This window comes from Hyalella azteca, unplaced genomic scaffold (assembly GCF_000764305.2).
Source record: "Hyalella azteca isolate HAZT.00-mixed unplaced genomic scaffold, Hazt_2.0.2 contig102, whole genome shotgun sequence".
Taxonomy (NCBI): Eukaryota; Metazoa; Arthropoda; class Malacostraca; order Amphipoda; family Hyalellidae; genus Hyalella; species Hyalella azteca.
The window spans coordinates 12,030-84,118 of NW_025930463.1; the positions used below are offsets into that span (position 1 = coordinate 12,030).

General features: G+C 40.8%; 4 protein-coding genes across 5 annotated transcripts in view; 2 read left to right on the forward strand and 2 right to left on the reverse strand.

Moving 5' to 3' along the window:
* Nucleotides 1-12,862: 12,862 nt before the first annotated feature.
* Nucleotides 12,863-15,153, forward strand: LOC125178207. Its single transcript, XM_047881422.1, has 2 exons — nucleotides 12,863-13,025; nucleotides 13,936-15,153. Exons 1-2 carry the CDS (start codon nucleotides 12,959-12,961, stop codon nucleotides 14,529-14,531), a joined length of 663 nt encoding a protein of 220 aa, XP_047737378.1. The 5' UTR covers nucleotides 12,863-12,958; the 3' UTR covers nucleotides 14,532-15,153.
* A 4,929-nt stretch (nucleotides 15,154-20,082) lies between these two features.
* On the forward strand, nucleotides 20,083-21,753 carry LOC108666771. The gene is made up of 2 exons (XM_018153694.2): nucleotides 20,083-20,724; nucleotides 21,358-21,753. The coding sequence occupies exons 1-2, from the start codon at nucleotides 20,083-20,085 to the stop codon at nucleotides 21,622-21,624; spliced, it is 909 nt and encodes a 302-aa protein (XP_018009183.1). The 3' UTR covers nucleotides 21,625-21,753.
* Nucleotides 21,754-25,572: 3,819 nt separating this feature from the next.
* Nucleotides 25,573-56,842, reverse strand: LOC108666772 (serine-rich adhesin for platelets). The gene is made up of 12 exons (XM_018153695.2): nucleotides 56,607-56,842; nucleotides 49,879-50,094; nucleotides 48,472-49,326; nucleotides 47,899-48,123; nucleotides 46,265-47,352; nucleotides 43,303-45,158; nucleotides 39,182-40,100; nucleotides 38,711-38,867; nucleotides 38,015-38,413; nucleotides 37,042-37,786; nucleotides 34,180-35,980; nucleotides 25,573-33,928 (listed from the first exon to the last, which is right to left on the reverse strand). Exons 2-12 carry the CDS (start codon nucleotides 50,035-50,037, stop codon nucleotides 27,136-27,138), a joined length of 14,997 nt encoding a protein of 4,998 aa, XP_018009184.1. The 5' UTR covers nucleotides 50,038-50,094; nucleotides 56,607-56,842; the 3' UTR covers nucleotides 25,573-27,135.
* Nucleotides 56,843-59,449: 2,607 nt separating this feature from the next.
* LOC108666773 overlaps nucleotides 59,450-72,089 on the reverse strand; it is a 12,690-nt gene continuing 50 nt past the window's right edge. Inside the window, exons 1-13 of one of the 2 annotated variants that reach the window (XM_018153696.2) lie at nucleotides 71,928-72,089; nucleotides 71,598-71,655; nucleotides 70,349-70,363; nucleotides 69,123-69,233; nucleotides 68,236-68,388; nucleotides 67,650-67,719; nucleotides 67,216-67,253; nucleotides 66,775-66,914; nucleotides 63,977-64,176; nucleotides 62,349-62,450; nucleotides 61,666-61,711; nucleotides 61,226-61,286; nucleotides 59,450-60,292 (exon numbers count right to left, since the gene is read on the reverse strand). The exon at nucleotides 71,928-72,089 is cut by the window's right edge and continues 50 nt beyond it. In XM_018153696.2, the coding sequence (XP_018009185.1) occupies nucleotides 59,966-60,292; nucleotides 61,226-61,286; nucleotides 61,666-61,711; nucleotides 62,349-62,450; nucleotides 63,977-64,176; nucleotides 66,775-66,914; nucleotides 67,216-67,253; nucleotides 67,650-67,719; nucleotides 68,236-68,388; nucleotides 69,123-69,233; nucleotides 70,349-70,363; nucleotides 71,598-71,655; nucleotides 71,928-71,947 (1,341 nt within the window). In that variant the 5' untranslated portion in view covers nucleotides 71,948-72,089 and the 3' untranslated portion in view covers nucleotides 59,450-59,965. Of the gene's footprint in view, nucleotides 60,293-61,225; nucleotides 61,287-61,665; nucleotides 61,712-62,348; nucleotides 62,451-63,976; nucleotides 64,177-66,774; nucleotides 66,915-67,215; nucleotides 67,254-67,649; nucleotides 67,720-68,235; nucleotides 68,389-69,122; nucleotides 69,249-70,348; nucleotides 70,364-71,597; nucleotides 71,656-71,927 lie in introns of both variants that reach the window. The other variant, XM_018153697.2, reaches the window with a different exon arrangement.

Below are 72,089 nucleotides of genomic sequence, written 5' to 3' on the forward strand. Positions count from 1 at the left end.
TTGGGTGAGCGTCATGAGGCTCAACTTGAGCTTCCATCTTGCACGGCACACAAGAGGAGAGTGCAGGTGCAGGGCTGAGATGTGCAGTTGAACAAGCCTGGGAGGATGTGGAGGGCAATGTTCATGTGGCTGCAGTAATGTTTGCATTTTATTGGAAAGGATATAATATAGGACTCCTAATATAAATCTCTGCAAGTTCCTAATTTCTCAGCAGCACATGAATGTGGTAGCATCACAAATTACTGGCTATAAAATGCCTCTTCATATCAATGCCTCACAATGCAAATATTCCCCATGCCAGCCTTCATATTAAAATGAACATACAAACACAAGTGGAAATTTAGGACGAAAGTGCACTCTTCTAATAAGGTTATGTTGGATCAAATTGCATTCATAAATGGGTTAAGAACTTTTTCATTTTCATTGAGATTGCATGGCTTGAGTTTAGAACTTATATTGATTGACATAAATGTTCCCCAGTATTATTCTTCATAATTGTCTGCTCTATTCATATTATTCTACATATTAATACTATGAGAAAAAATGGAATAACATTCAGAAAAGCAAGTCTAATATGAGTAAATCAAGAATCAAAATTTCCATAACTGCTAACCAATTATTGAATCAGGATGAAGGTGATTCATACCAAGTTATACATGCATAATATTTCAGAATCAACACTAGGTTAGGATTTGTCTCCTGACAACAAACTTGAAGATTTTATTATGGAAATTGCATCCACCCACAGCTTGTTGCGATCTGGAACTCACAACTCACTGATTAAAATTCTGCTGTGCTTAAGCACCCGGCCTCCTCGGCGATTCTGATCAGAAACTGGCGCACAGAGCTGGGAATGTGACGGTAAGCCAAGCTCTGCAAATTGCCAAGAAATTCGGGACGGTTGGTAATAGAAACATTTTTTATGCTAAGAACAAGCCTTTCAAAAGCTAAAAAAAATTTATAGAAGTCCAATTTAAAAACAGGAAGACAAAAATCTAGGCCGAAAGCGAGCAAAAATTTTGTCCGAGGTTCCAAGTTGTATGAACTGAAGTTGAAAACTACTTTATCGGTACCTTCTATGGTAAAACTATGTACCTTCTCTACATGTTACCTCATTTTTATTTTTGTTATCTTTGATTTTAGTTCTAATGTCCTCAAGTTTAGGTGAATTGTTTGAATGTGAATTGTGAATTTTAGGCTACTAATTGTAATTGTACCTGTGTTCAAGGTTTTGAACTGACGATGGAGCTGGACTCTAAAACGTTTTCTCTTATAAGAAATGGTGAACTTTTTGGCTATTTTCTTTACTTTTAAATTCCCGATGAATTAATCAGTTTGATTTAATCAATGCCAACCCTGGCCTACGTATAGATTGCAGAAAAAGCAGCGCCACAGCCGGTGCAGTGCATAGCCGCGAGCAAATGAACTATTTTTTTAGTGTGTTTACTAATAAGATAAAAATATCAAATTCTGTTTAGGCACAGTCTGTTAAAGTGTTCGAGCAACATATTTTACTGTACTAATTATTAATTCATTCATTAAAATTATATGTAGCCCACAAAATTTCTTCGTCACGTCTCGACCCGTCGACCGCACTTTGAACCAGAATCCCAACAGCCACACTCACTTCTTCTTCTTGTTTGATGATTACTGGAGCTTTGGAGACCCGTCCATGTAGCTCCACGTCTGCAGGGGGATTCAGTTGTTACAGCAGTCCCACCAGTCTCACGACTGCTCCACGATTCAGAGACTGCATTAGTCCCAGCAACTGTGTGCACATGAAGAATGTCATTAGCTCAAAGCATTATAAACATTGTGTCAATTGATCAGCTACAGCTCATAAAATTGGGGAGTTATATGTCAATATCATGTTCAGGGAAATATTTTGCAGAGGGTAGATCAAGGGACAACATGTTTCAAAATAAAACATCATTCAATATTATCCGGAGATGCTAGTGACTAGTTCATACTAAACAGAAGATGCCATTTATATACCGTAGCTAGGCCAAATTACCCAAGTTAGTAACTAGAGGATGCCCTACCTTGTGCCACATACGAGAAACCAGACTCTATGTGAGGGTCAATCCTGGGTGGCGAAACCTGGAGCCTCTCTCAGCCAAATGTGGCTAGTGCCAACAGTATTTGATGCAAATAAGCTAACAAGATGTCTCTCTTATGGGCAGGGCTCAGAAGGAGGCAAGGGAGAAACTGCTTATCTGGTGAAGGCAAATAGAGGCACCCTTCACATAGGCAGTCATTACAGCATTCAATAGATCTGCGCAGAGCACCTCTACTTGAACTCATGGATGCACCTAGTGGTGCGTTTGTTGAAGATTGAAGATGAAGTTAGTTCCACAGAGTGTTATTTGCAATCAGTATACTTGTAATTGTTAGATGTGACAGGCGAAAGTTGAATAAAACAAATGAGCAACATTAAGATAGGTTGGACATACTAAATTCTATTCCTTAAAACTACATTTGCTTCAGGGCATTAATTTCCTTCAGTTATTCAATGGTAGCTTTAATTATTTTCACCTGTATCTCAGGTGGGAAAGGGCCTCCCCAAGCAAATTTTTTACAGATTGATCTATGTTGAGCAAGGTTAGTGTGTTAGAAAGGTTAGTTCGGGCCTGAGCATGCAGATGGCAGTGAAGTAGCAAGTGATCTATTGTTTCTTCATGCTGGGCACAGTTACACATGGGGTTATCAATCATTCTAAACCTAGCTAAGTATGCTTTCACTCCAGCATGACCCGTCCTAAGCCTAGCCAGTGCTGTCTCTGCCAGCCTGTTTTGGTTCAGTGCCCAAGGCCAATTGCCTATTCTATCTTTGATTTGATGAAGGAAAAGGCCCTTTCCTGAAACTTCAGTACCATTTACCCACTCTCTTTGCCAGTACTCTAGCAGAGCAAAATGGATATCTCTCACCGTTTCTTCCTTTGACCTGGGAGTAATTATACGATACCGAAGGGTGTGAGCCTGCGATGCTGCGTGGTCAGCTGCTTCATTCCCAGCAATGCCCCAGTGACCGGGAACAAACTGGAGCTTGACATCGTGTGAAGTTACCAGCGCCATCAGCCCGCTCTGGATCTGGAAAACAAGGCGAGTGTAAGTTTGGGGATTCCTGTCTTTAATTAGAAACAGCGAATTGAGGGAGTCTGTACAAATGACAATTTTTTCTTGATGTCTGAGGTTGTGTTGTGCCCACACCAATGCCTCATGGATGGCAAAGAGCTCTGCCTCAAGAACTGAGACTTCAGGACGGAGTTTCCAATTGAGGAGTACACCTCTAGAGGGCACAACCATGGCTGCTGATGAGGAGGGCATGGGTTCGGTGACTCGAGATCCATCAGTGAAGGCCGCAGTGAAGTTATGAAAACGTGTCTGTAGAAGATCTTTGAAGATTTGTGAAGCAGAGTTAGATGAGAGGTCTGACACAGGAGTTGATGCAAAGGCTTTTAGGATGTTGTGTTGGATGTTGTACCAGGGAGGGAGGGGAGAAAGGAAAGGATATCTCATTGGTGTGGGGAGGGCCAAATTATGTTCTGAAAAAGTGGCTCGTGCAAGAGTGGTGAACGATGGTAATAGGGAAGGAGATGTTGGAGGGTATGGGTCATTTCTTTCCGCACAGAAAAGATCATTGGGTATGGAGCACATTGGAAGTGTGGTGAGTCTGTGGTAGTATCGACACAGGAGCTGTTTACGGTGGATTGATAATGGAGGGATGTTGGCTTCAACTTCAATTGAGCAAATTGGAGTGATTTTCCTACACCCCAGCGCAGTTCTAAGGCAATGGTTCTGTATTGTGTCAAGTTTTGAGAGCAGTGTTTTCGTCGCACAAGCATAGAAAGGGGCCGCATAGTCTAGTCGACTGAGGACTATAGTTTTATATAGTTTTAGCAGAAGCTTGCGATCTGCGCCCCATTCTTTGTGTGCAATACATTTTAGCATGTTAATAATAGGGAGACATGATGTTTTGAGAGCTTCTACTTGATCCTTCCAACGTAATCTGGGGGCGTCCAAGGTGACACCAAGATATTTAAAGTGTGAAACAACTTCTATTGGGTGACCGCTACATACAAGAGAGGGCAGTTCTACCTTCTTCTTCGTGAAATACATACATTTAGTTTTGTCAATGTTGAGTTTAAGTCCCCACTGACGAGTCCAGTTGCTGAAAGCATCCAGTTGAGTTTGAAGCCTGGCCGATGCCTCTCTAATGTCAGAGCCACGGGCAAAGAAGGTGACATCATCAGTGTATTCTGCGCATTTCACTCCCGGGACAGATGGCATGTCATGCATCAGAACATTGATGCATGACATGCCATCATTGTTGAGAACTCGCCCTCAAAGAAGACTTGGAAGCGTCTATCAGAGAGGTACATTCTCAGCCCTCTCAACATAACTCCCCCAACACCACATCTGCTCAGCTTGTACAAGATACCGTTATGCCAGGCTGTGTCAAAGGCACTGGTGAGGTCGCAGAAGACGGTCACCAAAACTTGTTTGTTGTTCAGAGCATCTCGAATCGCAGAGGTTAGTCTAGCCACCTGATCAACAGCTGACACGCGAGCACGGAATCCCCCCTGACTTGGTCGAAATATCTTGTTATGTTCCAGAAAGAAGACTAGTCGTTTATTCATCATCATTTCCAACAGTTTACCTGTACATGAGAGCAGAGAGATGGGGCGATATGAGGATACATGTGTTAGGGGTTTGTGGGGCTTTGGGATTGGGATTATGAGGGCAGTTTTCCACTCAGGTGGGATTGTGCTAGAGGAGAGGCTTTCATTAAAAATATTAAGGAGCCACAATTTGTACTCCAGAGTAAGATTTGATAGGTGTTTATTGTGAATGTGAACTAGTCCAGGAGATGAGTTTTTAGATTAATTAGACAGTTTTCCAGTTCATGTAGTGTAAAAGGCTGATTTAAGGAGTCATCATTGTCAGAGCTCAGGGAGATTGCTAGAGGGAGCAGTACTGCTTCTGGATAAGTAGTTGGTGGGGGCGAGTTAAGAACTGTTTGGTAGTGTGAGGCCAGTGCATCTACCTTCATAACTGGGTCAGCAATCATGGTATCATGGGTTAGGAATGGCTGGGATCTCTGATGAAATGGAGTGTGCAGGCGTCTGATGCGTTTCCAAAGGAGACTAACTGGGGTGTCTGATGTCAGGGTGTTACAATAATTTTCCCAAGATGTTCTCTTGGCCATCCTTACCTCCAATTTTACTTTTGCTTCGCATCTCCTGAACTGTATTAGGTGTTCCCTGGAAGGTTGTGAGAGTAGAAGCTGTTTGGCAATTTTCTTATCTTGAACTGCTGCTGAGCATGCTGGGGTCCACCAAGTTTTGTTGTATTTAGGGGTGATTACTGATCTGGTTTGCGAGAAGACAGTAGAGCTGGTTGATATAATGTTATGGTTGAAATTATTGACACTTACTTCAAGGTCTGGTGATGGTTGGTACCAACTTGGTTGATAGCTGCTTGCCACTGCGGCCAGGAGCCCTCTACAAACTTCCAGGTAGATCGTCTCCTGTATTGGACATGTGTTGGCTCCACTCCTATTGTAGTTAGAATAGGGTAGCGATCGCTCCCGAGATCTGCTAAGGTTGAGACTGAGGAGATGGGCTGCAGGTCGGTAGTAATAATGGTGAGGTCCAGTGTAGAGAATGAATTTTGGTAGACATTATAATATGTAGGTAGTGCAGGTGGGGTTATCAAGGCAAAATCAGGGTATTGTACTAAAAAGTCGTGTAAGTTTTTGCCTGAAACATTGTAGGCGTGTCCTGGTTCCCACTGAGGGCTATGAGCATTAAAATCTCTCCTAGGGAGGATGGTTCTACTTGATTTAGATAATGTTCATATTCAGGAAGTGTTATTGCTTTGTTTGGGTTGTACAGTATAAGTTAATGATTGTGATAGGATGATTATTCTGCAGGATTATTTTTACTCTCTGTATCTCTAAAGAAGATGGTATGAAAGGCTGCAGAGTAAGGTCTAAATATGATATATCGCTTCTTATAAGAATTGCCAAGCCACCACCCACTGTATCACCTTCCCTATACTTGTAGATTGGTGTATAGTTCATGAAATTAGGTTCATATTCTGCTGATAACCATGTTTCACATAAGCAGATGAGGTGAGGTTTTGTGCTGTATATGTGGAGTTTCAGGTTACTAAGTTTATTTCTTAAGATTCTACAGTTCCATTGCATTATTCTTATTTCTTTATTGGAAGGCATTTTGTTAAGGTTTCCTGTGGCTGCAGTTTCTTGTTGGGGGTGCTTGCTTCTTGGTTACTATATTTTTCATTTAGGTTTGGGGTTGCTCCTCTTCCTTTTGGGGTGTTGATGGAATGTTTTTCATTTTTTCTTCCTCGGCCAATGATTGGGGAGGGTTCAATGGGTACCTCAATAACTGTAGGCGTTAGTGGGACTGGATTCTTCTGTGGAAGCATTGTGCCCAAAATTTTGGCATTTGAAACATTGCCATGGCTTACTAACATATGTTTCCACTTTGAAACGCTGGTAGCCCAAGTATACAAAGGGAGGGAGAGATTTAGTTGCAAAGATCACTTTGAACATTGATGTTGGGACCCTGTCCCTACCTTTGTGTATTCTTTCTGCTGAGGCATCACAGTATCCCGCCAGTTGCAACTCATGAGTTAGATCCTCATCTGAGGTCTCACTACCAAAAGGACCTATCACCCCTGTTGACATTACTTGATTGAGTGGGAGACGGCATTTAACCTTCCAAGTCCCAATTTCTGTTGTGGAAAGGAGCTGAGGTATGCATGGTGCAGATGGGTTATGTTTTCCCATGTTAATAATCACAAGTCCTCTACTAATATTCTTTTGCATTCCCTTGATACCAATTTTACCAAAGTATGAGTTAGCTAAAGCTTTACTGAGAGATATGTCATTGGCAAAGAATTTTGATACTGGCCGTTCATCTGGAAGGGGCTCCACAACAATGACCAGATCATGGTTACCATTACCATCTGTAGGGTCTTCAGATAGATCTGGTTCTGGAGAGCATGACGAGGAGAGGACCCTCTGAGCAGCTGTAAGGACAGACTCTGCATCACTTGCATCATTCAGACCTGATGAAGGCATAAATGATGGATCTGATGGCAATGGGCATGAGGGAGGGTCACGAGAGTGGAACCTCTGAGGCTCTGACCAGCTGTAATGACAGATTCCGCATCACTCATATTGTTTAGATCTGATGGCTCCAATGAAGGATTGAAGCCCTCAAAATTTGCATCAGCACCTTCATCATGCATATTCAAATTCATTTTTTCCACCGTTTTCACCATCTCCAAGCCCACCCCCAAGCTAGGGCCTTCAAATTCTACTGAACTGAGGGCATTGTTTGTCCTATTTGAGTACTGGGTCTGTGAGTCTGAGCAAACATTGATCATCTGACCCCCTGGCAACACCGACATTGGTATTGGCTGGGACATATCCGACTCAGCCTCGTCATCAGTTGATCCAGATAACGAATTACTATTTGCTTTTTTCCTACGTTTTCCCATTTTCCCAGTCTAAGTTAATTGGACCTACAAAACAAACTAAGAGATATTATATCAAAATTTCTATTTCAAGAGAGCCTTCAGATAGGTTACTCACCGATTTTCAAAGTGTCACAGCTCTTACCAACGTCCGTCGTCGACCGCAGCTCGATCCGGAATCCCCTTACTGAATGTCGAACTTGGGCAGCACCCGCACTCGCAGCACAAATTTCCAGGATAGTCATTTTGAGTTCCGGAATCGTGATTTCGCCCTCCCACTAAAATGAGGAAGTAATTCAAATCCAAAGATATTGGTAGATAGAATCATGGTTGAATGTATTAATTCAACCATGGATAGAATTATCAATTTACCAATAAATTGAAAGAAGAAGTCTATATCTTTGAATAAATCATATTTCGAACCAAAACATTGCCGAACTACGGTACTTGTACTCATGGTTGAATTAATTCAACCATGCTTGTACTATTCAATAACATCACAATTTTTTCATGCGGCCTGATCATTGGTGGGGATTCGAATTCCCGAGCAAAAGAACTATTTCGGAAAATTCTTCAATTACATGCGACTATAAATTCGTATAACGCGACGATACTCAACTTTTTGCTCCTAATTTGAGGCAACATACAACAAAATACTGCTGATCAAATAATAACAATCATGTGAACACTGAACACAGCTGAACCCTATACTTACCAACTCCAATCCGTACCCTTTCATGAGCGCACCTACCCATATGTATTGCCTTAAATATTTTCTATGAAATTAGTTACTGGAAGAAAGGGCACCGTGAGTCTACAACCACTAATTAAGCCAGTCCCAATAATTTCGTGCGAAGAAAATTATTTAATACGGCAGGAGCTGTGGAAACTTCGGGATTAAATGAAAATATGATTTTTGATTTGATTTATTTGCTCAATTGATCACATTGCTTCTTCAGCGTAAATTTATCATTAGATAAAAGATACATCAAACAATTTTCAAGTTTTTATTCAAATACTCATATTTCATATTCCTGAACAAAGAGGATACGTTTCCGGAAAATAATTTTCGACATTGGTCATCGATGTTGGATTGATGGTGCAGACACTCCAGGGGTTAATGGGTCATCTTTTTTAAATAGTGACACACTTTCTCACCTACAGCACGATCAACGAGCGGGCTTAGCACTGATTCGCCATTTTTCGGGGCCAAATTGCCTCATTATGATATGCACAAAGACAGAAAGTGCACCATTATTTAGAAAAATATCTCTCATTTCTTAGGGCCGTCATTAAGGATTGACGAGACCTTTCGGAGAGCAGCAGACGCAGCCACTGGAGCAGCCGTTGGTCCCGGTCAATAATACTTCGAAATTTCCATCGCACTTCTCGCGACAAATGCCGCCAGGTTCCTGATAATAAAAGTATCAGTGTTATTGCTAAGCATTGTTAGTGCTAATAAACGTAGGTGTTGATTAGCGTTAGTGATGATTATTATCCGAGTCAGGTCTAATCAGAGTTATTGCTAATTATTGTTGGTGGTAATTAACGATACTGCTAATTATAATCAGAGTTAGGCCTAATCAGTATTTGGGCTAATCAGTTTTGTGCAGAGCAGTATTTGGGCTAATCGGTATTTGTGCTAATCAGTGTTGGTGCTACAGTTTAATGATGGTATAATAAACCCAATTTAATTGAGAGAAAATAGGACACAATTTTGAAGCACGTATCATTTTGGTAACTTTCTCATATCAATACTCGAAGGCAGATAGATTTATCGATATTTTGCTACGTTAGTGGAAAGCTTTACTGGGGCAGATTTTGTTACTTACGTTAGTGGATTTGAAGCAAGGCCGGAAGCATTCCGTTTGACGGAACTCTGCAACGTAAATAAGTTGATTGCATTATTAGAATTGTCCTGTAAACAACCTATGAACTAGAAAAAATACAAAATATGTCTTCCTCAATTGCGGCGAAACATTCAGCAGTGGCTATAATAGCGGTTTCAGCGTTAAGTAGGCCGTAGGCATGTTGCCGATTCTTAACCTCACAGAACATTCACAGCATGTTGCGGTCTCAAACTCGCAACTCACTGCTCCAATTCTGCTGTGCTTAACCGCCCGGCCTCCTTGCCGATTCTGACCAGAAACTGGCGCACAGAGCTGGGATCGATCCCGCACCTCTTTGCGCCAATCTTGGTACTCTGAACTTTAACCACTGGGCCACCCAATCCTGGGCCACAAGCCTCGCGTCTTCCAAAAAATTTGTCTGTCTATCCGTGACTAACAATCAAAGACTAAAGCAGCTGCCGATTCGAAAAATTAGAATAAAAAATGACTTTGGCATTGGCACTTACTTCACCCTCAATTGGATTGACCTGAAAATCTTTTACTATTTTGAATAGAATAGATATATCTGCTGAGGAAATTGATCGATATTCGATTTATTGATTAAATAAGAACAAAATCATAATTGACAGATATTATTCAATATTTCAATGTCTTAAATCATTGTCATATTAAAAAAATCAATGAAATTTCTCTTGACTCACGAGCACGGAAGTTGTCCATGATGTTGCTCTTCTCTGGCTCCTGTGACATATGCAAATGAAATAAGTTATTTTCATACGAGACATTTAGCCTGTATTATTATTTGTATTATTACATTAGTTTTCTAAATAGGAGCAGATAATTGCGTTTCTATAGTTTCCGCATTATCTAAGTGTGCCTATATATAAACTTGGATTTATATACAGAATAAAGTAATGAAACTGACCGCAATTTATACTGAGATTTAAAGATATTACAGAACTGATTATCAATTTAAAATCTTTCAGCACCAATCATCACAAACATTTTTGTGAAAATATATACCGGTCATGAGAACAAACATATGTTTTTTCACCAGAATTAATATTTTTAAGGGGTATTTCAAAGCTTGAAATTCTCCGGCTATTTTAGTCATTCCTGAAATAGACTCGTAATTGTGACATGAAGAAGCTTGTACTGTAGTAAGTCATCGATCGTGACGTCAGTTCCAAAACCATAAAATGTTATGCACATGCGAATTTACCGTATACGTTAAGCACGGCCTCGAACGGAAAATTTGTCGGCCATCCTGCACAATTATTCCACAATACTCAAAGAAGATGAAAAAATCATTAAATGCATTTGAAATTATATAATTTTACCTGCAGAGCCGCAGCTCTCACTGCGGCAACCAGCGTAGCCAGAAGCAGTAACGCTGTGCAGAGCTTCATGCTGTGAACAAATGACAATATTTTCACTTTAAACAAATTGGTTGAGCGTTTTCACTTTTAACAAATTAGTTGAGCGAACAGTGAAACTTTTGAAATCAACAAATGGTTTACCTAAACTGCCGAGTGCCAGGGATAGACTGGAATACCAAATCCTTACATAAAAATGGTATACCAATAAAACTGAATGAACTATACTAATGTTATTGAATGTTATAAAAATTTCCAGGAATCATTTATAGCTTAGGCATCTGTTACAAAACCTGTAAAAACCTTTTTGTTTTACAAACTACGTAAATCATAATTTTTTTCAGCAAGCTTGATAGAGTCGATGAATATACATAATGAAGACATGCTATTTTTTTAATCCACATTAAATCACCGGCACAAATCACTTCAATAGCATCTCCCTGAACACTTAATACAGAATACTGCATAACGGGATATTTAAAAATTAAACGATGATTTTAAGAATTACATGTTCACTTATGAGTACAAATTGCGTCGGTGTTGATCAAGTAAAATTGCAAGTACTGAGCTAGAAAAAGTTTACGATAAATTCAAAAGCGAAATACTCACTTTTAAGTAAAGATTTCGTCGGCTGACCACAAAGTTGCTCTTTAACCGAAGTTCGGAGGTGGAGTGAGTGTGTGAGTTGGGAGTTTTTGAGTGTTTTTAAGCACAAGAATTCGCAAGTGTGCAGAACCATAAAATAAATGTGAGTCAGGATTCCCATGCAGCGTGAGTAATGATCCTCGGTGTTATTAATTGTTGCCAGCCTGAGTAATTGTTGTCAGACTGAGTAATTGTTGCCAGGGTGAGTAATTGTTGCCAGGGTGAGTAATTGTTGCCAGGGTGAGTAATAGGTTCAGCCATGAAACAGAGGCACCTGCCGCGACTGCATCACTCATAGGTATAGACCACGCTATCATAGGCATAAAAAACTATTCAATGCGATTGATATACGTAGATTACATTGAATATATCAATGTGCTACAAATCACAGTATCTCTCAAATCTTTTACAATAAAGGCCGTAGCAATAGCCAACCTCTGACAACATTTGACGTGAAGGTTTGAATGATGAAGCGATCTCAGTTGAACTGTTCAATGTTCAACAAAAGGTTGGGGATATTCCACGTGGACTTAAAACTGCCACGTGGCCTTAAAACTGCCACGCGGAAAAGTGTGAACGGATTTTAAAAAAGTATATCCGATGGCTAATTTCATTGATGGTCTCCTATTCTTATGCGAGAATAATTTTATCATTGGTATAAAACTAGGGCAAAGGTTAGAAAAAAATTTCTCTAAATCTAGACACAGTAATATAATTAATATAATTTTCTCGTTCACTGTGGTGGTTTAAAATTGTTTTATAATTGGATTAGGATAAAAGGATTCATGATGACGGGCTTCTGAAATTGAAGGGATTATCGAACCCAGGCAACTCCGGGCTATCCAGCTCTTATTTAGCATGAGAAATGGTGCCCTCATCATTATATATTGCAATCTATACCACGTAAAAATAAATGAGAACGCCAATATTGATAAGAACCATATCATAATAAGAATATCATAAGAATCATAACCATATCTGAAGCAATCAAATTATGTAATGCATTTAAATTGGCATAATTCTGAGGAATTCATATCCTGAACATAAACGGTTGCTGAATTTGTGCGGAGTTAGAATAATATCAATTATTATTGAATTATATATTTGAATTCGTAATATATATTGTTGCCGCAATGGATGTCAATCTTTATATTTGTAGGTACTCGTACAGCTTTCTTCAGCAATGTGTAACTAAGTTAATTTAATATAATTAAAATTATTCATCAGTGCTTTTAAATGTACAAGATGGCCTGTCACAGAAGAAGTCGAGATATGCCGTTACCTAACTCTAACATATAATGCGTTATTTGCTGCACGAACAAAAAACGAACCATAGTGAGCATAAAATTTTACTTTACATTGTCGCGTTTCCGTATTAATATTTTTCAACAACTGATATCCGCAGGGTGTCTCGTAGCTTGTATGGCAACATTTATCGTAGTCGGGATTGTGCCGTTGTGCGTTGTGGCGCTAGTCACTACTCACTAGTGGTCGATGAGCTGTGGCCGTAAAATATTACTAAAGTACAGTGTTGTATTTGTAATCGATCTAACTTTAATATCAGTGCATTGAATATATAATGAGCAATTACATGTCATCAGTATTGCTTTACGTTGGATGTATATTATCTACACACATCCAATGCTGTGAGTTTTATATCTTGTAGAGTCACATCGTGATCGTTTATATTATGATCGAAATATTTGGCTAAATATTTCGATCATATAACTTCTGTAGTAGGTTACCAGTACCGTATTACCAGAGTTAGGTCTTAATTAAGATGTCTGAAAATATTACCACACCTGAAATAAAGAGAACACGTTTCATTTTTCTTCTTCAACAAACTTGTGAATCGAAATTTTTTCTCCTGTTTCTGCTATGTGATAGGCTCAACGAAAGAAATCTAACCTTGTTCATTTTGTAATTCGCCTTGGCTGCTGGCATCATTTATTCGTGAAGCGTCTTGGTCTTGGGGGTTAGTTAGGCGCATAGCAAAAATTTTTAGAAGCACCCAAAAATTAAATCATTGTTTGGTATTCGATAGTGAAAAAGAAGACTTCCCATCTCTGAGAACATAGTGCTGATCGATTACAGTTAGCACTTAGCACCCCTGAGCCCTGAATGTCTGCAAAAAATGTCTATACTAGGTGGCATTAATCTTAGTTCGTAATCTTCATTAAAGTTTCTCAGTCCCAACAAAATGTCACAGGTGCACAGACGTGCACTCGCTTCCTGTAGTCTGAAAACCTACGCTACGTTTAAAGACTCGCAATTCTGAACTGTGAACAAGAACCATCTATGGCAGTCTGAACTAGTAGGTAGGTACTCAACAACAACCTCTACTTGAAAAAGAAGTGAATTTAACTCAACTTTTTTGCCAGAATTATACTGGTCGCTAGATGACTGGATGATGTTAGGTTCAAGTTCAACATTGCCACATTTATCATTAACGCAAGAGGCGAGAGTAATGTTTTGATGCTAGATTTAAAAGATGACTGACACGATCTGTAAAATTTAATTGAATCGCCTCAATAGATATATTTTCATGTCGTGCAGTTGGAGTTAGCAGCATCGCATGGCTCGGTATACGGCTGAACGTCACGCCTGAACGCCTGGATGAAGGCGTCACGCCTGAACGCCTGGATGAAGGCGTCACGCCTGAACGCCTGGATGAAGGCGTCACGCCTGAACGCCTGGTTGAAGGCGTCACGCCTGAACGCCTTGATGAAGGCGTCACACCTGAACGCCTGGATGAAGGGGTCACGCCTGAACGCCTGGATGAAGGCGTCATACCTGAACGCCTTGAAGAAGGCGTCACACCTGAACGCCTTGATGAAGGCGTCACACCTGAACGCCTGGAAGAAGGCGTCACGCCTGAACGCCTGGATGAAGGCGTCACACCTGAACGCCTGGATGAAGGCGTCATACCTGAACGCCTTGATGAAGGCGTCACACCTGAACGCCTGGATGAAGGCGTCACACCTGAACGCCTAGATAAAGGCGTCACACCTGAACGCCTAGATAAAGGCGTCACACCTGAACGTCTGGATGAAGGCGTCAAGCCTGAACGTCTGGATGAAGGCGTCACACCTGAACGCCTGGATGAAGGCGTCACGCCTGAACGCCGCGTGAATTCTCTACACAGAAAATAATGAGTATTGTACAGGATTGTGTATGCGGGGATGGCACATAGATTTACTTCACTGTGTACTATTACGGTAAGAAAATGCTAGAATAGAGAAATCTCTAGGACAATAGTACAAAAGTTTCGAAGAAGAGTTCATTTTCACGCTAGCAATAAATTCATTACAAATATTACGCAACATGGTTACTTTTCATCTCGGGATGAAGTTCATCGTAGTTTGCTTGCAATACAATTTATTTTTAATCAGGTCGCAATTCTGCCGGCATCTCGCGGTCGTGAAACTAATACATATAAGAATTTGCGCTTCTCAATTTGATGTCATACATTCTACGAGTTGGTTTCGGTCGTCTCGAACTAATTAAGGTCCACATTTCTCGTGGTCTCTGAGCGTATTGGTGGGCGATGTGCTGTCGCTGTTGCTCCTTCCTCACGCGGTAGCGCACTTGCGCTGGCTTACCAACCCTTTTGCGTCCAGCTGTACCTATTAACCGCCTTTCAAACTGGCGTTTTTTGTTTATGTATGAAGCTCATTCGCCCAATTGAACAAATGTGTAGACTTTAATTAAAGACTGCACTATGACCGGGTGGAGCTTTTTATATGTCGCCTGTCAAATTTGTCTATTAATAAATTTCGGCAATGTGGTATGAATGCAGCGTGATGTTTCTTGTTCGTGCGCCCTGCGCTCTTCGGCTGCAGACTTTTTTTTGGCGCGGCTACCCCGATTCCGAATTTTAGGGTAGCCGAAGGACTCCATTTTAAACCTAAAAGCTATTTTAAAATGATAACCATTAGGCGTAACAGTTGAAAAAATTCCTAATTTTGTAAATATGAAGCCATTTCGGCATAAAGTTCCTCACTTTCCCGGAAAACAAAGTGTTATTGGTGTGCGTTAGATGGACTGGAGGTTGGGGGAAGCCGATTCATTGGGAAAGTTTCTTCCGATTCAATGAAAGTCACTCAATGAATCTGAGTCAGATATGGATGAAGGTACTATGCGAATATTATAGCTCTTTTCATTGAAAGAATTCACCGAGTTATAAAAAATGATAAAGATTTTGCTGCACCACGTCTTCCGATGTCTGTACGGTACGAAAGAGTAGAGGGAGATTCCATCTCGATAACTGTCGCCGTATGTATCTGGGAACGGGTTTATTTTTCAGATATTAAGTTCCGAGTTATATAATTTGAACCATTTGTATACATAAGAAATTTTCTCGACGGTTCGTCACAGTTAGCAAATAATATTTCATAATGGCAGATTAGAAAATCGTTGCCCGAAAAAATCACCAATCGTTTTTAACTGCAAGGCTTTACAAGCGAATGTGAAGCTTCTGCATCTCGAAGTATATCAATAGACTTGCCACATTCACTGAACTCGGCACCTTGTATGCATGCCGTAGAGAACGTTTCTACAAAGTACGAGTAAAGAACGTGGTCGCCGCATGTAGAGCACACCAGTAAACGAGAAGATGTCGTGTGAGATGCGACAAACCACCATATGACAAAAAAAAAAACGTTTTCGATGCGTAACTATCGAAGATATCTTCACAATTTGTTTCGTTGTCATCAAATCGATTGTTCCCTAGTAACAATTTTGGAAGGGGCCCATGTTGGCCCAAGTTGGCGTAACAATATTGGCCACATGTGGAAGTGACATATAGCAGCCTCATGGTTTTTGTGAAAATTCTGCCCAGCTAGGCCATGTAGAAATCACACGATTTCTACATAGAGCCAACATACCATATAGCCCAACACCACTGATTTCTTTACTGGTTTTGTCTTATTTGTACAATGTTGTAGCCACATAGCAATGTCATGCACACTCAGAGTAAGATAGCATCAATGTTGGCCCAATATGTTGAAACCGTAATGCCACCTCATTTCCACATTGTCGCATGGGCCCCTCATGGGCCCATTGTAGAATTGTTGCTAGGGTTGTTGCCAACCTTCGCAATTAATTGCAGAAGCTATTAGAAAAGTTCCATAAGCTATACGAACAAAAGATATATCTACATCTGTTTGGAATGTAGTTGAAGTTGATGGGCAGCAACGTTGTTCAACTCTTTTTCGACTGTAGGCGCATATTGTCCGTTCCTTCGTGCTGTAGCTAGTATCTTTAGAATTTGGGAACTGCTTATCTGGGTTACAATTTTAGAGAGAATTGTGGCGCGAGCATTCCAGAAATTAAATACATCGTAGGATTAAAATGAATAAAAAAATAAGCACAACTTTGGAATGAAACTCGTGCGTGCAGATAGATTTCTTGCATACTCACAGAATTGAATGTGTTGCAGTGTAAAAAAAGTATACGCTCCGAAAGTAAAGTTCTACTTTTATTAAAACGCCGACCCATTTTGTCTATTTTTAATTGCGTAACCGTTTATTGTAACGACAAGAAGAAAATATCGTCGCTATGAAGTAGGAAAACGGGTCCTCTAGTATTATTGAGCTGAGAATTCCATTAGAAATATTCGTGGCGTACAACTCAACATCCTCCGACATTTGCTGTGGGGTAAAAGACAACTCCGTGGTCAATGAAAACTACATGTCCGCCCAATTACATTTGGTTGACATGTAATTTGGTAATGTTAGTAATTATTGTTGTTTGTTGATGAACTAAATCAAATTTGACTCTGAATGCATTCAATTGGCCGACTCACAATAGTAGCTCGTAGTGCCCACGTAAATTTTTGCTAGATGCGACGCTTGCTTACACTTCGTAAATCTTCAGTTATGGGGCGTAATAACAATAGAAGAAAACAAAATCTAAGAATTTCACAGGGCCTTGTTGAGTTTATTGACTAAACTTAAATCTTTACAATTATTTTAAATCTCCTCGTTCGCTGCACGTGTTGAAACAGCTGTGAATTACAACAGAATTATTACTTGAATTATAGTTCAATGTAGCGAAAACCTATAATTTTTTTTACTGAAAAATTGTATTTTGAGCTTCAACGACCCGTCTAAATGTTTTCCTTTCATCTCTAGTAATTATATTCACCTTCATCCTGCAAGCATTTAATTCATACATACAGATGAGTACCAAAGATATTTCGTAGTTTTAAACTAATAACTTACTGCTCCAATTTACCTTTCACATGCAAGAAAATGAAAACATCAGCTCGGCTGTTGAAATTCGTCACGCTAATGTTCGTTTATTAAACGAAACAAGTTCTGCTCGCGTTGCATGTTGTTCAAGATCAACGTGGCGTAATATTGGAGACCCGAGTACATTACACGGAGCCGGAAGTCGCTGAGATGGTTATTTTTCAACAGCCTGGTGCGGACAACGATTACAGACAACTCAAGTACGGTTCCTTAACAGCGACGCTACACGAAATTTGGTCGACTTGCGACGATAAGCTTGTATCTTTGTTACGTATCTATCATTTAGACTGATAGCAAATTACGTCATGAAGGGGACGCTGTTAGAATATCTATATCACCGGCGCAAACGTTTGAGGATTCGTGTTGCTCGCAGGCTTCGCTTTAAACGTTGAAATGCATCAAATTAAATCGTGCAATTCTAATGGTAAAGAATTTGCATACATTCAAAACCTGAACAAAATTACATGGAGGCTTATTTTATTCCTGCTGCAAGGAAGCTGGAAGATTAAATTATAGAATTTTGTGTTCTCGTTTTTTTTTTACTCTTAAGTTTTCCCCTTCACCATCTTTACAAGCGTATCATGTAAATAAATGTAAAATGCGGTGACATGCTGCACCGCACTTACAATTACATCTTCAGTAATTAGCATCCGACCTCAACTGTGGCAGCCATCGCCCATTGCCGGGAAATTCTTTCAATGATTTAATCTTTTCGCTAATTTTTTCCGCTTCAACTGCAGGTTTGCAGCATAGGTGCCCAAATTTGCTTTGTGTTGTAGATTTGTTATTGAATCTTGTTGAATCGTTCATAATTAGTTATTATTTTATTTTGTAATAACTTTTTATTTATTAATGTTGAATTTTCTAACAGACTTGGCTCTGTTGTAATCTCATACGTTCGATTTATTTTGCCGTCAACACTTTGAAGATATCTCAAATATCTCTGATAGGTACTTGACAAATAAAGAATACATTATAGGAAATTGAAGAATATGTTCTAGACATTGGAATACGTTATGGAAATTAGGAATACATTATGGGAAATCGAAGAATACGTTATGGTCAGAGGTTTCATGAAACAGCGGCTTTCTCATGACTTCAGCCTTTACGTATTTACTTTTGAGTGATTGTGAATTCCTGTAAAATTTACGCCATACACTAATTTTGGTTTAATATTTTTTAGAATTCCGTCTACTGCAAAGGATTTGATGTGTTCACTGTTGATGACTCCAGATATTTTACTAAAACTTACTCTAGTATCCGACGAAACCATTAAATTTACTCATATTTCACTAGTCTTACAACTTTATTTACCCAATCCCATGAAAAGAAATAATTTGTAATCACAGTTCTTCCATTGAAATGATACACATTCGAACTTAGGTCGAATGATAGCCTCATTTAACATCATATAATTAATTTAATGTTACTTCTCCAAGCAAATGACGTTAAAACAAAGTCGATTGAGTATATGTTATTGGAATGTAATTAATTCAACGTTATTTCAACATCAGATACCAAGAGGGGTCAAGCCTTATTGGCAAAGTCGTGTAGATAGCAGCACGTCTTGTGTCTTGTCATGCGGTGGCGGTAAGGAAATATATATACCTCCTCCCCACGGCTACGCTGCACGAGGCAACGTTTGCCAGCCAAAGCACTTCCTAAATAAGTTATATCGATATATAAAATTATAAATGTTATTAACTATTCGTGATATAACAAAAAATTTACATTTATCGAATTTATAGATTATCTGGCGACAAATACAGGGTGTTATTCTTGATCAAGATTTTTCTCAGCGCGTTTATCAATTGTATGAATATGGTATTGGGTATTTCTTATTATATCGTTTGCGTCCGGCAAGTAAATAGTGTCCAACAATTGCAAAAATAACTATTCCATGCGTTTTGATTCACTGAAGAGAGTTGCAAGTCCTTGCAGTTGTAAATTTCTCTAAAAAATTCCCATAACACAGTTTATATTCACCTCCACAAAAATAAGTATGGCCACGAGCATAAATGGATCAATCGTGATGGTCATTTATGGCGTTGTGAGGAATCCCCCTCCATGATAATTTTTTTGTACCGATCGAATTAAGTCAGACCCGCGTCGAGTTCAAAATTCGAGATCTTGAAAACGCTGATTTGGATATTGTAATTAGGATAAACTACGTATATCATTTGTCCGAGATGGCACTTCTGAACGAGTCAAATGGAAGTGTTATAATTCTCTTCGAAACTGTAGCTTGGTGTCCAACTAACGTTCCGACGACGTTTGGCAACTAGAGCATTGTTCCGTTGTCGATAAGAAACAAGTTCGAATCTTGTCCTTACCACACAATGGGAATTACTATGGGATAACTTTGATATAAACTCGGAGAGGAATCGATTGGAACTCAGTCACTTCAGTCACCTTGAGCTAAACTGATTTCGGAAGTCCCTCTTCAACAATGGAGCACTGTAATCTTTTTCAGTCGTGGAACGGCGAAACTCCGCAGGTTAATAACTCCGGCTTTGCCAATCACCCATCGCATCAGTCCCTTCCTGAGGACCTTCTCGGTGTTGAGCTTCAGCCGCTGGACACAACTTTTCCTTACGTTCCTCCGACAACTACTAGCTTCCCTTACGTTCCTCCGACTAATTCATCCCTTATTAACTGGGATCAGTCGAGCGGCAGTCAGAGATCTTCCAGCACTTGGCGCCAGCCTCGTCCGACCTACGAAAATCGTGAAGAAGACTTGGATGTAGACGAGTACGCCTGCTTTCGCGGCAACGGTGATTCTTTTATTTCACCTTACGACCAAGTTTCTTCAAGCCTCTACGGAGATTTCAATGGCCACACAAATCCTCAACTTACGAGCCTTCCTCCTGGGAATTGTCCTCAATATTTGATAAACAATGAAGACGTTGCAGTAAGAAGCAGAGAACGATTTAGCCATCCAAGAGAGATCGTGGAACCGCATTACGGTTTTTCTGATTTGTCACTAGGAAATTACTCCGACAATTCAGTCCAATTGCTTCCCGAGTCCACTTACTCCAGAGGAGCTTCAAGCTCACCGCAATATGCCATGCAGAGTCACTCATCGGCTGAGGTGGGTAGATCGCCAGTGAGAAATATTCGTGTTGTGTCCCGAACAACTTGATAATACTAAGAATAAAGTTGAAGGAGTCTGCATCATGAGACTTCTTCATATTTAATATTTCAATGATTCTACCGTAAGTTCTCGACCATCCTCAATTAATCAAAAAAAATGAAACTGTCGTACGTCATTCATATAGAACTTCCAAAATCTTTTTAAAAAAGTTGAGTCGGAAATGGGCTTTACAATCAAACGTGACATTAGATCCTTGCTCAGTTCTCATTAGGAGCGATGGGCTAGGACTGCACCCAATTGCACGTATTAAAATTATTATCACATGAAAGAGAAGATGCTGTATTTGATGGGAAATTATGCTAAAATCGAATTTTGTCTGCGTGGCTAAGTTATTCAACTACGTATGTATTTTTGGTGAAAATATAGGGTATAAAGATTATCACCCATGGAGGAAGAGAGCCAAAGGAGTGAAACTTTATTTGCATTGAAACGCGATATTTTAGAAGTCGGTCACATTTGAATCTTATCACATTATCTACACGGGCTGTTAGAATTCAGATTATTGTCGTACTTCAGAGTAATCCTCCTTCAATGTTACATCGGAAATAATTTTGTCGCACTTCTATTTAGAATATTGAGCTGACGGCATCTGGTAAGCCACGCAAGCGTCGCCCCAAGAAAAGCCTGCAGAACTTGACAGCCGAGGAGCGCAGGGCGCACGAAAGAGAAATTAATCGTCCCGCGCAGGCGCGTTACCGCGTCAAGAAGGAGCAGCAGCAGCAGCACCTCGAACAGCAGCTCGCTCACGAGACCGCGAGACATTCGGACCTTAATGCCAGATATCAGGAACTTACTGATAGAATTAATGACATAAGATTGAGAAGTGCAAACTACTGATATGTATATGTATTATATGTACGGCCGCTAGACAATATGATTTGCTTGCCCAGTTTCACCACGTTACTTAAAAATTGAAGCGTAGTAAACTGTGTCGTTAGTTCTATTTGTTGCTGTCGCTGCTCGATCTGTCTGGGGCCGGATTATCAAAACATGCTAAGTATACGTAGCCGCTAACGTTTAGCGTAAGTACAGCTAAGTGGACGTGACTCTACTGAGTGGCATTATCGAAACATTTGCGCGGGAAGCTACGTACAAAAATTTGTGCATAACTGTACGCCTGCTCGGAGGTGTCGTAAGCGGAGTTACGTACAAATTTTGAGTGTTGAAGCAATATGAGACTATTAATTTACTAGCAGCAAGTTGAATTGTAATAGAATTTTGTCAATAATGAGACTTAGGTATAATATGGGATCGTGCTAATGCTTTTAGGAAAAAATATTCGATTGAGTTTATACCAGAAGCTAATTTGTTTTCCTCTTGTGTTTCAATTTACAAGCAAATGTTGATATTCATGTTCAAGAGTTTTATGCCTTTTGATTCAAAATATCTTCATGCCTATTTGATTCAAAATTATGTGGAGGTTGACAAGCCAACCATTTTTTTAGCTCCGTACACATATTTCTTTTTTTCTCTGACAGTCACAACTCCAACTCATAAAATTTTCTAAATTCTAGGTCTCTCTAAAAAGTCTTCTAGTTTTGAATGGGAATAGAGCAATTTTTTTGCCCTGATTGCAAGAAATTTTGATGAATGATCACAACAACAAGTGCATTGCTATTTGGATAACGTCACACTTATTTCTCCATTTGCACCCTAGTCAGTCTACGCTGATGCCGCTGACACGACACAACCTCCTTCCATCCACGCGCTCTGCGCACTGAGTCGACAGGAGGAGCTAGGAACAGCAAATCGAAAGCCTCTGATTGGTCAGTTAGTTGTATGGTTTTGATAATACCTTTTCAGATGAGTCATGCGTAAGACAGTTTTGTTAATGCCAAATTTTGACTGACTTACGCCATACGTAACTTTTTGAACGTAAGTACGAAAAGTTACGTGAACTTAGCGAAGCTTCGTTAATCTCTGCCCTGGAACATAACTATCAACTTAAATTATACGTAAACTATTGAGTGTAGCAACCTGAGGACGTTTGTACACAATAGAGAACATTTTAAAGCTGTAATGGCTGGCAAATCAGCTTGCGTTGAAACTATTCACTTGCCAGCCAATAGGTCACTTTACTTTTTGATTCACAGCAGGGACTGTTCTCTTAGCTGATTCGTCAATATAAATATAAGGTTTCGTTCATATTTATAATAAATTTGAACAAATGAACTCTGAATATTAATAACCTGCTAGAGCAATCGAGTATAGATGGTCATGTGAATGTAATAAGCACACGCCATTTACTTTCAGGGAACATGCGTGAAGGCATGATAAATATTAAAATAGGATTTATTTCCTGAATCCATTATCGAATTTCGTAGCAGAACAAATTTATAAAACTCCATGCACAATCTCGCTGTGTTCAATGACAGCGGAGGTTAATGGCGCCACAAATTGTTCAATGTATGTGCTGTTATCCACCTAACTGCGGTTTATTTACGTTACGAGGTAGTCGAGGAAAAGAAATAGCTCTTCATCATCTATTTATTGTGTTTACACAGTGATCAGATGCAACATATTCAATAGTTTTCAACATCTTCAGCTAAACAACAACAAATATATACAAATATGATAAGGTATTCAGACCGCTATAATGGTTAAGAATAATTAATATATTTACAGTAAAGAGTATAATGCCTGAGAGCCTCAGTCGCTGGCAACTTCATCTGGTTAGCGACGCCGTTGAACTGTCAACAGCAAATACAAGAAAAAGCATACGGCGGTAAACAATATAGTACCAGGGCAAGCGCTTCAAGGCTAATAATCAATAGGATCTAGAAGCGAGTTTTTGGTTTCAACATCAAATATTTACAAAAAACTTAGAAAAAAAAATTATTTACCTTGGACTTGCATCCTCTTTTAAGCTACATTACTAACGAATATTTACAGACATCGAACTCGATGCAAGAAGCGACAGTCGATCCTACCATTTATGCTTCTTCTCTAAACTCGTCGTGTCGCTCTGTTTCATCTCTTTCGATCACTCGTGTGCAAGAACCCTGACCACTCCTTACCATCACTCGTTCGCAACAGCCCTGATCACTCCTTACCATCACTCGTTCGCAACAGCCCTGATCACTCCTTACCATCACTCGTTCGCAACAGCCCTGATCACTCCTTAACATCACTCGTTCGCAACAGCCCTACGCAACAGCCCTGATCACTCCTTACCATCACTCGTTCGCAACAGCCCTGACCACTCCTTAACATCACTCGTTCGCAACAGCCCTGATCACTCCTTTAGACCACTCGTGTACAATGTCCGATATTTTTACAGTTCACAACTCCCCCACGAGCAACCACTAAAACCTTCGCCAAGAAACGTTATTCGGCAAAGTCCAACAGCGCAAACGCCGACAGGAGATTTGTATGACAAATTACAAGGAATCATTAGTAACCGAACAGATTGGGTCCACGTACAGGAACGTATCAGCGAATTGGGAATGTCAGTAGAAAACTGCTACGGCGGCACAACTGCATGACATGGACAGATGAAGGGAGATAATCTCGACACGATTTAATAATACCGGCAGGGTTTATTCCCTAACACTCGACTTTTGTACTTTTGGAAAACAAATTCATGAACAAATAAGCTGCAGCAAGCATATGAACGACTGCGAATCTTAGTCATTAGCCAGGCTGGGAGTTCAGACGAGATGCAACCGAATGCGTACCAGCGGAGTTAGCAAGATTATTTACAACATGGCATGCTATTTTAATACAAATAATTCAATGCGCACAGATAATCTTACAGTGCGAATTAGCCAATAAAAAACATAATAAGTACTTACTCAAAAAACTGGTCAATTTGTACAAAAATCCTACACAAGGAAATAATTTTTTAAACTTTCATACAGATATAAAAAAAAAAAAGAGATGTACACCAGAAATTGCATGTTAAGCATTCAGGCGAAATTTATACATATCTAAATAATATAATGAAGCTAGCTTCCTAGTACACGAAAATAGATTTTTTGCAAGCAGATAAGTAGGAGTCACGTTCATTAGCTGCAACCGACAATCTTTGGCTTTCAAACGACCCCATTTCTTCGTAAGAGCTATCACAATGTTTAGAAAAGACGACTGAGTAAGGGGAGTTACTCGAGTTTGTCCATATTACCGGTCACGAACTATGTGTGCGAACTGCGAATGAACTACTAGCAAGTAGATCTCTTCGATAACTTGACGCAAAAAACACTGTACAGTTAGCAACCTGACCGTTGATGAATTTGCAGTTATTCATCATCATCATCGACTTTTTTCCCTCAAATTTTGCTATATACCATGCAACGCTGCCATGAAGCGAGGATTGAAATATTTCAACCAAGCACACAGCTAATTTCAATTCGTGTTCGCAACTCATGCAACCATCAAGATGCGGTATCAGCGTTAGAAAAACTAAGGAGTTGCATTAAAATTGACATCAAATGCTCAATAGACAAATTGATTGTTGTCCTGCATTTTCCAAAAAGCGGTTTTCTGATTAGAGCCGCCAAGAATAGCAGAAAAGATATCAGCACAAGAAGAGACGAGAACGCGAATTTCATTCTAGGTTTACAAGCAAGACAAATCATAAGCGCTAAATTAACACAAAACGAACACACAGTGTTCATCAAGGTACTCGGCGATACAAAGTCCGGGTCGGCGATACAAAGTCGGGCATGGAGGTAATGAACAATAACAATTAGTGTTGGTTAGGTGCCGTACCACGAAAAAAATGTCAAGAGTTTATAACTACGTCCACAAATCGCTGAGAGCTTTTCAAGATGAACCCGCCAATCACATACAAGAAATAAGCGAGTTTACCAAAGTACATTCTCAGGACCATAGCGGCGAGCCAGCCATCCGACTAAGCACGATTCCGACTCAGGTGCCATCCGACTAAGAGCGCCTCGATTATATGGCGCATTGTTGTGAATGTTACTTGATAAAATTTCACATCCATTGCTAATATAATCACATCAATATAATGATAAAGCCTATGTCGGTTACAGTGAAAACGCAACAGAAAATCAAAGGAAAAGTTATATACGTATACGATAAATTATTCTGACAACGCGAGATGGGTGGAAAGTTCAAACAAAAAAAAGGTCATTAATATAATTGTGAGACCTTTCAAAGTTTTTTTTCGACACATAACTGCTCTAAGAGTATATTTGTATATTGGAAGCAAGGGAAAAGTAGTGCCAGCAACGAGAAACATTAGAAAAAAAATACATTACTTTACTCGGGTTTATGGCACTGGGGCGAGATTTTTCTGAATTGTACGTTTCTGATTGGCCGAGCTAATGAACTAATGACGTTAGAGACTAGATCAAATATGAGTCGACTACAGGACGAATAATTTTATTTCTAAAAAATAACGGCAAGGACGGCGGCAACTTCATACGGTCAAAATTTTCAACATCAGATGCTTGGGTGACAAAGGCTTAACAAATGCTAAATAAATGAAGTGGTTGAGAAATGCACTTACAAATTAAGAAAACAATCGCACAAAATTAATCTAAATCGTAACTCCTACACGTACAACTCACCGAGATTACGGAAGTATTTCATTCCTCCAACCCGCTTCTACTCAAACTAGATTATATGCCAAGTTGAATTTGGTATGTAGGTAACGCAAGCAAAGTACTAAGCGTGAAATTGGGCGAAAATAGCGAGGGCAAAGATGAAAAGAAGTCAGTGATAAGTTCAGGCTCAAGCAACAAATTTTCGTCAGTAAAAAATAATTGTATCATAAATACCACAATTAAAATGAACCGGGGTGAGCAAGCCAGGCGACATCAACGCTAACGGAATTAAAGGCAAGGAATAAAAGCTACCAAAATGATAAGACATACATCGAAATAGAAAATGAAGCCAACTCATTCTTGTAAAAATATGAAGACAAATGAGAAACAAAATAATTATGTATAATTTCTTTTAGGCATAGCACGAATAACTTGGAAAACTAGATTTAGAGACGTGTCAGACGGAACGTCGTACTTCATGAATGATAATATTTACAACGTTCTCTGTGGCCACATTTCGAATAGCTACTGGCCCCAGCGTTCATCGCTGGAAGGTGTTCATTGCGCTCACACTCGTTTCTATACGTACTCGAACAGCTTTTATACTCAAATGACGTACAGAAGCAACACAACATTAAGACAGCCAACTTTAATAGATCCAATATTATCATCATTTGTTCGGCGGAATTTCAGCAAGCAACTTTTCGCACGGAGCACTTATGCATAGCAGATTACCAGTTCAGGACGTCGTCATTTTGCTACCTTTCTTGAACGAGGACAGAGAGCTTGCTTCACGGTGCTTGAGAACATGAAAGTTAGATGTGAAAGAGGCGGCTTAACGTCGCATTGAGGAGTTGAGCTGATGCATGAGGTTTGACGCACCCATGGGATACGAGGAATGGTACGACTGTCGAGCTGCCTCCTGGTACTGCCCGGCTACGTGATGATGGTGCATCATTTGCATGGGCAGCTGTGGTCCGTTGATAAAAGCGGGACTGCTCAGGTACGGGTTGTTCAGGGCGCTCATGTGGCCTTGTGTTGGCATGCGGTAACCGTTCATTTGGTAGCCGAGAACAGCAGACGTCATCATGTTGGACGGCATTTGGTGATGGGGATGAGGTGGAAGTGTGGCATGAGGAGAGTGTGACGAAACGCCAACCTGTTGTTGTTGTTGCTGCTGCTGCTGTTGTTGTTGCTGCTGCAACTGCTGTTGCTTGTACGGCTTGTAGGGCACGGTGGGGGAGAGTGATGCGGCGCTGTTGTGAGATGGGAAGTTTAGAGGAGGGGTTATGGTTGCGTGAGGCGAGGGAAGGGAGGCAGAGACACTCACTGGAGTGGCGGAGTGAGCCGAGTGCTGAGCAGCAAGAACTGAAGCGTTGTGCTGCTGAGGGGGCGGAGTGACTGTGCTGTGGGAGGCAGGGGGCGTCGCTTCCCCACACTGCTGAGGCATCATGTGTTGTCCAGGAACTCCAGGTTGCGGCGCTGGCAGAATCATCTCTGGAATTCCGTTTGTCAGCTGCTGCAGGTGAGCCAAGCTCGTTGATGAAGCTCCAGGTTGCTGCTGCTGTTGTTGATGATGGGGAGGGTGGGGAGTATTGGACGGATGCGGATGTGGAGTGCCACTAGAGGGTAACGGGTGGGCAGCGTTAGGGAGGTGAGGTGTGACACTCGAGGGATGAGAGGTCATGTGGCTGACACTCGACGGCGACGAAACCGGCGGATTTGAGTTTAAGAAGTGGTAGTTGGCAGCAGAGTGACGATGGTGTGAGGGTGAGGGTGAAGGAGCCACAGGGTAGCCAGAATGATGCGTTTGATAGGCGTGACCAGGGTACCCCATCGAAGGATACCCCATCATGTAGTTAGGGTAATGGCTGAAGTTCTGCATGTGAGCCGCGGCTGCTGCCGACTGATGTGACGGGTGAGGAGTATGAGACGAGCGAGGGTGCGCAGCAGCAGCAGCGGCAGCTGCAGCATGGGCTGCGTGCTGGTGCATCAGATGAGGACTCACGGCCATCCTTTGCGACATCATGTGCGACTGTGAAGTAGCAGCCGATGGTATATTGGAAGTATATTGATTAGCAACGGCGGCGGCGGCAGCAGCAGCCGCTGCTGCTGCTGCTGCACCCCTGGAGCTGCTACTGCTCGATGAAGGTTTGGGTTGTATGTGCCGTTGTTTGGACTTGGATGAACGAGATCTCGATGAAGTCGAAACAGACGTGGATGAAGTTGTGTTGGGTTGAGAGGTTATGCTAGTGATAGGCGTAGCGCGACTAGTGCGAGCTGCTGGCGCAGCTGACGTCAGAGCAGGTTGTGCCATCGAGTGAAGGTCAGGATGGAGATGAGAATTCGAGAGATGAGCCATGCTGACAGACGACGCATGATGGGCAGCGGCTGCAGAATTTGCCAGGGAGACAGAATGCATTGAGGTAGGCAATAAATGAGAAGCGCTTTGCTGTTGCAGTTGTGACTGTGCAGGAACAGAGCATGAAAGGTTCATGTTAGGAGGCGTGGACGAGGTGGGCACTCCTTGAAGGCTGCCTTGTGCAGGTGGGAGCTGCTGCTGCTGAGCGCAGTCAGAAAAGCTGTGCGGAGTGGTTGATTGCTGTGGCGCCTCGACTGAATGAGCCATCTCACTGCTGCTGCTAATTGATGTCGGGGATTCAATGCCAAGCTGCGACACATCGAAGTCTCCTTGGGAATATCCTTGCATGGAGTGAACAGAGTTGGTAGTGGAATCCGGAGTGTAAACACCTAAGCTGCCGCCATCAGATTGATGTGGAGGAGTTGGTGTTGGGCCCTGAACAACACTGCCATTGTTTACAGATGCAGACGCAGGTTTAGCAGAGCCTGACGAAAGTTGTTGTCCAGAACAGTCCATATCCCGCGTGATGGACATCATGAGTTCTGATTGTTTGGAGCTTTCGTTCGTCAAGAGCGTCTTGTCACACATGGCATTTTTATACATCTCGTGCTGATGGTACGCTTCGTGATACTTATTCTGGTGAGCGTCATAACCCATGCCACCGTAAATGTTGCCGTCGTGTTGAGGATCTGATAAGCCTACACCATCAGGATGCTTGCTGAGAAGTGACGTGAGGCTTGACTCCAGAGACATGTTCGCGTTGTGCTCAGAGCGCGAGTGCAGGAGGGTTAGTTCAGCAGAAGGCGACCCTGGCAGAGAAGTGAGAGAGCTGGGGGAAACCGGCGTGTAGGGAGCGGGGGCACACGGGGGCTGCAGAGGAGACGGGACAGCGAGAGGGGAGGGAACCCCCAAGGAGGCGGTAAGAGGAGCAGGAGACGGCACTGAAAGCGATGAAGGGGCAGTGAGAGGAGAAGCAACCGAAGACATAGAAGAGTAAGTAACAGAAGAAGCTGTCGAGTTTTGCCGAGAGGTTATTGATGTGATTGCATTATTTACCGTTGAAGTGGATGCATAGCTGGATGAGTTGGATGCAGACTCCTGTGTCAAGTCACGCATTCCTTGGTCGTTTGAGAAAAAACCAGCAATATGAGGGTCACTACCTTGACTGGTCACAGCAGTTGTCTCCATAGATGTCTCCTCTTCTGAGGACAATGTAGCACAATTGGATGCCTCAAGAGCCGCACACGAATCGGAACCTTTAAAAGCACCATCGTGATCTGCCACAGTGACGCTCCTCACTGCATCTTCCATCTTGAGTTCCAGCTGCGCTGCGATGGAATCTTCAGCAAACTTCTCTTCACCGCGATTGTTTTCGGAAACTCTTGCAGCTGAACAGCCCTCACCAAGACTGCCAGACGATGACATATTTCTGTCCTCAGATACGCAGCTATCACTACCAGAATTGCCCGAGTCATTAGAAACGAAACAAATTTGATTTTCTGACGTGTGGCTCGACGGAATCGTATTTGCCCGAGTCATGGTAATAGCAGTTTGCAAAGTTTGAGAAGAACAAGAATTCGGCGATACTTGAGCATTTGAAGTATTGAGAGTCGCTGCGTTATGAGTCGGGGGTGAGGATGTTACAGGGAAGGGAGTAGTTGGGCGGCTAGAACTTACTGATCCAGGACCTGACGATAGGACAGACTTGGACGATTCTCCTGTGGTGTTCAGTGAGTTAGGTACAGGTGAAGAGGACGGTGAACTGTTTGCGTTATCACTCAGATCCAGGTTAGACTGATTGATATTCTGTACTATACTAGGAGTGTTACGATTCATTGCTTCATAGAGCGATGTGCTTACAGCTGGAACCAAAGGCGTTTCAGGGTCCAATTGAGTTAGCTTAGGGGACTCCGGCTTGGTGTAGCAGTCTATGTCAGCCGTAGATATAGTTTCTAAGGGCGCCTTATGTGGACCAGACAACTTGAGGTCTTCTTCGGGAGATTGCAAAACATTTTCGGAGCTGCCGTGAAGTTCGCGACGAGTCAAGGTCATATTCTGGTCAACAGAATCCATTGCGCTTGCACACAGCGGTTGCGGTGATTCTTCTGCCAAGGTGTCGTCGCTGCATGCAATAGAGTTAGTACAGATTGTAGTCAAATCAGAACAATTAGATTTCATGATGCTAGTACTGCTCTCAGGTTGAGGAAGTTTGTCACCATCGAGATTCAGTAGAGCGTCGAACTGATCTGCAGGGCCCGATTGACCGGAACATATTCCACTATCAGCCTGTAATTCAGTATTGCCGAGAATGTCGGCGCTGGATGTAATAATGCAGTCTGTGTTTTGGTTAGAATTGACAGACGAATAGACATCAGAATTTCGGTATTCTGTGGAGTCGCTCGCACTAGATGATGGCCAGGAAAGAACTGGCGCCATTTGACTAGGATTACTCTGCATCGTAGTAAATATGGACCCGGTCGAAGGAGTGAACTGAACCGTCTCCGCCTGTGTCGAAACGCACGGTGAATAGTTAGCCGATTGAGAAATACACTCCATTTGCGAGTCATTTTGTGTAAGATGCGGAACACTTGTTAGAGTTACGATGCCTTCGTTGGTGATGTTAGCTGACATGGTGGGACTAATTACTCGTGCTGAGGAAGCCTGTGAGTTCAATGGGAAAATATTACCAGCGTTCGCAATCATATGAACACTGGTTGGTTGTATGTCCACACGTGCCAAAGACGTTGGAGTTTGCTTACTGGATGCGCGCGACCTGGATCGCGATTTACGAGTAGGCTTGGTCGTAGAGGGTACATGAGGGCTTGGCAGAACAGTGAATGACGACGAGTCCAATTGTATGGTGGGAACCTCTACGACTGACGAGTTGGAAATTGCAGCCGATGTCACATTTGAAAACGTAGAGCAAACATTCATGGACTGTAAAGTGCCCGTGGACGAAATAATTCCCGCTTCTGAGCTAGAAGCCACAACGAAGCTTGACGCATTCGTACAGGTCTTGCTAGCGCGACTTTGGGAGCGAGAAGATGGCTTCGTGGCTCTAGAAGACTTGGTGGTAGTAGCTTTGGAAGAAGGCTTTGACATTGTCGACTTCGATGTAGGTTTGGTGGTGGTACTCTTGGAAATAGCCACGGCATTGACTTTAGGAATGCTTTTTTGTTTGTTGGACTGCCCTACAATTTTAGAATTTCGAGAGCCAATGGGAAGATGAGGGGATAAATTAGGCGGAGCGCAGGACTTAGAAGCAATTGGCACGAGAGACTTGATAGGCGAAGTAGTTGGTGGTAGGTAAGACACAGCACCTTGCTGCATAGCCTGGGTGTTCAAAGAGGCTGAGCCTACAGGTAAAATTTGCTGAAGTTGTTGGCCAAGAGATATTGTGCTGGGGTGAAGCCCAGGCATACCAGGCAACGAGACTAGAGCAGACATACCAGGAGGGATATATGGTATCTGCGAGTAAACTGGCAAATTGGCCATAATCGACGAAGATACGGGGATACAGTTAGGTACAGGAGACACGACAGGGATGGATGAGAGCACAGGTAACACAAGTGGTAGCTGGTGATTCAAGGACAAGTTGCTGGTGAGAGTTGATGACAGCGGTAAAGTTACAGAGCTCGATATAGGTAAACTGATAGATGAAGAGACCGGCAGGGCGAGAGAAGTTGTTTGCTGAAGAGTGAGATTCGATGAATTAGGAAGGGTGAGAGGTGATGAAATGGGCACGGTGAGAGTGGAATTATTCAAATTGAGAGATGACGGAAGGTCAGAGAGCATAGTCATAGAAGACTGCATCAGAGACTTGGGAGGCGACTGGTTCAGCATGAGGCCGGGTGAGTTTTGTTGATGAGGCATTGGGTGGCTTTGCGAGTAACTTGTCTGTAGAAGAGGTTGACTTAAGATAGAAAGTGGCTGTGACACAGAGCCAAGTGAAGCGTTTTGAGATAAGGTAGCTCCTAATGCCGGCATATGAGACCACGAAGTGGCGGGCTGTGACAGGGTAAGAGACAACGTTTGCTGAGATAAAGAGACTGTCAGAGGTTGAGACAAAGCAGACACTGAAATGGGGGAGGTGCATTCAGTCACAGCACAGAACGTAGGAGTTGTCTGGGGCTGTTGCACTACAATCCTGGAAACCAGAGGCTGAGGCTGCGCGACAGAACTCCTTAAGAAGTTATCACAAGCAACAGCTGAAGTAGGTGCAGTATTGTTGACGATCTGCTCAGTGCTTAGTGTCATTGGACCGTGGGTATTATTGACCTCTGCAATCATAAGATTACCGTTTCCCTGGTTGCAGTTTAGTGAAACAGATTTGGCCGCATCATCATCTACTGACGGCAACTTGTCCTCACGTATCATAGATGTCAATTGAGACACCCGCTCATCCGTCACATTACTGCACATTACAAATGGGGGCTTCGCATTTTGAGTTTTATCAGGAAGCAACACCGGTTCGGACGGTGAAGTAGGTTCAGATTGAAATGTTATCTGGGGATCTATAGCATCATTAGAGTCTAAATCTTGATCTACAGGCTCACTGTAGTCCTTGTACGATTGTTTCAGAGGTCGTTCTGGCTCATTACTAGCTTCTTCGTTGCCCCAAATGCTTTCGACAGCTTTACTCACTTCAGCTCGATAGGCAGCGTCATCTTCAAGTGTTTCGACATCGAGCTTGCTGCTATCATTAGTCTCAGTAACGGTAGAGCTTTCACCACGCATGATACTGGCTACAGCCTTATCAGCTTCACTGAGTTCAGGTTCATTTCGTATTTCCATAACGATGTCTGTCACATCAGCATCTGCTTCACGTTTGCAGGATATAGCATCAGAGACGGAGACCGCTGAGTTAGAAGCAGATTGATGGTAAGAGGTTCGTGAAGACGTCGTCTTGCTTTCTTCAGCAGTTTCAACTTCAGTAGCGCTAGAGCTCGTTTCAGGGTCTCGGTTTTCCTTACCGACATCTCCTACGTCAGTGGCCTCGGCTGTAATACCAGCACTGCACTCGTTCTGCGTCGCCGTTACCGGAAAATTTACTCCTCTTGCGGAAGAATCTACACGCAAATCTGGAACATGAGGAACTATTGCCTCGACTGATTCTCCTTTGTTGGTAGAGGTTGAAGAGGAAGCGACAACATCTGCAGGATTGGAATTGGCAGGAATCGGGCTGCCCAATGCAAGTGATGAACGAGTGATGCCTTTGATGAGACGGAGTTTCTTCGTCACACTCACAGGGGACGTTGTGCCAGGGCTGAAATAGAAGTAAAAATTAATTCAAAACTCGTAGATACGTTCAACGAAATCAATTTAGCTAAATTAGTGATCATAATCAGCTTAGCCTAAAGCTCGTATGACGGCGCTGCCCGTCTAAACGAACTTTTGGCTCTTGCAACATGGTTAGAATTTCGAATCATGTTAAAACAACATTTATTATTTAGTAATACTAAAATGAAATTTAGAAACCAATCAGAAAAACCATGTGTTCAATATAAAAAAACTGACCTTTTTTCCGAGTTTTTAGGAGAATTACTTGGATGTCCCAGGGTCGGGCTGTTGTTTGCCACTGTACCTCGGGGTTTTTTAGACCGCGCAGCCATCAAACGTTGGCCCCTCTCCAGGGAGCTGTCCGAGGTTCCTGAGCGCCGACGTTCTCGTTTACAGCGCCGTCCTGCCTGAGCGCGGGAGCCACTTTCCTTCAAGTCGGGTTTGCAATTGCGTGGACTTTCTTTCGCGACGCTTGGAAACTCGGAATTTCTCTTTATTAAGTTCTCTACTTTCACTTTTTCGAGATTAACTTCTGGACAAGGTTTTGTTATGCGGCCCTCGTGACCACTCTTGGACAGGTGCTTGAGAGATTTTAAAGGAGAGCCTTCAGTCAAGCCACTTTTCCTTCTCTTGCAGCGCGGTGGGCTTACGGAGGGCTCTCTGCCTCGCTTCAGAGAGGGGGCAGGCAGCTTTACATCATCTCCTTTACTCGGTAGCCTGTGGCTCGTAAGATCAGATGTTAGATCTGGAAGATCATCAGATGATTGACAATCTTGTATCTCATTAAGGCCTTCGAGCCACGGTCTATCGTCATCAAGATCGCTTTTCAAGTCGGAATCTACACAGTTGCTCAAGTTATCTCGAGGCAACAAAGTCTCTGACACATCCTTGCCCACTGTGCACTTTTCGGATTCCTGATCTGACGCAACATCCATTACGCCGTTTGAAAATTTCTGCTGCGATACGCCGCACTTGCGCATGCTACGTAAACTGACAGTTTCTGCTGTGCTCATGTTTTTCTTACCTCCCGGAAAGCTAGAACTTTGTAAAGCCGAAAATAAGGAATCAGGAGGCAGGGCATAAGGAAGCGAGTCTTGCACCCGCAACTTTCGAAGCTCTTCTAATTTGTTGATGCGTAAACTTTTAAAGGGTTTGGTTCTCTTCCTTGAAGCACGTTTGTTTTTATTGTTCTGAAGGGCCGGAGCGTCGTCAGCGATATTTTGCTCGTCGCTGTCTTGAGATGCAGGCGTCAACAGTGGCTGTTCCTCACATTTATTATTGGAGGCCGTTACGGGCGAGGATACAGAAATTTCATCCTTAGTTACATCGCCATCTGATAATCTATTTGTATTCCCCGACGATAGATCGCAGGTATCAGCATGAACCATATTTTTATCGGGATTTAAAGTACTAAGGTTACCTTTCTCATTCTGCCTAACAGCATTCTTTTTAATAATTTTTTCATTATATATGTTTGGCACTTCTTTGGTTGTTTCCTTCTGAGGACGGCTGCGATGCGACAGCGTAGTGCGTTTTCTCAACGTAGAAGACAAACAATCGCGTTCATCTTCGTCGGTTTCAGCAGAGAAACTGACCAAGCCCAAACGGTTGGTTTCTTTAGATGATTTTTCCAAATTCTTCGGTCCATGGTTTCTATTAGGACGGCGTTCTAGTCCATTCTTGGTTTCCAGAGCACTGGTAAAATTTAACTTAGCTTCACGCAAAGTGGCGGCTTTTTCCAAAACGACGCGAGGCTTGTGGCTGCTGCTGCTCTCTTCATCACTTGACAGTTTGTTGTTGCAGCTACGGCGCTTATCTCGAGCCTCCCGTCTCACCAGCTTCTTCTCGTACTCGCGCACCAACGTGCGCACCGAACCATGCGCCGCTTTCGACTGCACAAAATCCTCTTCGTCATCAGCGAGATGAGACTCGTCTTCTTCTACAACGAGGACTGGAACTCTTGGGGAGACGGTGCTGCGACGAGAGGAAGAAACACCACTCAAGCCTGTACGCCGAACCCGCCGTTTGTCTTCAGGACCTGAAAAATATGGAAAATCTTGCGTGAATTTGAATATTAAATTGTTTGATAGTTACACTTGTAAAATTAAAGAAACTGGCATGCATAGATTTTTCAACGTTTTCAAAGTTAATCAAATCGATTTTGGGCCACGAAATCCGAGAGACTTTGCCGTGGAATTTGATCAACAATAATGAAGAATTTCGTTCGTTTGGCCGTACACGCCTCAAACGTCAAATTCGTGGCTTTACGCATCCGCAGTTAGATCAACGCTTTTTGTTTACTCTAGTTGAACATATAAACATTACCCCTTAGAAGCACCGTTATTTATTTGATGACCCGATAAAGAACCGTGAAAACAAGTCAAATAAATAATCATTAGATAAGAAAAATGCTTCTCTTTTCTCATTATCCAATACAGAATACCCAAGGTCATATTTCTGTTAGAAATATAAGTTTAACAAGCCGCCGATGCAAAAAAAAAAAAAAATAAGTAAAACTGATAGATAAAAAGAGATCTCTGGTAATGAAGATGCTATTTAATTAAGAGTTAGCAAGTAAGATGATCAGTGATGCACAGCAGTTGTACTATTTTTAACAAAACCTCTAGAAAAAAAACTGGGTCAAGCAGCAAATATTGAATGGTGAAGTCAACGTAGGTTTGTTATAGAATTTACGACATCGGAGTGCAATACAACGCGTGATGATGCGGTTAGCCGGCAAGTTCTAACTAACTAAGAGGAAGCTAAAAACTTTGTTCACGAAAATGGATACCTGAACAGATTTTTATTTGCATGGACATACAAATAAGGAGAATAATACCTACGGAGCATTTCGCTTCGAGGTTCTAGGAAGTGATTATTCTAGTTTGCTTTATTTTTACGAGGTGAATTCACTTTGTTATCGATCGAAATCTCTAATCGCACCAATACTGAATAAAGAGCAAAAAGAAAAAAAATGCATGAATGTTTGGATTGGTTAAAGAAGAGTGGTTTGATATAATACTATACCTATAGAAAATAATAAACTTTAATGCTGGCGAAATTCTGAGATGAAGATCTGGTCACGAATCATAAACTCACTTCTGCCCGGGGAGCTATCTCGATCAGGGGACACATTGCGTCCAGTGAGAGCAGCTCTCCGTTTACTCGGAAGCTGATGCACAGTGCCTTCGCCACAACCTCCCCCAGTGCAGACTTTACCTTCACTATTAGATTTAGCGACAGTACTTGTGTCTGACTCTGACTTTCTCTCACTGTGCCCGAAAGGTTCTTTGAGAATCGTGGTGGTGGAAGAGATGGTAGTAGTAATGACCGAGGGGAGTGTCTCCGGCACCTCTGTGGCACTCTTGCTTCTCTCAGAGATACCCACTCCAGAATCGGCACCGGACTTAGAATAAGAGCCACCTTCGCCCGCAACTGAACCACGCCGACGGGTCATCAGACGGGACGGAAACGAAGTTTCAAAATCGCTGTCTTCTTCCCGAAAATCATAGGCATCTTTCTTGCCAGGCGACTTCTTAGAAGATTCATACATGCTGGAACCATTGGAAGCCCCCTTCCTGCTCTGGTTAGCATGGGATGTTCGAGTTGAGAATAAAGATTTTTTAGCTGCATGCCTCCAGGATGAATTTTCTTCCAAAGAAGGCTGGATATCGTCAGGTTCCGAGCAACCACTGTTGCTGTTACAGAGCTTGTTGTTCGTCACCCGAGAATCTTCAGTGGAGCAGTCGTCTGGAGCGGCATAACAAGAGGTTGATGATGGCTCCGTACATTTGCTTGACAACACCTGGTCTATTTCGGTAAGTTTCTGCACGGTCTTCTGCAACTGAAATAGAAATAAGCCAAATAGAAACTTAGTTAAATAATTTAAAGCAAATCAAGTGATTCAAGTTTAAAGGCATGATTATATAAGGCATGTTCTAATGAATTAAACGAATTCAATTCCTCGTTTGCTGATTTCTTGAGGTGAATATAGATTATCGCGGTTCTCATCGAATATAACAGACCATTGCACATTTGCAGCATTTAACTTATTTTCCTAAATGAGACTTACAGTGGCTGATTTCGGAGGTCTCCCTCTTCCTCTCTTGGTAACAGGCGGGGTCACTGAAGACTCTAATCCGCTAGAAACATCAGGTAGATGAGCTAGGGAAGGTTCCGAGCAGACAGAACCAACACCGCTGGCGTGACCTCTTGCACCGCTAGAGGCAGCACCAGATGGCTCGTTCTTACCAGCCTGGACGTTGTCTTTGGATGTAGGCTTGCGCGTCACCGACAACTCTGTAATTTTATTTGCCTTGGATATGCCCTCGGGACTGGAATTGCTGGCCTCCTGTTTAGGTCGTATGAGCAAGTGAGAGGGGGAGCGCACAGTTGCCTGCCTCTGAGATGGCGAGTGATCCATCGGCTCGCATTTTAATGCGCGGGTAGGCGACCGCGTGGGAGAAAAATCCTGTCGCAAATCATAACAAAGGTGAGTAAATGATTGCCAAGGAAGCAAATTATACAAATTTTTCACGAAATAGTATGAAGAAAGCTGTCAACGTATTTTCCTATCATTGAGATAAAGGGACGAGATGTAAGTAATTGCCATTAACTAATGGCAAATGAAAAATTAAATATAAATAGGAGCCAACATCTGAGGAAAATATAAACGATGAGTTAGCTCCATAAGATGATTGGTAGCCGAACGCCTAAAGGAATCAAGCATCAAATGAAATGTAACTTAAGTTAGTAAACATTCGCATACATTATCGGAGAGCGATGAGTGAGACGTGTTGAGAAAGGACTGCACGGGCGGAGGAGTCCAGCGCAGAGCTGCAGGATTGAGGGACAGTCGGCGGTTGTTGGAGCGTTGACGCGCCGCGTGCGCCTCCAAGGCTGCCCCATCCACACTCAGCACTAACCTGCATATATGAGAGAGCTCGTTACAACAGGAGCCCTACTATCAGATATAGTTACGAGTTTGTAACACCCGTCAGCCAAACACTGACGGCTTTTCAAGCTTAACCCACTAATCGAGGACGAAAAATCGGCTGTTACGCATACCTGTGCAAGTTTTTAAGGCTAATATGGCCGTTTATTCAAGCTGCTTATACCATAACCTGTTAAATTTAATGTGGATTTGATAAGAATTTCAAGTCAGCGGCTCCAGGTTCATTCATATTTGCCTCTCAACATGCAAAATTCGATGCAGTTGTAAAATGCAGCGGTAACTGACCTGTTAGAGAGACTGCGTTTGATGAAGCCGAGCACGTGTAGAGTGTAGACGATATCAGCCGGATACATGGCCAGGTCCTTGACCATCTCATTGAGGCAGAAGCTGCCACACGCTGCATTTAGCACCGACTCAGCATCAACGCCAGTTTCTGATTGCTTCTTATTGCAGGTATAACGCCACAGGTAATCCAATACAACGCTTTTCCAATAAGCAGTGTAAGAGACACGACCCAAGTCAGAGAGAGGCTTCTCCGGGGTGCCTGCTTGACCTTCTTTCTTAGATAACAGGTAACTGAAGTCGATAAGAAAGCGGCCAAAGCCTTGTCTCTGATACTGAGGCATGGTCATGATGCAAGATACGTTATACTTCAAGGCTGATAGCTTTTCCTTGCTGAAGTAGCCCACCAAATGGCAACCTTTAAGGTCATTTTTAGTTAAAACATAAAATAGGAACGGCTCAACATCATAATAAAGAGTCTTGTGATCAAGAAACAATTTGGCGAGCAGGCACAAATTTTGACAATAGATTTTGCTGACGTTGCCGTCAACTTGGAAAACAGAAAGGCCTTCATGACGGTAAATTTCTAAGCCAGGAGGAGTTCGCCACGGACACTTGGCGAGGTGCCGCGTGAGGACGCTCTCACTTTTCATGTACTTGAGACAGAACTCGCAAAGATAGAGCTGCGTGAGTCGTGCATATTCTTGCGGGTATGGAGCGCTGTACCAAGTCGTTACGTCGTACTGGCCGAAGTGAATACGTGCCGGACATCGCGCCATGTTGAAGGGATCCCTCTCGACCGCGGTGACGTGGTTGGCAGACAGCAGCTGCTCGGATGCCTGCTGCGCGCTGCGGAACATTTCCAAGTCGCGCTCGGTGACGCCAGGGGGCAGGGCAGGGCGAGGGGGCACTTCTGAGTCTCCTGGGTAGCGTGAACGAGGAAAGGTAAGTTCATTCTATACTACAAATGAGTTTACAACTTAGTTCATAGTTGAAATTTTATCAAAGACAAGCAAATAATTTGTACATTTCGACACCAAATGTATTCATATAGCCTAATTAATGAAGCAGCGCGGCAGTATTCTTGAAATTACAAGAATTTAAGGCAGCTTTAGACCAATTAAAGCCATGAAAAAGCTGCTTGAAGATACATTCTACGAATGCTACAACTACATTGCTCAAATAGTGCGAGCTTTGCTCTGTTTCCTTTTTTTTCATGGGAGAATAATAATAATAATTTGCTCACTTCACAACTGGAATTTGTCAAACAATATTCCTATGGACATAAATATTGGTATTACGTCAGAGCACTCAGACATAATTTAAATAATAGCGATAGATGATGATTTGGAAATGAATTTAGAATCTGGGGACCTCAAAATTGACGCAGACTGGATAACGAATCAGATGGATTGGTAATTTACTGCTGTTCATATGTTCAGCAGAGCATAAATTCAAGTAGATAGTGAAGCAAACATTCCCATCACCATTCATCCGGTCTGTGTCAATTGGAAGGTAGATTTTTTTTTGCTCGCAGATGTAAAACATGTGGATGTTTAAGCCTTCTTATATAGACATTTTCTGCAAGCAGAGTTCAGACCATAGCTGACACCGAGTGAATTAGCATTCATTTTGGTTTGGGAAGCAATGAGCCTATAATGCTCTGCAAGGCAGACTCAAGGAATGTACAATAAACTTGAAGGCTTCATTCTTCCTAATTAAGGTGCAGCATTCAAACCAAGTTATGTTAGAGGAAATTGTTATTTTTATGATGGCTATACAGAAATTTATAACTACTCTATTTTCAAAGAAAGTATGCATTGTTGGCAACATAAAATGACGGTCCGTGATAAACTATGGCAGAAACGGCGAAAAAACGTAGAGGTATTAATGAGCTGTACAACATCAAGTGAAGGTTAACACGTTCAGAGTACCTTTAGCAACGATATTGATCAAAAATCTATAGGCTATTCTAGGAAAAACACAGAGGAGAGGTAAATGTTGTTATAAAGGCCAAAGGTATGAGCAGAGCTGCGCTACGAGTTGCACCATTGATGGTTTGATTACTAGGATTCAGTAGGTTTTTCGAGGAGTTGTAGCAATCCAACAAGTGAATTGACCATAAACCAGTCACGCTATAGCAAAACGTCTAGACAGTCCTGCATAACGTTCTATGATAACGTTAAGGAACTAATGATGCAGAGATTGCACTGTGGAGAGGTGACAATGAGTGTGAAGATAACGAGCCACCTTGTCGCATCCCTAATGATCACATGAATCTCGCATAGACCTCGAAATTAACGGAGCCTTTGCAGGTATGTTGCCAGCTACACGGCCAGCATATCACGACTCCAAATGATAGTCAGAACTATAAAACATGAGCCATTCAAATGCTTTAAATGAAAGTGAACATTCAGAGGTTATTGATGAGCAGATTTGAGCTGGCCTTCAGAGATGAATGATGTGCATCTTTGCTGAATGAAGGTGTGATGACCGAAGAACGGGTTCCGTTGGGATGGGCGATCCATTGTAATGAGGGAGGGTGAGACCATGACTGTGCACAAGAGACGTTGTCGCCGATCTTGATATTCGTCAATGACGCTAGTGTCGGGTAGCTCGTCAGCAAGGTTTAAAATGGTCCAATGATACAAGTCAACAATGAGGAACACGTGCAAGAGATTGATACTCCATTCCAATTTGCATATAAATACAATATAATAATAGAGATAAAGCGTGCAACTTGATTACTTATATCCAATTTAACTTCATAGTTATGATGAAAAAAATAGGTAATGTGAAGCATGAGTTTCCAATAAATTGAAGTTTTCTTACTGAAAAAGATATTAATATTCTTCAAAACTTGTGATTTTTTGTGTAACAATTGTATTACCTCAAGATGATCAATAAATTGAATGAATGGCTAACTATATCCACGGAATGCGTTTAGTTGTTTTTGTTCAAGAATTAGTGACAAATCCAACAACTGTAAGGCAGGAAGGTTCTTAGATAAAAGATGATAGTTAAAGAAGACAAAGTTTCATTTCTTCTAAAATTGGAGGTGATCGAGCCATGAACCCTGAAATCGGACCATGCGTGCACTAGTGCACACAACTTGTAATTTTCCAAAAGTTGAGTCGAAATTTCCAATGAATCAGTCCACAAATTAGCTCTCTACGCTTTCATGCGTCAGTTAAATTGCTCAAATATTCAAACTTCAATTGCAGTTCAAGCAATGATGTCTCGTATCAATTGACAGTAATCTGATTTCACAGTTCATTTAGTCTAAGTTAGTTGATAAAAGACTGCAAAGGCGATATTGATAGATCTAAAAGAGAGTAATGGACTTTTAACGAGATCGCGAAACATAACGAGTAATGATAATAAAAATAATAATAATAATAGTAGTAGTAATAATAATTATAATAGAAATAATAATAATAATGATGTGTGCAATCTAAAAGTGCAGCTAGGAAATCGAATGTCATCAGGACTGGTAAAACTTTTAAATCAAATAATCAAATAAAGTAAACTTTGAGGAAAAAATAACGAAAGCCTACTTCTGTATGAAAATTTTGATTACGGTAAGAGAAAGAGTGATATATAGTAGGTACTTTCAATGCGTAGAAAATTGTATAAAGATTATTGAAGGATTTTATCAAGAAGCTGTGAAAACAAATGACCAACACATGAAGAAACAAACGTGAAGGAATACAGTCCCAATGACATCGCTGTCCATGCAAATTTATATAAGTGTTTGGCGAAATTCATTACAAGTATTGAATGACTAGACACCAATTAGTAACAACATAGTTTAATAGAACGATTGAGATGAGGTAAACATAAATTAAAATATTAAATTAACAAAGCATTAATTTAACTAAATGAAGAGGATCATGCCTTCATAGTATTACAAAGCGATTATAGAATAACAAGTTACGGAACAGATACGATGTGCAGCTGAACTTGCAAGACACAAACAAGAAGATGCTGCAAGAGGTGGCACAGGGTTAAGTGATGATCAAGTATATACACGGCAGCAGGAAGAACGAAATGGAGAGAGCGTGTCATGCAGAAGGCTAAGCTGAGAAAGAAACTAGAAGGCGTCTAGTGCACGTCGCGCTTACCCAGGCAACCTGCATGACTTCGGTGGTGGTGGTGATGGTGGTGGTGTCCATGATGGTGCTTGTGGTGGTGGTGTTTGTGATGGTGGTGGTGGTGGGGACAGTCCTCAGACGGGTCCTGTATTTCTTTCTTGACTCTCGCCAGAATCAAGTCGCTAGGAAGCGAAGCCGAAGCTTCAATAACGTCTCCTTCAAATGAAGGTTCGTGTTCACTGTGACGGTGGTGGCGTGGAGAATGGTGATGGTGGCGGTGTTTGTGGCGGCAATGATGGTGGTGGTGATGGCGGTGTTGATGTTGACGAGCAGCATTGGCAGAAACCAGTAGTGCGAGACTGGACTTGTCATCTTCAGGTTCGCGCATCTCATGGTCGTCGTCTGCCCCGCTCTCGCAAGATGTTGCATTGTCGTTGTTGACGTCTTTTCCCTCAGACGCCGCCACGGCGATGGTGCAGCTCGTAGATGCAGAGGCAGGCATCGACGTCTCGCGGGAGTCTGCGCTGGTGCTGCGGCCATGGACCCGTGCAGGCCGGCGATCTGCCGAAGACGAGGGGCACGAGATTGAGTGGGTAGCAGCTTCGCTGTTGGCGCTCAATGTACCATCGGTAGATCGCGTGGTAACTTCAGGCGATGTAACATGCCTAGCCTCGGCAGGTGTAGAAACAGTTTTGCCATCTGCCGTAAATTTTTTCTTTGAACTCGATGACAAATTCACTACGTTAGGCTTGGTGGGAGCGTTAGTCTTAGCGTCATTTGTTGTTATCTTAACGAGTCGTTCACCAGGAGACTTGGTTCTTGGGATGTTCGAAGTGCCGCATGCACCGTCAGCACGGCCACTCCTGCTGACGCGGCCGTCAGGGTTGTTGACTTTAGCACTACTGGGAGGCCTCTTGCAACCACGAGAATCGCTCGTCACAAACAAGTGACTAAGTCCATCAAAAAGAGAACGCAAATGGCCTGACGTAACGATGCCGCCAGAAGATGTGGTAGACGATGAAGAGCAACCTTCTTCTAGCGGGCTGCCGGTGCCACAGCTCGTGCCAGTGCTGCTGCTGCTGAGGGTGGGAGAACCTGTACCCTCCTTCCCTGCAGCGCTCCTGCCAAGCTGATCGTCCATCCTCTTCTCTTCTTCAGTAGGTAGTGGAGCCTCGTTAGGGACCTTCAATAGCTGCTCAAGTTTAGCTTTTTTGTGACGACTATTAATAGGAGCTTGATCGTCACACGATTCAGAGCGCCTCTTTGCTGCTAAATCGGACACAATCCTCGAAGGCCTTTCTTCGTCGCTCACATTCATGTCCTGCGACGATGCCGATATTTTCAGATTAGCAGGTTTTGATCCTGTTTTACTCTTGTTTCGAGGTGCATCAACATCCATAGTTTCTATACTGCCCTTAGGGAGACCGTCCGACTTAGGTTTGGACACTGCGATGGAAGATTTATTTGACTCTGAGGTTTGATTTTTTCTCTTCAATTTCTGCACAGTGAGTTCATCCTGAACAGTTGGAGAAGTTGGACTCTTAGACTCACTTTGCACACGACGCCTAAAGAACTTAGCCTTCTCTTTAGATAACTGCTCATCGGCAGGCGGCGTCTGAGGCTCTACTCTATCCGGTGCTTTGTCGCTCGATCGGACAAGACACATCCTAGATCGCGTCGTGGAAGTACAAGAAGAAGGAAGAACAGACGAGGAATGGAAAATCGAAGAGGAGGGAAGAGAACGGGCGCTGCGCCGTTCTTTAGATTGTTTACCGTTCAAAGAAGGAGGGGGGGAAGGGGCGACAGGAGGTGGCGTTGGCGAGCGCGCTGGTCGCCGGGGCTTGGTATGGTGAGCGCTGGGCGGGGCACCTCCGCGGCCTGACGACCTGCAGACAACTTCAAACTTAGCGACTGTGATTGGCTTCAAACATTTTCAAAGATTTGAGTAGAGTTTGCATAGAAATAAATGCAAAACTATCATAAAATTAAATATTAAAATAAAGTTTTGATTTGGTAAAGGCAGCAAAATTGACCAAGGTAGACACTTATTAATACTTCAAAATAATCAAAATAAATAATTTCATTATGACTGCAGTGGTAAAAATAACTTAGATGCTATGATCTGCCGGTAGACAAGCAAGCAACAGCATCGTATATCAGCTGGCCCAAATGAGGGCGGATGCACGATAATCAGAGGCAGCGATCCATCGTGGCCTGAGACTGCTACGTCCGAAACAAATACTAACGATACTAAGAATGGCATGATTGTCAAAGAATCAGATCTGTCAGAATAAAAACACTAAAATTTGTTTCGAGTGATTTTTCCATAGCCGACTCCAAGGAATTAAACATAGGTGAAATTTAAAAAAAATCCGCGAGTAACAATGCACATTCAATGACAAGATGGGATCTCACATTGCAAATGAAGGTAGTGTGGAGTGTGGAGGATGTTCGTGACGGTTGCAAAAAAAAGTGTCAAACTACCTGTTGATCTCAGTAAAAATTACCTCTCGTATGACGAAACAACACAAAGTGAGTGAAACATGAAGTGTCTGGGCTTCAAGTCGGAAACAATTCTTAGTTTCCATCGTGAACACGACCACTTTTAAATTTACTTGACTTGGACTTCAGTCTTTTTTCATTGAAAGCAAAATTTTGGCTTCATCAACAGTCTTACAACTTTTTGGCATACATGCTAACTCAGTGTAGTAGCCAAATTCAGTGTAGCCCAAGAAAAATCAACGAAGCAAGATTGACAGCAAGAACTTTTGTTATTTGTTGAAGACAATGCAAGCCTTTAATATCAAAGGCAATTTTTTTTTCGAATTGAAGTCGGTTGATAGTTGAGACTTGAACAAAATTGCTTGCAGGAAACCGCCAATAAGAAAAGCCTGCTTTTGGGGCTCTGCTTTATAATGATAGTTGTCAAAATATTTCTATTAAAAGTTTCTGAGTGTTCATGGGAGCAAGAGGGCAGTTGGGAGACACTTGCCTGGATCTTGAGGGGGATGGCTCAGGAGAGTTGGCACGCATAGCGTTCTTTTTCTTATTCTGAGCGCCGCGTGCACTTCTGGTGTCATCACGAGCCTCGCGCGAGCTGTGCCGGGCGTCCTTGGAACTGTTGCGAGTTTCTCTTGAGCTTTCACGGCCGTCGTTACGCGAGTCTTTGTTGCCGTGCGATTCCTTCCTGTGACGTGAGTCTTTGATGGTGCGTGGCTCCTTGCTTTCATGAACTTCTTTATTCTTGCTCACGTCCAAGTTTTTCCGCACGTCTCTGTTGGATCCAGAATCATTATTCTTAAGCAGATCTTTGTTCTTCCGCGTGTCTTTGTTCTTACGAGCTTCATTGTTATCAGGTGCGTCGTGGATGTCGCGCGTATGTTTACCAACGTCTTTGCAGTCACGAGACTTTGGTTTAGTACTTGCTTGCTTACCACACTGACCATCCAACTGTTCGGCCAGACAATCGTTCAATCTACTGCTTTTACGGGCACTCGAAGGCACCTCAGGCGTTTCATGACTGGAGCTTCGAGAATCTTGATGCTGCTGCGTACTCTTCTTTGCCTGCAGTGCTTGTCTTGCGCGGCTCCTGGTGCTTTCTGCTCCCATTTTACGTGATCTGCTCGGACGGCAGCAGTCCTGAGATTCCTCCTCACCCGAGTGCACAGGCTGACTCTTATCGTTAATGTTTTCAGTATCAGCGCTTGTCTTCCTCTCCCCCTGAGAGTCTTGACTTGGGGGACAACATGACCGTCGACGAAGGCCACGGTCCACCTCAGGCGGGCTGTTCTTTCTCCGTGCAGGAGAAACTTTGGCACAGTCATTGCTGTGGCGCCCGGAGCTCCGGACAGGCGTTGAGGAAGAACTATGGCAGGGAGAGGAGGCGCTGCAACGGCTGCTGCCTGAACGCCGGCGTGAATTTCTTGATTGGCGTTTTGAAGCCTGAGACGAAAGTTGATCTGTGCTAGAGAGGCACGATGGGCACGTGTAGCTGTGCGGTCGCCGCTGCAGGGAGGAGCAGCTGCAGCTCAAGTGGATGGCCTCGTAACAAACATTACAGCGCATCAAGGAGCCGAGTGCCTGCACACAACATAGAATCACTGGTATGGTTCAATTGACTGCTCAATTTTTTACATTGACAAGAAAATCGTCGTGTCAGCCATAAGTGCTGAAAGAATTTTGAGTCCTTGATACAGTAGGAAATGAATAATTATAAAAACTACGATCTGTCCTGCGTTTACCCTGAACCACCGGAACGAACGACCCGACCACAATCCCACATTGAAAAATACTAACTTATGCTGGCAGTAATTTTTCAATGATACACGGCAGCACAAAAGGGAAATTGTGAGCATTTGCCTCCTATCACAACAATGATGCACTCACCTGCGACGAAGGTTTATGACAAACAACACAGAAGAAGCACTATGGTCATATACCTCCTAGCACAACAATGATGCACTCACCTGCGACGACGGTTTATGACAAACAACACAGAAGGAGCACTATGATCATTTGCTCCCTAGCACAACAACGATGCACTCACCTGCGACGACGGTTTATGACAAACAACACAGAAGGAGCACTATGATCATTTGCCTCCTAGCACAACAATGATGCACTCACCTGCGACGACGGTTTATGACAAACAACACAGAGAGTGCAGTCCTGACAGCGCCAGGTGAGAGGATGCAAGACAGGGGCGGCGCAGCCCTTGTTGACAGCAACACTGAGGCAGGAGGGATGCACAGAACAGCCGCACTGCTCGCACGCTAGGAACGTCTCGCCAGGCACAGACGCTTCCACGCCCAAGCACTCGCAGCAGATGCATGTGAATGATTTCTGTGGGGACTGTTCAACAAAAAAGGTTAATAAAAATATCTCGAAAGAGGCTGTGATTCACAAAATGCTGTTTTTTCGAAACCGTTTTCTGAAAAGCCATACAAACAACTTGTTATTTGCCTTTCAACTCAAAAGAATTAACAGAAATATGATCAATGATTACTCTTTCAATCCCAGAAACTATAGGTACTGCAGTGCTTAGGGGTTTACACTGGCAATCACCAGATGAAACGTGCAAATCAAGCTATCCTAGATAAACATTTGGCGACATTCAAAATTTGTAAGAAGATATAAAACTCAAGTTACTTATATATCATTTATCAATACAAGCTACATTCGCCACGAATAAAACTGCACCTGCTGAAGCTCAGGCGTCTTGCACAACTTGCTTTTCTTGACACTGTTGGGAGTGGAGGCAGTGGGAGTGCGGCGACCTTTGCTGGGAGACTTCACTGGAGTTTTGTTGGGTGAGCGAGTGGGGGGCACGTGGGTGGATGGAGGAAAGATCATGGAAGTGTGTGGGGTGGCCAGTAGGGAGGGCGATGTGATGAGGGACGTCGAAAGGAAGGAAGAGTCTGTATGGGAGCTGTCAGATGAATCGCCATCTTCAATGAGAAAGTGGTCATGAGGAACCATTGAGTCATGCTGCCCTCGGCGCTTCCTGCCCTTAGGAGGGAACTCCTTGGAGTTGTCAATGGAATAATATTTACCACTCTCACTGAGGAAGCCACGCATCACTGCTCGCTTCACAGCCGCCTTTAGTAATGACGGAGTTATGCCTTCAGTCTCTGGCCCATCCTCCTCCTCCTTGACAACACATGAAGAATTCTGCCGCACATGCAACAAAATATCCTTCATGGTGGCCATGATGTTCCTATTATTGCCATTAGGAGACAAAGATGCTGATGCACCAAGTTTAGAACTAGCAAAAAGCGGCGAAGACACATACGGCACTGAGTTGCTCTTTTTGTTCTTCACATTCAATTTCTTCTTTTCAACAATTTCCCGCACAGCCATGACCACCTTGCCCACCAGGTCACCTGTCTTGCTCATCTGAGTGGGCTTACGACCAAGCATCTTGCCACACCGGGAGGGTGGAAAGCGCGGGTCGGCGTAGCAGCCCACGCCGTTCGTCTCAATGTAAAGCACGTTGCCTTTTGCCACCTGCCACTCCAGGTTGCTGAGCACATCTTGCGGGGAGACATCGTGGCTCTGCGCACAAAAATACCACTTTAATAATAGGACAATAGTGCCTATCATGTTACAACACATTCTATCTACTGTGAACATATGTGGAAACAACAGAAATTGTAATCAATCAAGGCATGGCCTGAAGCAAACAAAGTATTTCCCATCAAACATGATTAATTAAATAATCAATATTTATTACTATCTTTTGGCTTATTATGACTGAAATTTTCCAATTACCCACTTTCTAAATTAGGCAATTTCCATGTTTAATGAACCATTTATCTTGCATTTATAAGACCAAAAATAAGCAGGTCATAAGTAGGCTTTGTCTTTATTATAACCATAATTAATATAGACACAAAAGTGCGGTAAACTTGTAAAATTCAGATCAAATGCTACTAGAAGAATGAGCATGGAATGCAGAGCAATACAACACATTCCAGTAATAAATCCAATCATTTCAAATGACCTGGCCCTTCAATGAAATAACCATGGGAAAACAGCTGCAATCCCATTTTTTTTGTAAATACAATACATGCCAAACCTTGGCATAAAACTGCCAGAAGCACTAACCTGTCTGAGGACGGCGGCCACTCGCTCCATGTTGGGACGCTGCTTGTGGTGCCGCACTTTCTCTATTGCTGACAGGATCCATGACTTCCAAACTTCTGGTGAAGCTGTGCTACCTTTCGTGGTCTCGTCTTGTTTGTTGATGCTTGCGTTGCTTGCCATCTTCCCTGAGAGTTGTAGTCACACTACAAGTCCTTCACACACCACCACAAAATCCACCTGAAGACAATAACACTAATAAGTAAAAATAATACAAGTCAAATAAATTCCAACGTAGATGAAATCAAAGATATTCTTTAAATGTTTACAGAGCACTTTTTAAAGGCCTGACATGGTTTTATAAAAGTTTCTCAATGAAAATAATGGCATCATGCAGTCAAATTATCATTTCAATTCTCACCAATAAGAATAGAATTAAATTTATATACATAATCAATGCAACAATTTTCAAAACCAGACAAAATTTAGCCTCAGAGGATCATCAAGCAGAAGAACTTGAGTAATGGAAGAAATAGTTGCCATGAAGCACAAAAAATAAAAAGACGAGTAGAGCTGAGCTGCTACCAAAATAGCAGTCACTTCATCTGAGGCATCTATAAATAGCTCTACTCTACCACTCTACTGCCAGGCAGTAGACTGCATCATAGGCCACAACACATTCTCAGGAGTCTTGATTACACAGCAGGATTGCTTGCATTAATGAATAATGCACAATCCATGCACAAGTAGATATTTTCCACAATATGGTCACCCAGGCAGTAGAGTATAACCATAAGATTTGCAGTTTGAATAATAAAATGGCTGAATGATAATGAAAACAATTATAAGCCTAAAGAGAATACTGATTAAGCTAAGGAACACTCTAAAGACAAAATGTCAATTATTAAGAAAGAGACGCAGAAGTCTGATAACAGAGCCAATATTGCTTGGCAAGAATCTCAAACGATGGATGCGACGCAGTTCAGGCAACAATGACAACAAGGGGAAGTTTATTATTAGGCAGCGACCAACCCGAGATCACTCGTGGCCAACATACATGTGCCTTGCTCGCTAGCACAGCAGATTGAGCTCAATAAAAATAAACATACGAGCCAAAATGTGGTGACACATTTCATTTATACAGAATTAATTGGCTTCTGTACCAGCTAAAAACAAAAAACTAATAATAAAATTACAGTAAATTGATTAAATTTAAAATACAGCCCATTGTACAATAATAATATAACCAGAGGGGCATTAAATATTACAGAACCAATTTTCCTAAATAACATTTAATACCTTTGAGATGCAATAGCTACCACTGCACTACCACTTGTAACTTGGTAAAAAGTAGATATCTTGATGATAATGAGAAGTGGTTCACTATTTGCTCCACTAATTAAGCTCTGATCACAATCAAATGCAAGCAGAAACTGTAAATGATGTGCTGGGCAAGCACCTAAATGCAGATGACTTGCTTGCATTGGCATGAGCACCAATGAGATCCCTCCTCCTTTCAGCCAATGACCATGCAGCTCTCACAACCAACCCTCAACTGAACCCTTCAATTACTTGAAAATATTATCAATAAATACTAGAAATTAATAGAAAATTTTAGATAATAGAGTTTCTGAATATGCACTTCATATTCAAGAGAATTTGCAAATTGCTAAAGTTTCTGAAAAGTCTTAGCAAATTAAGTGACATGAAACATTAAATGAAGTTGATGGCAATGAAAGACACACAGAAGCAGCAACATGGCAACTCTAAACTGACAGAAATAGGATGCATCCCTGCATTGCAAGCACAGCTTACATGTCACTACCATCATTTTCATCTGCCAGGATCAATATTATTTTGGAAAATTCTAATATACATTAGAAAGCTTTTTATTTAAAAAGAAGTACATATTTTCACAATAACTGGCATCGTAGTCAGTTACTTCAAGTTAATGCAATTTATTTCCTTAGCTATTCTGTTCTAAATATATGCTCCTCTTACAAAGTTTGGCACTATCATTGACTTCATTTATCAGAAGGTACCATCAGAACTCAATTAACAAGAAGAGTATTTCATTGACTTCATATTATGACTTCCATAGATTTGGAACATTATTAGACTGAACTCAAGTTTGCTGAAAGTTAGCCCTTGTTTAGCAAATAACCAGACTTTTTAACTTGAAATCTTCACCCAAAAAGCCCACCAAATCCCTCTTTTTGTGATTTTGGCTGCAATATCATGCCTCATGATGACATTGAAGGTTCCATTATAATGTGATCATTCACAATCATTTTTAAGAATTGCCAACATTAGGATTTAAAAAAGTTGGATCTTGAGAGCTGAGACGAAATATCATGCTATTTCTGCATACTTTAAACTGAGCCACAACTTTATAGTGCAATCAATACAGCTTTGTAGCTTTATGTAGGAATCAAACCATACAAATGGTAGTTCTGACCAGTAGTATGCAGTTTTATTAGAGATGTACCACTCTGACACACCCTGTCAAATTCAATTTCTCAATGGATAGATTTGATACATAATGAGGTTTAAATATTTGTAAGTCTTTTCAAAATTTGAAAACCTCTCTATAAGCATCCTGATAATATGATGCAAAAATTAATACTCAGTTACAAATATCAGAAACCTTATGAAAAATGTTTCACAATTTTTGGAACATGTAAATGAGCAAAATCAACATGTGGTTATTTGCTTTAATTTTGATGCCTAAAGTTCGTCTAGGTTATATTGACTGATCAATGGTAGAAAAATTCAACAAATTTGACACTACCCAATGCTTAGTAGGGATTGATGGCCTGGTGACAATACCATGGGAATGAAGGTAGAATTTTTGTCCATGGATTCCAAATAAAATGACAATAAATGGATTACATAGGTAATTTATGGATCTCACTTATAAATAGGAATGTAAATGTCCCTATTATTTTAGAAAAACATTTCATAAATATGCTCGTAAAAATATATTTATTTGATCAATGGAAAGAGTGTTCAAAATAACTTAAAACATTTAGTAATAAAAGAAAGATCATCAAACAAGTTGATAGATAAAATTTGTTTCATGCTTCAACAATCAAAAATATTTTAAAGCTTAATCATAAATTATGCAAATGATAACTAACTTGAACTGATTATATTGTTAACACAATTTAAAATAACTATTTATAGTGTTATGTGTTCAACTTAAGAGACAAATTGTCAATGAATCACTATTTACACATCCAAGCAACAACATTTCTTCTCGCCTCGAGTCCCCAACATGGGGAACAGCCTCCCAGACAGCATTGTTGATGCTCCATGTATGAATGCCTTTAAGAACAGACTAGACAAAGCTATGCAGAAGCATATGTTCAGTCTTGAAATGCCTAGCAGTTACCTTACAGACCTGGCAATAAGTCAATCAGCTATCTCAAACAATTGTCAGTTGTGCTAAGATCCCTCCTGGAATCAAGTCATAAAAAGTACAAGTATCAGCAACTGGCCATAGGCCTATTTCTTCAGTGCCGACACTTCTATTTATTCTATTATTTAGACAAATTGAAGTCTGCAAGTGTTGCAACTATCATTATTTCAGGTGCAATTTCAATTCCTCCTATTTTTCTTCCTTTCTACCTTAAGGGGAGCGTCAGGCAGTAAAATTGAACATTTTGACTTTTCCTGTTTTTAGTCTCATCTTAAAGCTGAGATTCTGACCTATCCAATGGTACTAAAACCATCTCTGTGCATTGATGATTGATTTATGCATTCACGACAGGTCGCGATAGGGTTAGGGGTGGGGGAGTTCTTTCACATTTAAGATAGCCAAAAATTTGTAGCCAAGCACTTAAATAGACAGTCTGAAGACACTGCTCTTTGGTTACCCGGCTGCTGTCATGGAGGATGGTGCTCATGCAGTGGTTCCCACCATCCTTGACTGAATTAAAGCTCCAGTAACGTCTGGTCTTGCATCCTTGCCACCATGAATGCCTATTTAAAGGCGCTTGGGACTTTGTCGTGCTCTACTGAACATTCACACTTATTGTCACTGCAAACCTATCTCCTCCTAGAGTTTTTAGGCTACAGCAATGAGAGAGATATACCATTAAATTTGCAATTAAAAGATCTAGAGATTTATTGCAGCTTTTTTCAATTTCATTATAGTTTTGAAAATATTTGAATAAAGGTAGAGGGAAGAGGGAGAAATTGAAAAAATTTCAAAAATTTTATGAAAAATGCTCCACCACCCACAAAAATTTGAATTTAAAATTAAGCTACAATAAATCAGTAGATATGGTCTTTATGCATCAAATGATACCGTAAAATGGGGTAACTTAGACCACTTTTTTTCTTATAAATGATGCCATTTTCTTACTAGCTAAATTAAACTTGAATTGAAACATGCAAAATACAGGTCTATACTCTAGCTTCACTTACCATAAATTGCTGGCTCCTGCCTCTCATAGTCTTTTTGTAATTTACCCCGCCAGTCTAAGTTACCCCATTTTACGGTATGTGTCTTGATGTTTTAGCTTGAAAATCCTAGAAAGAGATAGTTTTCTACGGTACCATCTCTTTCGGCCGTTTTCTAAGAATTTCACATTTTATTTCATTTTTTTTAAATTGACATGAATAAAAGCAATCTATTTTTCTGTTTTACACATGTGTACCTACCAAACCAAGTTTCAAAAAAGACCCTGCTCATGCTGTAAATACTAGCCAAGATATAAAAAATGTCAGATGTTCCCCTTAACTAAACTAAAGAACCAACCAAGGTGAATCAAAAATAATATATTAACCATTATTTCTATAATTCCATCCTAAATTATATGGTTTTATACCTAAATGATAACCAAGAGGCTGTCTAAATCTTGTTAAAAAGTTTTTGTTTACAACATTCAGTCTTTTAATAAAATAGATCACTTAGTACAATGAATGTGAGGCTAGCAATAAGTGCAATGGCGTCCTAGCTTTAGGAGTTTAGGTTGCACTGCAAAGTGACTGCATTAACATGATTGAGTTAGTTAGTTTAGTTTAGTAGCCAAATGTTTACTAGCGCTTCAGCTATTTAGCTATCTTGCACCGAAAGTCAAGATGAACATCACCATAGACTGCATAGAGGTGGAAGGTCTCAATTATTCATCACCCACAAGGGGCGGAAGGTCTCAGATGTCCAGCCCCTTGAAGCNGAGAGACAGAGAAGGGAAATGTAAGGAATCCTGCCTACATAATAACTTGACCCCACAACTGAGTCCTGCAGTCAGACACTGCAAGCTCAACGGTGGGGCGCTCAGGAACAATCTCCCTAGGAACGCGAAATCCCATAGGACTTCTGACGAGCACAGACACGCGTCAGAAGTCCCCCCTGAGGGGGTTAACATGATTGAGTGAGAGACATTAGATATCAGAAATTCAGAATAGGCTAATTGGCTAAAACATCCATAAAGGTTTTGAGTCAGCCAACTATATACATGGAGCACACATATTTTCCTTCAGTCAAAGAAAATACCTAAAATGCAACAAGATACACATTTACCTGAAAGGCTGAAAGCAGGAAACTTCTTTTCTCAAAATACCACTGTTCAACTTTTTAAATAATCCAGTACCTAAAAGTTTGGATTTTGGAAATAACTGAAATTGTGTTAAAATGAAAGAGATCAGTGCCAAAACAACTCGCTCTGTTAATTCAATTTATCACATTAGCGTGAACTGAGTTAAAAATAACAATTTAGCAATCAAACGTGCAGTGAGCCACAGTTAAAAGGAAGCTTGCAGAATGTAAATACGACCGCGCCATACACACACCTGGATATGAAACGGCGGTTGCCAAGTACCAATTAACCTGCTAATATTCACAAGTTAAACGGTAATTTACGGGTATATTCGTAGAAATGAACCAATTTCAAATTTATTTTAATAAAAATAAAGTAAAAACGTCACAATATATTTGGAGTTTACTCACAATATACCCATAGATTACCTGAACTGAGGCTGAACTAGCTACTTCCTGTAGGGCTGTAGCAACTTCGCAAGTAATCCAAATTCCAAGTCCCGATCAACTGTGATCACCTCCCTTAGTCTCAAATCGTTCATTTGTCAAATTCCGTTAAATTAAAACAATCATAGTATTTTTTCGTCTAGATTTTACACGAAAACAATTCCTATAAAATCGTTAAAATATTTTTACGTTATTAGCCTATTTTAAGAGCCCTTCCGGAATAAGGGGAGAATCCGCCGTTTCGGCAACACTCCAAACTACGTTTTAATAATTTATAATCTATTATTAAGCTGCATTTCAGCAAGCAATAACAAGTAAACAATATCGCAATTCAAGTTTGGCAGAAATTAACCGGGAAAAGCGCTCATTTATAAGGATATCAAAGCGCGCCAAAATTTTAGATGAACAACAGAACGCGTCCGCACCATTCTAGCGGAAGAAATTTCAACGCTTACATTTATGATTTATATAATGCTAAATGTACAATATAACCAAAGAAATCAAATTTTTTGGCACATTAACACGCATTGCTGCAAATGAACTTTTAAAATGTCAACACTTGATAAATACCGGTGGGGCAGCAGCGTGCGTGTAGAAATCGATGCTTTCGAGAATATTCAACAGCTCCAACTTAGCCAATGAAACGCAATAACGAAGAAAACGATTTTAATGAGTTTGTCATCATTTGAAAATCGCCATTATCACATAGGTAGAGCCTTTTATCATGCATAACAGTTCAAATAAAAGCAATATCACTCACCGTAACAAATAAAACATCGCTAACATGGGTAAACGAAGGACAGCTGCCACATTTTCTTCAATTATAAAGCCTATTCTTCATTTCACAAACATAATTCACAAATAACAAATCAGCCTTTGATTCACCAAATCACTCATATATCACGTTTGATGCTTAAAATTACATTTCATTCAGTTAATCATGCTTAAAGTTTAATAATTTCATTCAACAAAGAGCGTAACCATAACACAAAATGGCGGCTCCGACAGTCTGAATAACTGATGAGAGACTGAAACGCCGAAGAAGTACATTATTTCTTAATATCACCAGCTATACTGCAAAATGCATATTCATTCTTTATTATAGTTTGTTATTTCATTTCTTTTCGAAACCTTTTAATTAATGTTCACAATATTTTTTACTTGAATTCAATGTTTATCTGGATGATTTTCAAGAAAGAAAATGTGAATAAGAATTTTTTGTCGAAAACTAATGTTCGAATATTTATTCGTAAAATTAATTTGTATATAAATGACAAATGATGGTAGCAATAAGAAATTATTTTCCTTGAAATTAATTTTACAACTCTCATGTAATTTAATCATCTAATTCAATGGTTACAGGCCATCTTATTTTGTGATGACAGTAGGCACAGAATTACGAATTACATCACCAGCAATAAGGAACAGAAAATCATAACCACTGAGTTTTCAATCAAATTTATTAAACATCTTCAACATTTTTCTGAATACAATAAATCCATTATGTGTTATAGATTTTATGTGGTTCGGTTTACATATGATGGAGTTGCGCGGATACTTGCTCAAACGTGTTTTTTTTTTTTTTTTGCATTCAATTGAAAACAAAGCAAAGTAAAAATATTTGACGATGCTCGGGATGGTATATCCATATTGATAGTCTACATTTTTTATCTTCAGCTTCATTAACAGTGAAAATAACGGTAGTGATAAGCGAGATACTTACGCATAAGATGCGTTTTGAAGCAAAGTCTGCCATAAAGTCGTTCACTGAAATGACCATTCTGTGTTCGTAACAAATGTCTGATAGCATAGCATCTTCAGCCTTTAATAAATAGGCCTGTAGCCGATTCTTCTACTTTTCGTGACTTGTTTACTTATCTAAAATCTTGCCTCCTGACAAGATCTTTTCAAACGAAGTTGGAACGCGTACCTCTTGGAAAATTTAACATGAGGTGCGAAATTCGGCCGAGGTTGCGTAATGAAATCTTCGGTTGCGTCAAGATAAGTAATTTTTTTACGTAAAATAAAATCTCGGAATCTTGTGTCTGCTCTCATAAATTTACAGGAATGACAATTTGCAATCATAATGGACTATTAAAATTTCCATTGATTCTATTTTTGTTATTAATCCATATTGTTACATTTCGATAATTTCGAACGCACATCCGTTATATTCACATTCGAGTTTACCTTCACTCCACCATTAATTTGCACATGTGTACCGGGTGCACTAGAATGGCAATTTTGTTGTTGTTTCAGGCTAAATCAACATCAAGTTTTGTTACTTGTCAACAGGTAAGAGAGGAATTAAGAATCAGTTTCATCAGTTCGAATTTACTTAAGGAAATGCGATGCAATAGTAAAGGCGACGCGGAGTATTATCAACTAAATATTAGTTTAATGGGTAATTTTGAATCAAAACAATTCAAACTGTTAAATATTTTAATAAAAAACATGAAAGGGAGAGATACACACGATAATATTTATCACAAGTCAGCGTGAAACTTAACCAGAAATTAAAGGTGATTACCACTCATAAAAAAATAGTCTATTCGTCAAAGCGTTTTTGGAGCGTCAAAAAAAAAAAAAAAAAAAAAAACGTTCGTTAATTTCCCTAGTACACTGAGAGAAATGAAAGGATTATTTTCCTAATAGCAACGTACGTATGCTTGTATAGGTCATTCTAATCCAGAATTGTACGGTATATGAGAGTGCATCGCTTTATAGATAAAGTAATCTTAGTTTCTCTGGGTGAACAGGCAAAACTATATAAGACACTAAGGTTCTTGTTGCAGACAAGAGAAAGTATATGACATATATTATTTTGTTTTAAAGTGGCAGGCTTTATTGCGACAGAAATTTCTAGTTTTTGTTCATAAAACTCATGAGGGTAATGGAAAATACAAGCATTTCAGAAGAAGCTCTATAGCATCGAGGCGAAAAATATCATCTACAAGGTGGAATGTTTCAATCATTACGAATATCATGACTAAAATTCCGTAAATACAATGAAAGTAATCTAACACGCTGAGTGCTTTACGACCCATCAGGGTTGTTGCGTGATCTAAAACGGCTAAGTCCGCGGACAAATAAGGCCTAAACGTCAATTTTTATTAGTAAATTTGTAGCTTCCGGTACAAAAATAGATTTTTTTGAACTTTTTTCAACTAGAAAATTTGTAGATTACGGTACAAAAATTGTTTTTTTTTCGTGTTTTTTCAGAACCGCACTGAAGGCGCTAGGAGGAAGCACTTCAGCGTCAGCGTTGCTACAGAGGAAGAAGGAAGGAAAGAAGAGACGCACTCACAGAAATGAGCGAGACTTTGTCCTAATAGCAATGCACTTCTTGCTCTTGCGTGGGTCATCCTGACCCAGCTTGGCCCGATAAAGAAGCGTGTCAAAGTAACGCACTAGAGGTGGGTCACTGTTTGGAATATATAACTCATTAATGTTTTTGAGTGCGCGTACAAGTAGCTTGTACAGTCAGTTGCTCACATAAAAAATATAACTCAGTACTCACTGCAGTGAGTGACAGAGAGCGCATTTTCTCGTCGACGAAAACTTGAGGTCTCGGACGGACACGGACGAACAGACAGGCAGACGGACACGACGAGCACAATAGTGCATTTTTTCCATAAATGAGAAAATTCGCTAAATAGTGGATCTTATAGTTCAAATAGTGACCCACATTCTAGCACACAGTACAAAGAGCACCCACAGCACTGATACACATTTTTGTTGAGACAAATTGAGTCAGGATGACCCACGTAGGAGTAAGAAGAGCATCGCTACGTGAAGAAGGTTGGCCGCCGTACGAGAGAGACAGAAGGGCAAGAAGTTCTGCGTACGTGTAAATTAATCCACCTAATGAGACTCGCAGCAAATAATGTTCTATTACTTAACAATTATATGAAAATCCTATAGCAAAAACTCTCCCGATAAGCAAATGTTAAACAAAAGTTGTACTTAGAAGCAATAGGATGAAAATATCAAGGCACTACTTCACAGAAAGCATTTCCTCTATACAAGTCTAAGTCATTACTGTACTTAGATTAATGCAGACATAAACGTATATTTTATTTATTGCATCATATTATTAAAAAATGAGCTATATTTGATTTAAACAACTTCGAAGTCGACATTAATGTCCTCAAAGTGCGCCACGACGTGGTTCTCGAACATGTCCTGCGTCACGTCCCTGGCGAACGACACGTTGCACATGGGACAAATTTTAGTATCCTCGTCGTAAGCCCCAGCGGGGGCGAGCAAGTTGGGGGAAAAGGGAGCGTCAGGGAGCCCTCGGCCCCCAGCGAGATGGGTTCTGTCCCCAGCACCCCTCGTCCCCTCAGGTCCCTTAGTAACTTCCCCAGGAAGGGCAGGAGCTGCACCCTCAGGAGGTGGAATGTCACGCACTCCAGGATCGGCACCACCGACGAACTCGGAGAGCTGCTTGGGAGACGGGAGTTTTAATTATTCTGAATTTACTCAACAGAAGCCGAATATAAGCTAAGAAAACATGTAAATAGCAATATGATAAGAAGTAAAGACTAAATGTGTGGTAATATTATGTAGATTGAAGTAAAAAGTTCAGGTAGAAATACTCGCAGGCAGTTGTGGAAATTTTAGTCATAATCACGACAGTCAGAGTGTGTCATTCTGAAACCGTCATTGGTGGAAAATAAACGAATTGATATGTAAATTAAAGTAAGAATCATTTCTTCATCTTTAACTCATCGGTTAAAATTAGTACAAATTACTAACCATGTCAAAAATAAATTGCGATAAATTTACGAGTAAACGAAGATAAATGAATTTTGTGCAAGCAAAGCGACATGAAATCTTCACACATAAAAACTTGAGCAGAAACCATCGAGTTGCGATAAATTACTTTACTTTTAATGATTGTATTAAAAACTCAAGACAATACAAGATACAGCGCCAGGGTGTCTCAGTTGTCTGACGCCCCGCCCAGCAGTTATCAGTTCTTATTCATGCAAATGCTAATTATTGACCGTAATTGCATGTACTCAGAGTAACAAGTGGAATATTAGCCAAATAGTGATGCACTTTTTAGCGCATTTTCTCATTTATGGAAAAAATGCACAATTGTGCTCGCCATGTCCGTCCGTCCTTCTGTCCGTCCGCGACTTCTCGTTTTCGTCGACGAGAAAATGCGCTCTCTGTCACTCACTGCAGTGAGTACTGAGTTATATTTTTCCCCTTGTGTGGGTCAGTCTGAGTCCTGACCCAGTTTAGCCCGGCCTACGGGCTTATTAGTGCTACCTCCACTTCCCGCATGCTGGTGTGGGTAAGAAAGTGTGTCACTATTTGGACAATATGATGCATTTGTATTCTCTAGTGCGAGGTGTCATGACGTACGTGGTGGCGGCGCCTGACGGGAGGGCTGCTGCTGTGCGGGCCATCGCTCACTGCACCGCCCCTGCAACACATCAATATAATTAATAATTAATATATAATGATAACTATGATAATGAGGGCCTGCCGACACAATCGTTAATAAATATATAATGATAACTATGATAGTGGGGCCCTGCCGACACAATTGTCAAGAAATAAGTAGTTTTAACTATGAAAATAGGAGAATCGCATTGAAAAAATTTAATAAATAGCAAAAATTTTAAAAGTACATCCAAACGAGATGGCTGCTCTCCACAAGTGGTGAGTTAGCTGAACGGTAGCCCGAACAATAAGTGCTTCAATCAAACGATTAACAAATAATGAGAGACATCACAATCATCATGACAACATCATCAAATTATTATGTAATTAGTATTTTCAAATAAAAATCTTTCGCTCACCCAGATTCTGTTGTCGCGTCAGGCTGGATGTCGTACGCCTCGCAGTCTGCAACATTAAAAACGTACATAACATCTTTACATCAACCTACATATTACAAATTAATAAATTTAGCTTGAAACATTCACTGGATTATTTCCAAGTTATAAACAAAAGAATATAAAAAACAAGAATATTTATATTAAGTAGTACTTACTTAGCAAATAGCTTGTTAGCAATTATATATCTATGTGATTTAGCAGTTATCATTCATGAACATATAAGTATTAAATAAGAAGAGTAGATAGTGACAGTTGCGCAATATATTGCAAATTGATAAAATCAGCAAACTGAGCGTCAAAGATCGGCCATAAAGGGAAGTAGCGGATCATGAAAACTGTACAAGAAATGACGAGTAATGAACATACCAGTTGAAGTTGAACAAGCTTGAACATAACAGTTTGATGTACTGAACGTACCAATCTTAACGTACCAGTTTTAAGTACCAAACGTACCAGTTTGATTTACTTACTTTAAGCTTGAACGTACGTACCAGTTTTAATTACCAAACGTACCAGTTTCAAGTACCAAACGTACCAGTTTGATGATTAAGCATCAAACGTACCAGTTTCAAGTACCAAATGTACCAGTTTTAAGTACTGAACGTACCAATTTTAACGTACCAGTTTCAGAGTACGAAACGTACCAGTTTGCGCCGGCAGTGGGCACCTGCCCAGGTTGACGGTGAGAGTTGACAGCTCGCGGTCACGCTGGCTCTGCAGGGTGCCACAGTGGCCGCCCTCAGACCCTGGCCGCCACAATATCTTAATATTTTGCAGCTATCAGACCCTGGCCGCCACAATATCGTGATATCTTGCAGCCATCATCAGAATTTTGAATTGCCTCCACCTATTGAGCATCCCGCTGACTGCGAAATGCGTGCGTTTTTCGGTGCTCAAATCTTCGGATCAGTTGACATTCAACGTCAAATCCGCGAAGTGAATAGTGAAAACATTATGAATGCTGGAATGCTGCGGAAATGGGTCAGGGCGCACAAACATTCATGATGAAAACCTTCATGAAAACAAACATTTATGAGACCGTCAGTCATTACCGATGATGTAATTAAAAAAAGTGGACTGTAAAGTGGGAGAGAACAGACGATTCACGATTTGGTTCTTAGCTGGAAAGTTTTCTGCTCTCTCAAGAAGTGTTCTTTACAAAATTGTTTAAAGAGGCGGCAAGCTTATTTGACAATGGCATACAAAAAAAAAGCTGGTCCAAAGATAAAATAAGTGCCCCAATAATAATAGGAATTAGGGAGAAAAGCACAGTAAAATATAGCTTTGCAAGTGAATAAACTATTTTTCGGAAATTTCTCTTGTTTTCATATCAAAACGGTAGGTACTTACTTTATAAACACGCCTCACTTGTATCATATCTTGCAGCCCAAGGAATATTTTTGGACTCAAGACTATAATTGATCAATTATAACTATAAACAAATGTCATGCTTAATATTCTTATGTGCACTCTTCACAAAATAAATAAAAATTCTAAGTCAATTTATCGCGCAAAAATTAATTTAGTTGGAAAATGAAGCTGCAACAACGAAATTATTCGGTGACGCAACAATTTCTAAATTCCAAAGGAAAGATGGAGCAGAACCCCGGCAAGACAACAATTATCACTCGCAAAATTTTTGAACGAGTTATGCATTAGATTTGAAATGAGGGTCTTAGTAAAATTCAGTCAAGAAAATCAGTCAAGAAAGTCCGAGTGACAATAAAAAATATTGAGATTTTGTGCACACCATGTGTGTGGATCATAATAAAAAAATCGAGCTATTGATTTCTCTTCAACGCCATTAATTATTATTTTAAATTACTTATTTGTTCAGCAAAATAGTGGTCGAGGTGCAACAGAAACTTTCAAGTAATTGGATTCAACAGGCAATTAATTTGAACTAAAACTGGCTAGGTAAAAAGAGTTAAAAAATACTGGAAATCTAACACGATGTAATCAACGCAAAATTCAATATATATTTACACACCAACAAGACAAGCAATGAGTGTCAAGTTGAAAGTTAAAAATACCAGCAACATAATACAAAAGCGTAAGTTATACACACCATTCTTTACATTATTTCCTCACCAACATCAAGACAGGCGATGAGTGTCAAGTTGAAAGTTAAAAAAACCGGCAACATAATACAAAAGAGTAAGTTATACACACCATTCTTTACATTATTTCCTCACCAACATCAAGACAGGCAATGAGTGTAGGAATACAAAAGAGTAAGTTACACACACCATTCGTCACACTATTTCCTCACCAACATCAAGACAAGCAATGAGTGTAGGAAGCAGCGCCCGTAAGGCCAGGTTTTGTCTCTGCACTTCATCCATGATGACGTCCATACGATCAGACACGTCCTCCGTGGCAGCGTACAGGCTGCCGTACGATGAGTCGCAGTCCGAGTCTTCCTCCTCAGACGAGCCTGAGTCACTCGCGGGAGGGGGCGAGTGCCGGTATCTGGAATACAAAACCTGGCTATACAAACTGTGTTTGTAGTGGAGTAAACAGTTCATTCGTCGTATGTGATAACAAGTATCAAGGAAAATAAAGTTATTCATTTAGATGATTTATTGCTGCTTGACTTATGTGTACCGATAATTATTGGAAGAGGCAAGATCAGATAACTTATAAGCTTTGTTATCCTTTCATGATATCAGGAGAACGAAGCCAGAATACTTCTAGATACCTAAAGTCATGTAACACATTCACAATCTCATGTGAATGAGATTGTGATTATGATCACACAATCACAATCTCATGACATGAGAAATACGGCTGCTGATCTTTCAAGACATGAGACTTACTATTACTGATTTTTCAAGAAACACGATTTACTGTTACTGGTCTTTCAAGACACGAGAATTAGTGTTACTGATCTTTAAAGACACGAGACTTAGTGTTGCTGATCTTCAAAGACACGAGACTTAGTGTTATTGATCTTTCAAGACACGAGACTTAGTGTTACTGGTCTACAAAGACATGAGACTTAGTGTTACTGATCTTCAAAGACACGAGACTTAGTGTTAATGATCTTCAAAGACACGAGACTTAGTGTTACTGATTTTCAAAGACACGAGACTTAGTGTTACTGATCTTCAAAGACACGAGACTTAGTGTTACTGATCTTCAAAGACACGAGACTTGGTGTTACTGATCTTCAAAGACACGAGACTTAGGGTTACTGATCTTTCAAGACACGAGAATTAGTGCTACTGATCTTTCAAGACACGAGACTTACGACCGATCCACGGTCGTACGCGCGCATATTAGATTAGATTTTCAACATTAAAAATTAAAAGAGGAAAAAGAAGATTATTTTCATACACAAAATGAAACATTCAAGCTTAAAACAAAAAGAAAAAATACGCGAGTGATGCCTTATGTAAAATACGAAAGTGCAACCCGTACATAAGGCATCATATTAAGTGGTGGAAAAGTTTGTAGTGATCACTTCGCGAGGTAATATATATTGTGGTGGCTGTTGACCATCCCCAATAGTGGGGAACTTGTGATGTACCTGCAGTCCTCCTCTGCTGACAAAATTCTTAAATGCTTCTAAGGCTGGCACCCTATTGACCGCACTATGCACCTCAGCTTCTCTCAGTAGCATTAAATAGGATTGAGCTCTCTGCTCTTGCGTGTTAGCGGCCTCAAACTTTCATCAGTTTCATCAGAACAAATTCCGTCGCAAGACTGACTTTCTATCTTTACCTCAGACCTCGACATTTCTCTAAAACACCATTTACACTGGAGGGTACAAGGATTTTCCATTTTACCCGACTTTTTAACAAGCCCAATCGCGGTTGTGGCCCCGCAACAAATAACATTTCAGAGCCGTGCCTCTCCTACCTAAAAAATTCATGCAATTCACGCTGCTAACATATTTTTCATTTCTTCCTACAGCAAAGCCAGATCAATAACGGCTGCTAGCTAATCATGTATCGTCTAGTCGGCACCAGAAGGCTTCTTGCAGTCAGACCTCAAAGCCGCCTACCTGCACAGCTATTGCACGCACCATATTACCCAAGACAACTCGCATCTGATGAACTCTTATAATATCTCGTACGAACATCGCAAGCATAAAAGAATGCCAGTCACAATCGGCCCGAAAGCTGCCATCGATTACCTCAACATCGAGAAGAGCCTTCAAACCCTGACAGCCCAGCCGAGACTTGAATATTGGTTGAGACGCTTGATTATTGGTCCGTTCAAAGCCCACCATCAATAAGTAGGAGACAGGCCCTTTTCCACTCGTCTCTACCAGCCCTTGTGCAAAAGTATATGAAGACAAACCTACCGTCTTGCTTTTTCCACTTTATGGTAAAGCTCCTGTTTTTGCTGCCCGGCTCCATTGCGGAAAAAGCGGTCTCAAAGCCTCCACCAGGACATCAAATGCCGCGCCCAGAACTAGGTTCTGCTTCCTCATTGACACATTCAATCACTTACAAGAAAGCAAAGCTTGCCCGCATCTACCGGTCAGCGCTGTCTTCAACTACGATGTTTGATTGCAGCCTGGCAACCCTCCTCCGTTAACACAAATGGGTATATGCTCTCAAATCCACCCAGCTCTTCTTGTCCTGACCTTTCTTTAACACATCATTCTGCTTCATACTTAGGGGACCAGTTGTCCAGGACCCATACTTTCAAAAAAAGTTAAGAGATCGTAAGTTCATCAGCCAATCATTGACAGCTTTTTGAGCAAAATCCACCAATCATAGACAAGAAAATAGAGCGCAACTACTTACGTTCACTTAGCGAGTTTTGAAAGTATGGCCCCTCAGATGAGATGGCTGCCTTCTTGACAGCCACCCGCGGAATATGAGGATGAGGACGGAATATTTCCGTCATCATCCAGTCGCCCTATGTCTCGTGAACAGCCCTACTATCAGACAGTGTTACAAAAAATAACAAAAATCTCTCGCACCGCCTGTACTGGTTACCACAATTCCCATCACTGTTAGGTCTTATCACCACAATTCGCCACCATGAATGGGGTAAAACAACACCATTTATATAAACAACATGTCTTAATGAAACAAAGTCTCTGGTATTTACCTCGGCCGTGGAGCTGTCACTGCAGGACGTGGTATTTCAGCAAGAGGTGCAGCAGAACCTTCATCGCTGCTGTCATCGTTGCTGTTTGTAGTCGCTGGCATGGCACGAGAGATGTTAGGTGAGGCACACAGAGCTTCTTCCTGTGGAATATAGTGTCTTGATTTCTTCTTATTAAAAGGATAAACAAATACAATTGTAGGAATTATAACAATTAAACAATTGAAGGTTGAACAATTACAATTACAAAGATTGCTTATTGCAATTTTTCTTACAAGGAAAATTTTGAGGTAGTACTTTTGCCAAGAATAAACATTTTATTACAAGCCAAAATTATATTGAGTTATAAAACTTTTAAAAAACATCACTCTGTTGAATAAAATGGGCACAATAAGCAAATTGTAAAGTGCAAAAGGAAAACTTTCAAGACAGCTCATCACTGACCTCAAATGCATCAGTTGAGGTGTCCATAGCCTCCATTTCTGAAAAAGTTCATAATTTACTTGTAAATTGAATACCTATCCAAGATTATGACAAATGACCACAAAATTAAGTTTTAATTCAAATAGTTCTTTTGCCGTATTCTAAAAGAATACAGCAATAAAGATGGAGATTTTCATGCAGGCATAATACACCAGACACTGGATCATGATGTTGTATCCAAGTTTTATACATCATAGAAGTGTTGCACGAAATTTTCCATGATAGACTGTCAAGTATGAAATACTTTTACATCATACATTAAATTTTGTACTGAATTATCTGAATCACATGGTAACTTCAGGCAGTGATAAATCAAAAGAGAATATAAAGTAAAGTAGCTACTGGCTTATGAGAAGAATACAAATACTTAATTAATATGTGATTAATATATTTACCTGGAAGATTCAGTCCACCAAGCTGGGCATGCTGCTGCAGGGCACGATGAACCTCGCGCATGTGACTGATCTACAAACACAGACTAAATTGTTATACCCATTTAATTGGGTATAACAATTTAGCATTATAACATTTAACAATTTATAACATAATTTTAAATTGTTATACCCATTTTAATTAAAGGTGCAATTTAGATTATAACCAATTTGATATGACTAGGAATCCTCATACAAAGCCGCAATTTTTGTAGCATAACAAGCAACAAGACTGAATTGATTCTACAGTGCCACGTCGACATTGAAACTTTGATCAGACAAAAGAGAGAGAGAGAGCTACGCACCTGGTTTCTGAGTCGCGTGTTATCCCTGGTAAGAGAGAGAGCTACGCACCTGGTTTCTGAGTCGCGTGTTATCCCTGGTAAGAGAGAGAGCTACGCACCTGGTTTCTGAGTCGCTTGTTATCCCTGGTAAGAGAGAGAGCTACGCACCTGGTTTCTGAGTCGCTTGTTATCCCTGGTAAGAGAGAGAGCTACGCACCTGGTTTCTGAGTTGCTTGTTATCCCTGGTAAGAGAGAGAGCTACGCACCTGGTTTCTGAGTCGCTTGTTGTCCCTGGTAAGAGCTGCATTCTGATGAGTGAGGCTGTTGCAAGTGTCACGGAGAGCACAGTTCTCCTGGTGTTTGGTGTGGATCTCTTGATTAAGCTGTAGGTTTTTCTCCCTCAGTTTGATGCTGCTTTCCTTTAACAAAATGCAACACAAATGGGAGTTAATGGTAATTCAGTATGTCGTTTGCCGCAACCTTGAAACTTGTCAGAATGCTCAGGGCCCCACAGCCAAACGCCGGCAACTATCTTGTAAGAAGTTAAATTTCACTTAATTGCACTGGGATGTCTTCCATTACAACTTCGGTTATACGGATAAAAGGTTAATTTCATTTCAGCAAAGCACAATTTTAAACAGGCACGATTTGAATTTAAACTAGAGTGACATCAGGTTCATGGTAGAAAAGCAGTTTAGTAAATCTTTCACGGCACAGCCACGACTCCAGCATTAGAGCAAGGAATTGCTGAGTTACTAGAGTGGTGTGAGTACAGGTATGAACCTCACGGTAGGGCTGGCAGGACACGACTGACTAACCAACTCACAGCCACTCAGACCTGACCTTGCACTACATCCCTACCGCTGAAGTAAGGTTTGAAGCATCAATGTCACTACAGTGGCTACGCCAGATGTGGCTTTTGGTATGCACACAAGATTAGAAATGAACACAAGAAATGAACAGTGAACGATGTTCATTGTTCACAAGTAGGTATATAAATGATACAAAACAAGAACTCAAGGTATACATATCTACATGCATATGTCTACTATAAAAAATGGGTATGAAATGCATCTACCAAAATTGAACACCATTCAGTAGAAGAATTTTATCACAGAATTTGTTGATAACGACATAGAAGTGAAAAGCTTACCTGCATTACACCGATTTCTCCAAACAGCTCAGTTTTGCCATGAACAAGTCTTTGATTTTCTTCTTCAATGAAGGAGAGCTTCCTTTGCAGCTTGTAGTAGCGCTCCTTCATGTTGCGCAGAGCAACCTATAACACAATGTTGCACAGAGCAACCAATAACACAATGTTGCACAGAGTAACCTAAAACACAAGGTTGCACAGAGCAACTAATAACACAATGTTGCACAGAGCAACCTATAACACAATGTTAGGGGCTGCATTTAGGCAAATGAGTGATTTACTAAGTGTTTTAAATTAATTCTCTCTTTTGTGTCCCCAGTGCTTTAAAACTAATAAAGTGCCTGCAAGTTAAAGTTAAATTAATGCATGTGAATAAGAATTGTTGAAGCGAGTCAATTTTCCATGTTCCTGCTTATCTGGGGCTTATACTGATTTGTCAACCACTCATACTGCCTACTGTACATGAGCCTGCTTTATGGCAATGAAGACTTCCTTGCTGTCCTGTCACTGACCTACTAAGATTATCCTGGCTCTTAAATAGGTAAGTCAAGGGAATACTCTTGCCACGCATCTCAGTCCTAAATTTTAATTATTGAATGTTATCAGTGAATTTTGTATATGTCATCAATCATCCCTTAAAATTGATTTAGAGTTTTGGATTAGGTAGTTGAATATGTACTTATGTGTTTAAAGTGTACTTATGCGTTTCAATTGTTATTGTTGCATAGATTTTATGTGTTCTTGTTCCTGCACTTTTGCAGAGTGGCCAACATGAAGCATATTCTGGGCCAACAACAATGGAGCATATTCTCCCAACAACAATTGCACAGAGCAACCTATAACACAATGTTGTGCAGAACAACCAATAACACAGTGTTGCACAGAGCAACCTATAACACAATGTTGTGCAGAACAACCAATAACACAGTGTTGCACAGAGCAACATATAACATAATGTTGTGCAGAGCAACATATAACACAATCTTGTGCAAAGCAACATATAACACAATGTTGGGCAGAGCAACCAATGACAAAATGTTGCACAGAGCCACCATTGACACAATGTTTCGCAGAGCTAGCAATGACACAATGTTGCACAGAGCAACCATTGACACAATGTTGCACAGAGCAACCAATGACACAATGTTGCACAGAGCAACCAATGACGCAATGTTGCGCAGAGCAACCAATGACACAATGTTGCACAGAGCAACCATTGACGCAATGTTGCGCAGAGCAACTTAAAATGGCAGACACATAATGGATGAGCATCAAGATTGCCCTGAAGCATTCATGTACTCTGATATATACCAAGTACTCTCAAGAACTGTGTGTAAATGACTCATTAGTTCTTAAATAAAAGAGAAGCCATCATTAGCCATGTGCCAAGAGTATTGGTACTTCGCTTGTTAGCTAAGTTTAATGATTGTTAAGTAAAAGATAATTATTTATGCTGAACACTAGAAATTAACTGTGACAATTTTATAGCTCTACAATCACTAGCATTTAGAATATCTTCACTCAATTTAATGTGGTCAATTAGATGAACAAATATTTAAACTACACAAAATTTAGGTAAATTTAGCCACAGTTCCTTCTAAGAGGTTTATCCAATGGTGGCCACATAGGTACTAAACTGCAGAGTTATTCAAGTACATGAAATCAAAAGGCACAACTATGCAAGCAGAATTTTCAAATCTATGAACATAAAATCAAGGGCAGACAATGAAATAGAAATGCATCTAAATTTTCATGTACATACTGGTAGTTTAGCCATTTCCATACCTACTTCTTTTTATTTTATCCATGGTCTTACAGTGATTTTAAATTCCAAGTCAAAAGATCCAGCATCTGAGAAGGTAAACTAGTAAATAAATCGAAAAATATACCATGATTTCAATGTTGATGAAAGAACCACAAAAATATGCAAAACAAACCAATTTCATTTTCACATCCTATATTTTTTTGTACTACACTACACACTTTGCTCACAATAATGCAATCGCAACACAATAACCATACCTGTGAGCTTATACTATCAGCAAAATGAAATAATCCAAGTGATCTGTAACTCTATTTTACAGCATAATGATGCAAAAAAAAAATCTTGCACATACCCTGGAACTTCATTTGGGGAATTTTCAAAACTTCAATTTTTGCCACAATCCATCAAGTGAAACTGAATTCCTTTTATTATTAATTAATGAGAAATAACCATATCTATTGAGGATATCATAAGGAAGAAACACATAGGGTGATGCTGGTATCCTTGATACTTTCTTGGTCTATACTTATGAGACTCAAAAATGAAGAGTCTAAAAAAGTCTCTGCTTGGTGACTATGATGATTGTCAAGTATAAGCCTTCACACAGCATGCAAAAAAATACCATCATGCCTTTAATTTGGAAAGGAATATTTACTTCTAAAGAGTCAAAGAAGTAACAGAAATTTAAAAGAAATTAACATAAAACTCACCTGTAATGCATATGTTGACCCATCAATGTCCAGATCTTCACGTGGGCTCTGCTGTGGGCTGGAGATAGGAAACAAATTAATTGAATGATAGGAATGATAGACCAAAAAGAAAATATAAGCCTCTACAATCCTTAATTATTTGTGAGCTATCATTATGTATAGGTTGGGCAAATAAAGGTTAGATAATTTTTGAATACATGCATAAAATATCAAATATAATTGAAATTTTTCTCTTTCATATGCAGTGAATATAGGTATACATCATACATGACAGAGATGGCTTCCATACTTCAATAATTTCCTTTTATATTTATAATCCATTACACTTACCTGTTAACATTTTTTGACATTATGGTGAATACTGCAGTGCAGACACAAATTATAAATCCAGCAGTTTTGGATGGATTTTATTGTTTCATTCTTTAGGCTTGAAACAGTTGACTGACAATCTAGATTCATGAGAAAATTCTCACACACACACTTTGAATCACT

What these genes read in the sequence shown, in the direction of transcription:
- LOC125178207 (XM_047881422.1), top strand. Translation starts at nt 12,959, where the DNA reads ATGAGCAATTACATGTCATCAGTATTGCTTTACGTTGGATGTATATTA. An exon ending in ATCTACACACATCCAATGCT is followed by an intron (nt 13,026 to 13,935) that starts GTGAGTTTTATA and finishes CATGTCGTGCAG; the next exon opens with TTGGAGTTAGCAGCATCGCA.
- LOC108666772 (XM_018153695.2), bottom strand. Translation starts at nt 50,037, where the DNA reads ATGGCAAGCAACGCAAGCATCAACAAACAAGACGAGACCACGAAAGGT. An exon ending in CCATCCCCCTCAAGATCCAG is followed by an intron (nt 45,159 to 46,264) that starts GCAAGTGTCTCC and finishes AGTTGTCTGCAG; the next exon opens with GTCGTCAGGCCGCGGAGGTG. An exon ending in AAGTCATGCAGGTTGCCTGG is followed by an intron (nt 40,101 to 43,302) that starts GTAAGCGCGACG and finishes CACGCTACCCAG; the next exon opens with GAGACTCAGAAGTGCCCCCT.
- LOC108666771 (XM_018153694.2), top strand. Translation starts at nt 20,083, where the DNA reads ATGGAGCACTGTAATCTTTTTCAGTCGTGGAACGGCGAAACTCCGCAG. An exon ending in AGAGTCACTCATCGGCTGAG is followed by an intron (nt 20,725 to 21,357) that starts GTGGGTAGATCG and finishes ACTTCTATTTAG; the next exon opens with AATATTGAGCTGACGGCATC.